The sequence below is a fragment of the Nanorana parkeri genome, unplaced genomic scaffold (assembly GCF_000935625.1).
Source record: "Nanorana parkeri isolate BGI_ZX_2015 unplaced genomic scaffold, ASM93562v1 scaffold231, whole genome shotgun sequence".
NCBI lineage: Eukaryota > Metazoa > Chordata > Amphibia > Anura > Dicroglossidae > Nanorana > Nanorana parkeri.
The window spans coordinates 326,742-398,830 of NW_017306499.1; the positions used below are offsets into that span (position 1 = coordinate 326,742).

The window sequence follows — 72,089 nt, forward strand, 5'->3', positions numbered from 1 at the left end:
TACTATCATGCATTGTAATTCTATCAATCATGTTATTCACATATATATGAAGGACAGAACAGAAATGGAGTGAGCAGGTGGCCAATGCGGACTGCCAGGTGGTCAGCGCGGGATCTGTGGGGGCTCCCTAATAATCAGTGGTGGCTCTGTGGTAGCTCCCAGGTGGGTAGATCGGGGTAAGTGCCCTCTTTGCCCTGCGCTAAAGACGGCCCTGACCAGGTAGTTGTGTGAATACTTCCTGTCCTAGAGTGGCTACACTGACTCCTCCACTGTCTGTATGGAGGGAGCCACAGTTGACATCCAGGCTGGACTTCAAACATGTCTTTCTCTATTCATTAGATTAGTAGTGTACAAAATGAAAATAATATTGTTTGTTCAGCTCACAGGAAGTGACAAGGACAAGGTATTTCTAACAAGATCAATAGTTGGTTTTTACTGTACTAGCTGAAAGTGTTCTTAGCTTGCAAAGTGAAATCTAACACAGCCAGTCAGCCACCGCATCTAATTACTGACACTATTTATGTCTTCCAGGTGATGAGAAGACTTTAACAAAACTAAGTGACCAGCACTCTGCCTTCCTGGAGACTGACGATCGAGGATGGACTCCACTTCATGAGGCGGCAGCTCAGAAAAATAAAACTATTTTGGAAATAACGTTTAAGTGTAAGTTTTGTATTATGAATGAAGTCTAACAGTGAATGTGGTTTTCATTCGGGAAACTCCATTCATTCTAAAATCAAACAAAATTTCTAATGGCATTCTACAAGTCTCTGCTGGCATTATCGAATGTTCTGATGAGATTTTTCATATGAACATTCATACCAAAATCTACCAGTGTATGGCTTAAGGCTCCCTTTCAATGTTCACATTTGTACTGTATTGGTGGGCATTGTAAGCCAAGCAGCATTCCCAATCATTCTAGCAGCACAAATACCCCACTGATCATGATGGTAATGGTTTGGCTAGCTTTGACATTTTAATAAAGGGATTCTTTAATAAAACCCCTTCCTGGTGTCAGGCAGCAAAATGAATCCGAACACACCTGCGATAGAGAAACATAAAAACAATGAGTGCAGAATAGATTTACAATATAAAAAAAGCTTAGCACTGGTATTTTACAGCAAAAATATACCATCTATCTATCTATCTATCTATCTATCTATCTATCTATCTATCTATCTATCTATCTATCATTCAGTGGGTCGCCGCATGCCTTCCACTTTTCTAGGTAAGTGGTTCCTCTGCCTTCCCCTAGCAGCACTGTCAGTGTCAGCTTGAGGTGGGATGGCTTGGGGCTATGGCCATGAGGGAGCTTCATCCACACGTGCTTTGCTTACAGCTCCTTTATGTGTCCTATAGAGGTACCTGGACCAGAGTGACATCACATTCTGGCTCCCGGCACCTCTACAGGGCACGTAAGGGAGCTGTACAAGCAATGCACGTTGGAATGAAGCGCCGTCACAGCACAGCAGCCCACACTGGACCCCAGGCTGAGGATCCACTCCAGTTCTAGTAAGGTAGGGAGACTGGGTGTACCTTAAAAAAATTAAATAAACATTTTTTTTGTGTGTGTATATGTTATAATGTGAGATTGTGAGTGTGTGAGAGTGTGTGAGTGTGTGAGATTGTGTCTGTGGTTGTGTATGTATGTCAGTGTTTTTGAGGGCCAGTTCACAATAGTACAGCGCGTTCCATTGCAGTGCAACTTGGGTCGCGACTTAATGACCAAGGACAAATGTGGGTCCTGAGGTTACACTGGTTGAGAACCACTGATCTATACAGTATATATATAGATAGATGCTGGAAGTCTCCCTTAAGTATGACATTTCAAATGTTAGTCCATGTGTTTAGGTAAACTGATTTCCTGTTCGGTCAGGACAAATGATTGACACGTTGTATCTTATTTCAGCTTCTAGTTATAGTGCTTGGGAGCAGGAGACACTAAAAGGTGAAACCCCGCTGTTCCTGGCTGTGGACAACTGTAGACTAGACAACATCACCTTCCTGCTAGCAAATGGCTGTGATCCTGATGCTAAGAATGAAGCAGAGGATTCACCCCTTGTTATAGGTAATGCAAGTGTTATTTTAAGACATATCTTCCATCCAAAATACAGAGAACCAGGCCTTCCAAGTCAGTTTCTTTTTATATGTTTAGTACATATTTTTTAGTAGTACATATAATATTTAAAGGAGTTGTAAAGTCCCAGAACATACTCTCCTGTTATAACATCAGCATTGTAATAGGAATACATACTAGAGTTGCTTTTGATAACAGAGTAGAGTTGCTTTTGATAATGCAATCAAAGCTTACGTTAAAAAATCCCTTCTCTGTAGTGAGAGCTGCTTTCTTGTCTCCCCATCACTTTCACCCACTTCCTGGATTTCCAGTGTGCTTTACGTCTCTTTCCCTGCTGCTTGATGTGATACAGTCCTGATTGCTCAAGACTACATATTCCATCATGCATTGCTTCCAGCAAGCACTGATAGTGTTACATTGTTCAGATGTTGAGTTGTAGTTCAGAAGGCAAGCTGTGTGAGATTTTTACACAAGGAAGTGCATATTCACAGTGCTGAGTGAAATTGTGTCATTGCATTGAGGAAATAAATCCTATGGGCATCTTCAATAAGTTTACAAACTTCTAGAGTGATATATTTTTTAGGAGTGGGATAGAACTTATGGAAATTCTATATAGATATACAGATTTATTTTTAGCTTATTTTTTTTATACCATAGTTACCCTTTAATAGTATATTTATTAGTATATATGGTTTATGCCAAAAACGGCTCTTTTATTTTTTCAGCAATACGTCATGGGTCTTATGACATTGCGTCTTTGTTATTGCGTCACAATGCAAGTGTAGACTTACGATGTGCTGATAACAGAACAGCTCTCCACGAAGCAGCAAAACTGGGCCGCAAGGACATTACGCGCTTTTTGCTTCAGTCTGGGGCTGACCCTGACTCTGCCAGTAACTTTGGGTTTACACCACTGGCCTTGGCTGCACAGCAAGCACACACAGATGTCATGGAGCTCCTCATTATTAAAGGTAACAACAAAGCTTCTCAATCACACCTTACACAACCATGTATTGGTCAGATGTCCAAACATATAACCAGAACAAGGCGGCTGGCTCCTTGTTTTGTTGTATGACCAGGAAGACTAATGAGGTGCTCAAGGTGCAATCACCTTCACAAGCAGTGATGACGTTCTGGAAGCTTGTAATGAACATTTACATACATTGGAAGACGTTTGGTGTCATCAACTGCCCAAGAATATGGACTGGAGTATGCTGGAGTGATGAAAACTAATTTGCATCAGTATCAGAAAGTTGCTCATATATGAAATGTGGGGCCAATGCTTTCAGACCTGAATAGTCTTATCTGGGGTCTGAATATCATTCAGGATAGGGTCCTCTTTAGGGTATGACCTAAGGCTTTAATATCTACAGTATACTCCCAGGCCAGATATACAAATTTACACTGTACTATACATTTATAGACGCAATAGTCTAGAGCTGCAACAACTAATCGATGTAGTCGATCAAAATCAATGATTAGTTTACTCTGCTTGCGGCTCCACACACGACCCGAGCCGCATTCCGCGCACCAAACGACAGCCTCTTCTCCTCTCCTCCCCGCTCTGAGCTCCCTGACGCGCCGCTGCCCGCCAACGATCAAGGGGGAATGGCACCTGACAGGCTCACAATCTCGCATCTAAAAGTAAAAGTGCCTGCCCCCCCACATGGCGGTAGTTTTTTAAAAATGTATTGCTGGGATAGTGGGAACTGTTGTATTCTCTATAGCTGATGGTACATTGCGCTGTATATGTACCATCAGCTATAGAGGAATACAAATCCCAGCAATACATTCTACACTGTATGTTTATTGTATTGCTGGGATTTGTTGTATACCTCTATAGCTATAGAGGAATACAACAAATCCCAGCAAATGCATTATACAGCGAAATGCAGAATACCGCCAGCTATAATGTACTATTGCTGGGATTTGTTCACCCTGTTTGCGGCTCCACACACGACCCGAGCAGCACGCCGCGCACACCTCTATAGCTGGTGGTATTCTGCATTGCTGTATAATGTATTATTGTTGGGATTTGTAGCCCTCTATAGCCGGTGCCATTCTGCATTCATTGCTGTATAATTTTACACTTTACATTTCACTATATTGCACACCACACTTTTGTTTTTTACTTCCACCGCTCCAAGCATGCTCCCATGATGCACTACAATCTCAATACAAACTAGTAGTCCATCACTGGAGCCATTTTTTTTTAAATCCGATTAACCGATTAATCAAACAATAATCTGCTAACTAATCGATTTTTAAAATAATCGTTAGCTGCAGCCCTACAATAGTCAAGGCTCCTGATTTTACAACCATGACCTACAACAAGACTACTAGAAGGAGAATAGAATAGCCACTACAATGCTCTACCTGTTCAACAGAAGCTGAGATAAAATAGACACTGGGATTGAGTTTAATAAAGATCATTTCTGTGGTTTACTGGTCCTAACCTGATTTAGTATATTATGAGTATGACTATTTCTACTGAAAAATGTGTGGCTAATAACTATTAAGGGAAAAGCCACTTTTTTACCCCTCTGCCACCTATGGGCATAGACCTCCTGTGCCTAATGGTAAATCCAGCTTTGATAAAAAGAAAAAGTTAGTGTTTATTTGATGTAAACACGCAGATGTCACCTATACCTATCCAAATTACAGGTATCTTTTTACTTAATAACCCAAACCATCCTCTCCACTCTTCCCCAATCCTCCTGCTCTCTAGTTCCCTCATCACCTCCTCCCATGCTCACCTCCAGGACTTCTCCAGAGCCTCTTCCATCCTCTGGAACTTCCTATCAGAACCTATCTGGCTATCTCCTGCTCTGTCTGCCTTTAGGCGATCCCTGAAAACTCACCTCTTCAGGAAAGACTATTCCATCTCCACCTAAAAACTGAACATCTACTCCTTCAATCAGCTTATCCCTTACAGTTATTACCTTCTGTATCACCTGCCCCTCCTTGTAGATTGCTCTAACCAGCAGTGTCCTTCTAATCCTTTTGTATTGTATTGTATTGTATTGTAACTGTTCTGTCCCCCCATATTTTGAAAAGCGCTACACAAACTGTTGACCCTATATCAATCCTGCCTAATGATAATAATACCTAATATATGCTACATAGTTTATTTTGCCGCTAATAGGAGCCAGTGTTCTGGCCCAAGCATCCGATTCCGCATCAATCCTCTTTGAAGCTGCTTCCGCCGGTAATCCAGATGCTGTGTCACTGCTCCTGGAATACGGAGCCGAGGCCAATATACCGAAGCACTCTGGACACTTACCTATACACAGGGCAGCCTACAGAGGACATCTCTTGTGAGTATAAGGACAGAGGGTGAACAAAGGCTGTGAATGTATCATATCTGCTTCTGCTATTGCCTGGGCTTCCTTAGCCTGACTGCCAGAGCCACCAGGTCCCAACCTTCTATTTTAGTATCCCTGGTAGAAATTTTAAAGGAAGTGGCTTGTGTTTTTGTGGCATCTCAACATCCAGGAGCATCGCTAACCATTCTGCACAATTTGACATTGTTTGTTTGATCTGTAGTAAACACTTTTTTGGAGCCTGATGCAGGTTTTCATTGACTTCAATGGGACAACAGGTTTGGAAATTTCGAATTCCAGTTCACAAACTTTTTAATACATTTTTGTAATTACAATGGATCAAACTTTTCAGAAATTCTCTTATCTCCTAGAAACCACCCAGGTGTCATCATGTACCTCATATGACTAAAACAAACAGGCAGGAGTAATATGCAGTGCCCCCTAACAACCAATTACATTTCACCTAAGTAAAGGTAGACCACTTCAAGATGAATTCTGATTGGTAGCCATGTGTACTGCACCTTATCCATGCGACCCTACATGTTATGTATCCTGCGGTGTCCCCGATGTGCTGGCGTTGTGAGTCCGAAGAGGGTTCCCTGCTTCATGTCTTCTGGGATTGCCCGAAGGTTCAGCCATTCTGGCCCGGAATTGCATCTGCGATAACAGATATCACAGGCCATATACTGCCCTTCACGCCGTCGTTCTATCTTCTCCACCTGGCACCACTCTCCCGAAAAGCCTATAAACGATCGCTGTTGATCCACTTGCTGAACGCGGCCAGAGCCTGCATACCAGTCTTATGGCGACAAACCCGCCCTCCTTCGGTGGGCATGTGGGTGCGGCGGGTGGAGGAGATTAGACGGATGGAGGATTTGACAGCTAGTCTACGGGAGTCACAGTCCAAATATGTGGCTACCTGGGGCGCTTGGGTAATGTTCACGGGGTCGGCAGCCTTCGCAGCGATGTGTGGGGTGGACGCCGGAGATTGAGTTTCTGCCAGTCTGGGCCACCCATTATGGAGGGTTGAGTAGACCGGGGGCCGCCGGGGCGTTGGACTTGGTCTCATATTCTAGTTCCCCTTCTCCCTCAGTTTTGTTCTACTTTCGCTCTATGTTTCAGTGTTTGTCTCTGTTAGTCTTTTATGTGCTGTCGGGGGGTGATCGTGGGGGGCTTGGCCGCCCATAATGTGGGGCTGGGCCCAACAGCTCACCCTGACATTAATGTTGGTTTTACGTTAATTCACCTAAAAATTGCATTAAGGGCGGGGACAAATGTGATTACTGGACCTGATATCACATGTTACCATGTTTGTATTAAGAGCCGCACTGTCCGTTGTTTTGTTAGTTTGCGAGACCATGTGGCCTTCGCGTGAGCTCCCATGCATTGTACCCCACCCTTTTTGTCTATAAATAAAGAATTTGAAAAAAAAAAAGTTTTACTGCTCTCCGTGTCCTCTCTTGGAAGGTATCCCTTCACTTCCTGTTCTGAAGACCACACAAGAAGGATAGACCTCAATGGAGACGCAGACAGCAATAAAGCTTCACACAGGTTCTAACTCCTCTGATCTCTCACAAAGAGTTTCTATTCACTTTCTGTTGCGGTGACCGCACAGGAAGTACGAGGAAATCTCCCCTTAAAGGGGTTGCAGACAATAGTAAACAAGAAGAAAACCATTGCAGGGAGCCCAACACTCCCCACTGTATAAAAAATAGATCTAAATGAAATAGATGTGATACAATTGAGTTATATGTAGAATGTAGACAATCATTTAAAATCACATCACTTTTATTTATATGTAATAAAAGCTACAAAAAGATATGAAAATCAACACATTTCCGCATGATTTGCTCTTAAGGTGTTAACAAACCTGAATTGGCTCCTTTAAATTGTCTGTATATGCGACTGTATATATACAATACAAGCAGTATATGACCTTTTGTATAAATAAAATTTTAGTCACATAGTGTTAAACCCTTATATTAATGTGACCTCTGTTGTGTCTTTCACTCACAGAGCTCTACGTTTGCTGATCCCAGTTACAGACATTTCTACAATAAAAAGAAGTGGCATAAGCCCCGTTCATTCAGCAGCGGCCGGTGGACACCCGGAGTGCCTGGACCTTCTCCTCAGATCTGGATTTGATGTAAATTTCATGCTGGCCCAGAGGGTCCGCAAGGGCTATGATGATGAGAGGAAGTCCGCCTTGTACTTTGCTGTCTCGAACAGTGATATTCCCTCAGCAACGCTCCTCCTCAATGCTGGAGCTCTTCCAAACCAAGACCCTGTTAACTGCCTGCAGGTGGCATTACGAATGGGGAACTACGAGCTGGTTAACCTGCTGCTCCGCCATGGAGCCAATGTGAACTATGTGTGTAAAGTCAACCCCCTCCACTTTCCATCAGCCCTACTGTATGCTTTCAAGGATGAGGTAATGCTAAGGATGTTGATGAACTATGGATATGATGTACTCAAATGTTTTGAGTGCCCTCATGGGAATAATGTGCACTATATCTGTGGATATGAAGGATGGACTCCAACTGTCATCAAGGACACCATGGTATGGTCATATTAGATAGAATTGTCCATTTATTTTTGTGTCACGGTTACAAAACAGATTGACCAAATGAAGACAGATTAACTGATTGCTCACAGATAAGATAGAAAGGAGTTCATGTATTTAGGCCCAGTAGAAAGGATTGTAGGCTTGGGGTCTAAGAATGATCTCAATGTCACCCTGTGATAGGCTGAGATGTTCAGGGATTCAGTTGCCTCTTGGAGTAGAGTGTTTCTAATGATTGGGAGATGGCAGGTAAGAGTTTAGCATCTTATAAGGAAAGCTGTTATGGTGATAATTGGGTGTAGTGGTCAGAGCCTCATTTTATGTTCTTCGTATGTTCAGTACAAAAGCCCTAATGTAGCACATCATGACAGAAATACGTGGCTGCCATTGCTGACATCCCAAAAGTTCTACCTGTTTAGCTGTTATGCTGACCGGATGGCTTCAATATATTCTGAACGAATGACCCAAAACACATAAACAGAACAGGAAAGTCAGTATTCTTTACGTCACACTTATTCCAGGCCAGGCCAGTGACTCAATGAAGCAGGTTGTTTAGACAGGCAACTAGTTTTTATTTTATATAAGGAAAGGCCAAACTCCATGTTTCTTTTAGGAGAATTGCGTATAAGAACTTGAGCATCAGAGGTGAGGACAACAGTTGCGTGGTAGAGTAGATACACACAACTGAACATTCCATGTTCCTCTTTGCATAGTTTTGACTGAGGGATTTCCTTTCACTGTCCTTATTTTCTGCAATTTACCATCTTTGATCTCCTCGAGTTACTACAGACCTTGGACATGATCCTTTTCTTGTAAAAGCAAACATTCACAGGTACTCTTTTGGATGAGCTTTCCTCATTTGTGATTATGGACATTTAATCACTTAGGTATAGTCTTTTCACGGTTGTGACTCTTGGTGGCACAGTTCCAGACAGCAATAGATTGGGTTGTAATCTGTTACTTACACCTGTCATTTCCTTTGTTTAGTTCTGCGAGGTCATAACCCTGACTTGGCTCCGGCACCTCTCTGGTAATGTGGTCCGGGTCATGTTAGACTATCTTGACCATGTGGAGTTTTGCTCTAAGTTGAAAGAAGCTCTTATGAAGCAGAAACTCTGGCCAGAAATCCACTACATAGCAAGTAAGTAATCTTCTATTTTTTTGAATATATTATTGGACGTTTGGACGTAAAAGAGACTCATTATACTTATTTCGTTCTTATGTACAGATAGTTTCTCATAAGTGGCTTTTCTTCTCTCACTCGTCATTTAGCTGTCAGATGGCCAACATCCAGTCAGTAAGGGTTTCATGTAGTTAGTAACTCTATACTCCAAGTCTATTGTTATATGGCCTGGGCAAAAATACATTGTTCTGATGTTTTGTATGCATTCATTCCCTGCACCTGTCACCTGAGTTGTATTAACCAATGGGGCTCAGCCTGCAGGCTTCAAAGCCTGACAGAGGAAACACACATGTGTCACATTAAACCTTTGATGAGCTTTTGCAGTGATCACTTGACTCAAGCCACTCATACACTGTGACTACAGCATATGGCCAAAAATCAGTTAACACGCTTCTGAACAGACTTTAGGTGCTCCCAGTAAAAGGTAAGGTTAATGCAGAACTAAACCCTCCTATCTGCCAAGGATGGTGCCATCTTAGCCTCTATTGAGAGCCGACATAGGCACACTGGCAACTGTGACAGTTATTGACAGAGGTATGCAGTGAATGTAGCACATACACTGCATACACAGGCAGAACATAAATGAAAACACTGCAGAAAGCATCATGGGTATGTTTGATTAAGGATTTCATATTTACTGAACATTTCTAACAAGCTTTGACTTGGGAAACAAATACTGCTACAGCATACAGAAATATTTTAGATGACTGTGCACTTCAAGTACTGTTTCAATGTGAGGTCTGTTGTGATGGGTTAGGCAGGCCATTGAAATAACTGAGCTGCATTAACACAATGCATATTAACTGGCATGTGTTCAAAGCAGCAGACCTGACTGGTGTGAACGGGCCCTAAAACATGTGGCAACGGTTTGAGAAAGGCTCTTTTAGCGTGACTGTGCCTCTGTGCACAAGCCTAGATCCATTCATAGTAGACATGGTTTGATGAATTTGGTGTTGAGGACCTGGGTGGCCTGCAAAGAGCCCTGGCTACAACTCTCTTGAACACCTTTAAACATGGAATGTGAGCCAGGTCTGGTCTTCCAACAGCTATACATGACCTCTCAAATGTTTTTTTGGCTGTATGAGCACAAAGTCCCCCAGACACACTCAAACATCTTGTGAAAAGTCTTCCCAGATGAATGGAGGCCGTTATAGCTGCAAAGGGAGTGGGACAACTCCATAATAATGTCCATGGTTTCAATACGGGTGTCCAACACGCTCATATAGGTGTAATGGTCTGATGTCCACAAACTTTTGTTCATAAAGTGTACTTTCTTGTCCTATGTTATGAATGGTGGAATTGTACGTGCTGAGCAAACAACTGCCAGACGTTGGACAGATCAGATTTAGTATCTCTTAATGACTTCAACAATGTTGCTGTACCTGTGCAGTTTGTAGTTCACATGACATGGGCACACTGCAGCCATGGTGATTGTACCATGACTGTGCTCATAAGGGGGGTATCACATTGCAGTGTGTCTAGGGGTGCAGGAAAGAAAAAATCTGGTCCTGAATGTATGCGTAACAGTATTACCAGTAAAATAATTTCTACGCGGACATTACGCGGACAGATTCCGTGCATTACGCGGGCAGATTCCGTGCATTACGCGGGCAGATTCCGTGCATTACGCGGACAGATTCCGTGCATTACGCGGACAGATTCCGTGCATTACAGGGACAGATTCCGTGCATTACGCGGACAGATTCCGTGCATTACAGGGACACTTACTAGGATATGTGATAATATTAGAAACATGATATCAGACTATCTGAAGACTTCACATGCATTATATGTTGTTTTCCAGCCAATCCACGCTCATTGAAGCATCTGTGCCGTTTGAGGATTAGGAAAAGTATGGGGCGGCTTCACCTGCGCTGTCCTGTTTTTATGTCATTCCTTCCTCTACCAAACCCCTTAAAGGACTACATCCTGTACAAAGAATATGACCTATATGGACAAGGGAAATTTGCACGACCCTGGTGAGGAGCCATTCATCATGTTGGAAGCAATTGGTGAAATTCTCCGACTTTGCCAGAAAGCCTTTGGAAGAGCAAAAGCAGCAAATGTCAAGAGGGAAGACAAGTCCACTTGGCAGTACGTCAATTTGCTCAAGGAAATATTTGTCATGTGTAACTAATGACTGGTGCTTGGTCCATAGGCCAGTGGTGGCGAACCTTGGCACTCCAGCGTTGCCAAAACTACATATCCCAACATGCATCTGCCTCTGGGAGTTATGTCTGTGGCTGTCAGAGCCTTGCAATGCCTCATGGGACTTGTAGTTCCAAAACAGCTGGAGTGCCAAGGTTCGCCATCACTGCCATAGGCATATGCTCAACCGATACCAGTCCAAATGTTTTGTTTTTGCTTCCTCTTCTGCCATAGAAACAGACTACAAATGCTTTTCATGTGCCATATGAGATTTGGTAGTTTGGCTCAGTTTTATAGTTTGGACAAGTCCTACATTTCTATAAATAATAAGAGCTTTTTTTAAGCTGCACAAAAATGAAAGTAGGTGTGGCTTGTTTGTAATGGGGTACATCTTAAAATGAAGGCGTGTCTTGCCCCATAAATATAATATCCAGTTCTTCATGAGAAATTATGACATTTGTACGTATACAATGGTGACTGCAGTTACACAAAGATGGATGTTCATGTTTGTTACCACAGAGAGCTTAGTTACAAAACAGGGCTGCTGGGTTACTGTGGCAACGTTCCATGTTACCAGGCAAGAATGAATGTAGAATAACGAGCACTTCGCTCGATTTAGAGAGGCAAAGCTCATTGCCAATGTGAATAAAGAGACCGGCGCTTCTTCCAATCTACCTAATCATGTAAAATATTCTATTGAAAATCTAATGGTAACCCAACACATTTCAGAGCGCTACATTCCCTTCCTCAGGGCTGACTGCTGTGTGTAAACAGAAAGCAACAGGAGAAGTTAACACCCCTCTTAGCAGGGATCCAGCACGATGAGACCAGCCAACGCGCAGTGACTACTCTGTCTGGAGCAAGTGATTGTGAGTGCTTTTTATGAGCTGTGTCCCTCTAGCTGTTGTAGAACTACAAGTCCCATGAGGCATTGCAAGGCTGACAGTTACAGGCATGACTCCCAGAGGCATGTTAGGTTTTGTAGTTAAAGCACAGCTGGAGGGCTGGAGTTGCCCACCCCTGATCTAAAGATTCACCACAGCTGACAGATTGGGGTCAGACTCCGGAAGAACCCACAGAATTCTGCTGTATGGCCAACTTGGAAACAGAGAGGGGGGAATTTATCAACACTGGAGCAAAAAAAATCTGGAGCAGCTGTGTGTGGCAACCAATCAGTTTCTCTCTTCAGTTAAGATTTGAAAATGAAAGAGATAAACAAAGGAGCAAAAACACAGAAATGGAGCACTAGCGGGTTGGACTGGGGTGTGTATAACAAAAATTGTACTGCTAAGGCTTCACTAAGCCGATCACCCGGGATCTGTCAGCTGCGCTCGCATACCAACTCCTGCACAGCGCCCTCAGCTGACTTGACACAGACCGAGTGCCGTCCCTCACTACCGCGGTCACAGTAGCTCAGTTTGGGCTCGCTACTTTTGGGTTCCTCTTGACTCTCCATCACACTGCCCAGAGCCAACACCCCTTCAGCAACATCACGAACAGAGTGGCCTCTCTCCTTCCACAGCATCTCTCCCTGGTAGACGAATCCTCCCAAACAGCACATCAACAGACACCACGAGAGTCCAGATCCTCCGCACAGGCCGCCCACATCCTGATTCCTGGATCCACATGTAAGTACCATTACATTCATTCTCTGCCAAGACAGATTCCGTGCATTACGCGGGCAGATTCCGTGCATTACGCGGGCAGATTCCGTGCATTACGCGGACAGATTCCGTGCATTACGCGGACAGATTCCGTGCATTACAGGGACAGATTCCGTGCATTACGCGGACAGATTCCGTGCATTACAGGGACACTTACTAGGATATGTGATAATATTAGAAACATGATATCAGACTATCTGAAGACTTCACATGCATTATATGTTGTTTTCCAGCCAATCCACGCTCATTGAAGCATCTGTGCCGTTTGAGGATTAGGAAAAGTATGGGGCGGCTTCACCTGCGCTGTCCTGTTTTTATGTCATTCCTTCCTCTACCAAACCCCTTAAAGGACTACATCCTGTACAAAGAATATGACCTATATGGACAAGGGAAATTTGCACGACCCTGGTGAGGAGCCATTCATCATGTTGGAAGCAATTGGTGAAATTCTCCGACTTTGCCAGAAAGCCTTTGGAAGAGCAAAAGCAGCAAATGTCAAGAGGGAAGACAAGTCCACTTGGCAGTACGTCAATTTGCTCAAGGAAATATTTGTCATGTGTAACTAATGACTGGTGCTTGGTCCATAGGCCAGTGGTGGCGAACCTTGGCACTCCAGCGTTGCCAAAACTACATATCCCAACATGCATCTGCCTCTGGGAGTTATGTCTGTGGCTGTCAGAGCCTTGCAATGCCTCATGGGACTTGTAGTTCCAAAACAGCTGGAGTGCCAAGGTTCGCCATCACTGCCATAGGCATATGCTCAACCGATACCAGTCCAAATGTTTTGTTTTTGCTTCCTCTTCTGCCATAGAAACAGACTACAAATGCTTTTCATGTGCCATATGAGATTTGGTAGTTTGGCTCAGTTTTATAGTTTGGACAAGTCCTACATTTCTATAAATAATAAGAGCTTTTTTTAAGCTGCACAAAAATGAAAGTAGGTGTGGCTTGTTTGTAATGGGGTACATCTTAAAATGAAGGCGTGTCTTGCCCCATAAATATAATATCCAGTTCTTCATGAGAAATTATGACATTTGTACGTATACAATGGTGACTGCAGTTACACAAAGATGGATGTTCATGTTTGTTACCACAGAGAGCTTAGTTACAAAACAGGGCTGCTGGGTTACTGTGGCAACGTTCCATGTTACCAGGCAAGAATGAATGTAGAATAACGAGCACTTCGCTCGATTTAGAGAGGCAAAGCTCATTGCCAATGTGAATAAAGAGACCGGCGCTTCTTCCAATCTACCTAATCATGTAAAATATTCTATTGAAAATCTAATGGTAACCCAACACATTTCAGAGCGCTACATTCCCTTCCTCAGGGCTGACTGCTGTGTGTAAACAGAAAGCAACAGGAGAAGTTAACACCCCTCTTAGCAGGGATCCAGCACGATGAGACCAGCCAACGCGCAGTGACTACTCTGTCTGGAGCAAGTGATTGTGAGTGCTTTTTATGAGCTGTGTCCCTCTAGCTGTTGTAGAACTACAAGTCCCATGAGGCATTGCAAGGCTGACAGTTACAGGCATGACTCCCAGAGGCATGTTAGGTTTTGTAGTTAAAGCACAGCTGGAGGGCTGGAGTTGCCCACCCCTGATCTAAAGATTCACCACAGCTGACAGATTGGGGTCAGACTCCGGAAGAACCCACAGAATTCTGCTGTATGGCCAACTTGGAAACAGAGAGGGGGGAATTTATCAACACTGGAGCAAAAAAAATCTGGAGCAGCTGTGTGTGGCAACCAATCAGTTTCTCTCTTCAGTTAAGATTTGAAAATGAAAGAGATAAACAAAGGAGCAAAAACACAGAAATGGAGCACTAGCGGGTTGGACTGGGGTGTGTATAACAAAAATTGTACTGCTAAGGCTTCACTAAGCCGATCACCCGGGATCTGTCAGCTGCGCTCGCATACCAACTCCTGCACAGCGCCCTCAGCTGACTTGACACAGACCGAGTGCCGTCCCTCACTACCGCGGTCACAGTAGCTCAGTTTGGGCTCGCTACTTTTGGGTTCCTCTTGACTCTCCATCACACTGCCCAGAGCCAACACCCCTTCAGCAACATCACGAACAGAGTGGCCTCTCTCCTTCCACAGCATCTCTCCCTGGTAGACGAATCCTCCCAAACAGCACATCAACAGACACCACGAGAGTCCAGATCCTCCGCACAGGCCGCCCACATCCTGATTCCTGGATCCACATGTAAGTACCATTACATTCATTCTCTGCCAACAATTCCTTAGCAGTACAATTTTTGTGATACACACCCCAGTCCAACCCGCTAGTGCTCCATTTCTGTGTTTTTGCGCCCTCCTTTTTCCTTTGTTTATCTGCATCTACAGGTACTCCTCCTGTTTCCAGGGCAGCATACATGTACGCTGGCTAGCATTCCCCATCTGAGAGCGCTGTCTATGTTTTTCTGAAAATGAAAGAGAGAAGCTTATTGGTTTGCCGTGCACATCTGCTCGTTTTGATAAATTCCCTTCAGTGTAGGAGCGCACACACTTTAATGTGGGCCTTGTGCTAGCATGGTTCCTTTTCTGGCAACCACAAGGCATTAAATCATGTGAACATTTTCTATCCCCACCGGATGTTTCTCCAGAAAAAGTCATTTCTCCCTACAAATTGTCATTAAATCAGTAGTACATAAAAAGCAATTGGGCCTTTTGGGCTGCTCTGGGTTTTTTCAAGCTAGAAGCAACTTTTTGCTCTAGGTAGAAGTCATTAGTTCTTTCTGGAAAAAGAGCTCAGAACGGTTTGAAACTTTGAAGTTAATTTGTCTGTACTTCCAATGTAATGACAATTTAATGAAAGCGTTTTTTTTTAATGAAGAAACGACATGAGTGAAGATGGCAAATGTTCATATGGCCAACCTAATACCTACATTGGCAGAATGACTGCTAGTGCACCCAGACTGGGGGTTATGGGGAAATGGTGGCCCTTTCATCCAATTGATGAGTGCCGGGATAGAGCTTGTATGCCGACTCTTCATACGGGACTTGGGTTACCTTCTTCTGGCATGAGTTACACTGTAACCACTAATGCTAAGTGCAAGCTTCATTGAAAGTCATGGAAAGGGAGATGCTAACCTTTAAAGTTGATTATCACTGGTTAATAAGGAAGAAGGGAGTGCCTCATGGTATATTCACGTGTATGGCACATGTACAGTGTGTCCATTCTGATGCCATTCATTTATGAATCTTCGTGAAATAAAGATGCAGGTTTTGGAGAAATATCCGTACAAGTTTTCTCTGGCTAGTGAGCCTCATTTTAGCTGTGTGGGGTTACTCTGCGGGCACGTAGAGAAAATGTTTTTAACGTACATGTAAAGCTCAAAGCATGTGTATGATCTAAACATACAGGGGAAAAGCAAGGCTAGCTATCCAAATAGAGATCACTAGAGGTCATTTGTGTTATGTAAGGCCAACAAACTAGAGATGATGGATTCTTCTTTCATCTATTCAGCAAAATAGCTCTTCATAGGAGAATCCTTCTAACCAGAGCTCATAGCACAGGCGTACCTTTGTATTTGTCCCCCCGCTCCCCTAATCTATTATGCATGCTGGATTGAATAATACTGTGCTAAAAAGCACACAAAAAAAAGCTTCACAGCAAGTGTGCACAGGTCTGTCTGCGATCGCAATCTCGACTAGAGGAAGCCACAACCACGTATCAGAGGGGGGAAGATGGCCGCGGTCGTGTTAGTCACCCCATGTGGAACTCGCAAACAGAAGCAAAATTTTGCTGAACCGAGGTATTACTGTATTTCACTGTGGTCACTGCGAGCACCCCCCTGTCTTTTACAGGTTACCAGCTAAATCGGGAACGGAGTACAGCAAGATATATGGAGAATGATGCCAATGACACATCCCTGACACTGCTCGGCATTTACATTCAATGTTCTCTATACAGGTGAATGGCAGAGCGATCAGCTCCCCTGATACTTAGGCAGCCGTGGTCTGCAGGAAAAGAAAGACACAAGGTCTGTTTAGTAAAACCGTTTTTTCCCCCCGATAACTCGTATAACATTTACATACACAGAACTTCAAAAATGTTATGTCATAAAAATGATAAACAATATATAGTGTTACTTACAGATCACAGCCACTTAAATCACAAGGCATGAGAATCATTTCACTAACAAAAAAGACACGGAGCAATGTGTGAAGCATGGTGAGCCATGGCAACCAATCAGCAACCACAGTTTCATGTTCTGACAGATCTGATGACAGATGTATTTTGATTGGTTGCTTCGAGCTACTGCTCTTTACAGATGCGCTTTGAACATCCTTGTTAAATAATTCCCCTTTGTAGTAATGGGACTCAAATGCAGTTAGTTATCCTTCAGATGGTTCGCTTTTATTGTTATAAAAGCGAACTTGCCACTTACATATGAACTTGGCACCTGTTTGTGAACCAAACAGCAGAGTAACTTGTTAGGAACACATTAACGCAACAGAGCTGGGCACACAGAGCAATGATTGGGCAGTGAGAGGGTTAATGGACCAGAGACAAGTATTTAAAGCAACCTGACAAGATAGAAATATGGGAGGAGCCAGCGCTGACTTGTTTTAAAGGTGCAGGTTCCAGGACTTTCATGCTTATATTTATTTTGCTACTTAGTGAGTTGCTGACATTGGATAAACACGTGCACATCAGGTGGATCAGTACTTGCTCAGTGTCTCACCAAGTAATAAAGATGAGATCTCTGGAATACGCACCACAAACTCCCATATTTCTTGGCAGCTAGAAGGATTTTAGCAGTCTAGATCCTTTCCTGCTTCAGGTCGGTAGATGCTGAGACAGGACCTATTGCATTGGCTGGGTAGCCAATGCTCCTTATAAAATAACAGTTGGTGCCCAACATTTAAAGTTTTCTCTAGTTGTTGTCACTAGAGCCGGCTCCTGGAAAAAAAAAAAAAAAGCCTGCTGGCTCCTGGATTTCATATTCATGTGTCCACCCCTGACATAATGGATCTCTCGGTGATGGGGACAGAGAGAACTACAAAAATATTCTCAATTTAGTAGAGGAGGTTTTCATTTCTCCCCGTATCATCCAGTGTTGGTGACAACCTCTTGTACCTTTGCTCTGGTGTCACCAGGATTGGATGTCACTGTGCAATAGCAGTGGATATTACATACTGTGTTTTCAGCGATAAGCAGAACACACAATTACTTATCAAGCAGCAGTTATGTCACATCCATGACTATTCCACGGGAGGGTAAAGCCGCTGCCCCATGGCGCTAGAGTCACCCAGAGCGGAGGGCAATGTGCTGAGCTACTTCTGTGGCAAAATGTAGCTGCACTTCCTGGTGACAACATGGCTGATGCGATGCAGGTAACGTACGCCTGAACGGAGGTTAAAGTTTCAGAGCATTCTGCATCCTGTAAATCAGCCCCTGCTGAACTACTTCACCTTTCAAACCACCCTCACCTGCTTTTAAGCTCCACTGTAATCTTACCCAAAGTGTGCACAGCTCAGAGATACATAACCCTTTAAAGGAGATCTGCCATTGGATAGTTGGCTCCGCCTCATGGCTCCATGAGCCAAAATCACTCTGGCAGTGCCCACAGCCTGGAAGCCAGAAGTACTGCAGCAGGGGCTTCAAGCCACATTGAAAAGTTTTCAGTGTAAGTTAGATGCTTCTTTTCATGATGATGTATAAAGAAAGATTTCAACTCTGGCTTGCTGAAAAGGATCACTCACCCTAAAAGTCTGAGAGCTTCTGGAAGTTCTAGGTGTACCTGGCCACGGCTGTGTGTTCCGGCTCCTCCTACTGCATTCTCCACAATATGAAATAAATACAAAAGGACGGGCGCCTCTCATAATGGACACCGCCGGTGAGCAGACCCAGGAATTCACCTGTCTGGTGCCTCAACTCTTCAGAATTTACCTAAAACTTAATAGGTAGACCCCATTGTGCATGAGGTACTATTCAAAGCACTGCCAAGTATGCTAAAAATCCCGGCACATTTTCAGTGTAGCGCTGAGCCAGTGTGCTCCAAACTGATTACACATTTATATTCATGTAAAACATTGACATTAAGAACAACATATCAAAAATTAGAACAATACTCATTTTAAACACAGACAAAACCCAGATTGCAAAAGAAAAAAAAAAATAGATTTGGCGTGACTAGGACAATATCGCATGAAAATGTCATCCATTGTCCCACATCTGGGATATACAGTAATACTAATACAAAGAATGGCAGAAAGGCTGATAAAATAACAACTTGTCACCAATAAAAGATGGATCATCAAACAGGGAATATTTTATATTTCTACCAATTTACCAGAAAGATTATTTGGCCTCATTTCACGGAACAGAAGATAAATTCATTACCAAATGCACAACATTGAGGAGTGAAGAAGCCTTGTAACACAGGTTCCTCCATCCATGCAAGGATGCCAGGGATGTGGGGTCACCTTAAATCTACACAAGGAACCGAAAAAGAAGAAACCTCCTCCCATCCATGTGTCCCCACGCTTGTGGCTGTCATTGTATTGGAGTACACTCCAGGGAAGTCCAGGGGCCCGACATAGATCTCTCATGGGCTTACTAAAGGCAACCAAGTGCCAGAGATCTTCCCAGGGGAATTCATCATATAACCTCTCACATAGCTCGGGCACACAGCTCAGCCAAGAAGACGACACCTCTAGCTCCTGGTTTAGCACTGCAGTATTGTTGCCTTTCAGGTCACTGGACCATGGATCAGCAATGTGATCATTCCGTCCAATTAGTAGGCTAGAGGCAGCGAGGTGACACTGGAAGCAGCAATGCTGAAGCCTGAAATCAAGGTGTCACCTGTCCATACTGTGTGGTAGCAGTGTGCTAATCACAAGGCCATTGACATATATGTATCACAATTGTGTATTTAATGGTTTGTCACCAGAGCGCAGCGCTTGCACTTTTCATCAGTCACAAGGTGTAAATCTATATTCTATATATGCGTGTGTGATCGTTCATCTACGCGGGGTAGCCACACTGCGGCCCTCCAGCTGTGATAAATCTACAAGTCCCATTAGGCATTGCAAGACTCTGACAGCCACAGACAAGGCCTACCGAGGCAAATGCATGATAGTATTTGTAGTTTCACCACAGCTGGAGGGCGGCAGTTTGGCTACCCCTGATCGTCAGTATATGCATTGTAGTAGCTCTCTCCTATAATCAGGTAAAACAGAAATAGTAAATAACCTTCTTCCAAAAATATAACCTGACATACCAACCGCCACCAATAGAAACCAGTCAAGCCACCATGGAACTATGGATGATTCATCATCACTTTATATTTATTTATTAGGTTCCCTTATCAAACTATAGACAAATAGTTATTAAAACAGCGTTATGTACAATGATTAGTGCAAAGGGTTACATTCACAAATGATATTCTGTTGGTTCTGAGGTCCCAGAGCGTAAATCTAAAAGGATTTGGTTGATAGACATTTCTGTCGTATAATAAATAGATCACGTCGCTTCTCAAAGTGTCTGAAGCCGGAATAGTGTTTTTTCCCCCCCAAAACCACCAATCAGGTTCACTCCTCTTCTCTCATTCAGCAATGAAGGAATGATGGAATCTGATTGGCTGGTGAGGCAGTCTAGAAAGGCCTTCTTTCTATCGCTGTTGTGGATTGGGCCCACTGTGACCAGACATAAAACCTCTTACCAATGGTGCCGGTTTTACAGGAAAGGACCTTCTGGTTTTTTGTTGTTTTTTTTTACCGTGAAGGCAATCTCTGGCCCTCCAGCTGTGGTGAAACTACAAACATGCATCTGCCTCTGGGAGTCATGCCATGGCAAGAGTCCTGCAATGTCTAATAGGATTTGTAGTTGCACCACACCTGGTGTGGCCGGAGTTCGCCTACCTTTGATCTAGAATAAAAACAAAAAATTCCTGGAAAAAGCAGGCAATTTTTTAAAGTTGCTTTCAGTGATAGTTTGCTGAGCATGTGACCCTCAGCCAATCGAGCGCGATGCAGCCTCAGATAACTCTGAACCATCGCAGGACTTCTTATACGGTCTCTTTAATCCATTTATAAAACACAATTTCATAATTGTAAAAACACTAATAACGGCTACCATACAAAGCCGACACAGGATGCAAAAACTGAATGCAGCCCGAAAAACAAAGTGATTCCACCATAAAGATGGTCAACACCAAAAAGCGAGAACAAGGACCAACTATGGACAATGGGAATGCCCCTGGAAACTAGGGATGCACCGATACCAAGTACCATACTCAGTACAAGTACCAATACTATTCCAGCTCCAGGACTAGACTAGAGAAAAATGCAAAAATTAGGGAGGCAGCTGTCATTTGTAAGGAGCACACGGAGCTCCTGGGATTTGTACATCTCTGTTTTAATGTATGATTTTGTTTTTATGAATATAAAAATATAGGGATGCACAGATACCAGTTTTGCGAGTACGAGTACTGGTACTTGCCGAGTACTTACAAGTACCAGTACTGATAGATTTTTGTTTATTGTCATGTGACAGTTTTTCTAAAACAATACAGACTAATGATTTCAGGAGAGTGGGGGAGGGCCAGAGCCAGGTCCCAGCTGCAACCGCTGCAACCCTGGGAGTTCTCGTGAAAATGCCAAGTATCTGCACTGGTACTCGAAAAGTATCTGCACTGGTATCTGAACTGGTATCGGTTCATCCCTACTGGAAACGTGGCACCAGTGGCAGCTATGCCTCCGAGTGGAAAACAAGAGCAGTTAAAGTGGACATACCTACAACATTAGGTGCAGTCCAACATGGCGCAGCCACACAAATGCTTTGCTAAGCACTCAAAGATTTTTGAGTCGTTGAGCTAATGCCCACACTTGCCGACCTAGTGTTGGGGAAGGGAGGGGGGCAGCTATTGAAAAATTGTTGGATCTTTGCAGTGTCAACAAAAGATCTGCCAGAAAATGGCCGTCATTAGACATAAACATCACAATGGAGATTAAATGGACATGAAAATAAAAAGGGAATTTTGTTGATTCTCTGCATCCATAATTCAGAAATACGCAGATATATGACTACATCAGTGGGAGATACAGTGATGAACACATGCGGTCAGATAAAGCTATCACTCCATAATCCCTTCCCAATACACTGCTCTGAAGTACACAAAGTGCCTTCCTTACATTCACATAGAATCAACCAACAACAATTTGAAAGCCAGTTCCCTCTATTTGTATGTCATTTAGAACACAACAAGATAGACGATTAAAGCCGACACGTAAAAAACCACCCATTCATGTAATGATGTATTTTTCAATGCAACTTGTCCTAATACCTTAATCTGTCCAGATATCCCAATCCCAACTCTGGTGCAGGATTACTGGGAAAGGGAGGGCCAGCACCAGCAGCCAATCAGTCTCTGTGTCATGCACATGTGATGGAGTTAGTAGAGAACAGAATGAGCAGAGAGATTACCTCATCACTGTTTTGTTACTCATTCAATTTCCAATAAGCAACATAGAGAGTTATTATTGACCAAGCTGTGAGGAGCTGCAATGGTGGATGAGCTGCTTGTGTTAATACCTGGATCTGACTAGAAATCCCCATCCTATAAATCCCTTGTGCAGGAGTATTGGGAGAGGGAGGGGCAGCACTAGAAGCCAATCAAACTCTGTGTCATGCACATGTGCGGACAGTGAAAAGAGAGCAGACTGAGCAGAGAGATGACCTCATCATTGTGTTATTGCTTACTCATTGTCCAATAAGCAGAAAGAGGTTTGTTGTTGACCAAGCTATGAGGAGCTGCAGTGGAGGTGGAGGATCTGCTTGTACAGTCTGGTAGGCACACCTGGATCATAAATCTAGCTAAGCAGGATGACAAAATGGGTAAAACAGCTCACATATATGTATAATAAATGTGTATTTAGCTTGTCTTCAAAAGATCACATTATTACAATACTACAGAGGTCATCTGCAAGGCACAGATTTGCCCGAGCCAGTGGTCATTCACTGAACCAGCTCCATAAAGAAATCTCAGATCACATCCACCTCTTTACATCATCCTCATGTAATATACTTATAACAAAAGAATCTCAACAAAACACCATAAAGGGCTATTGCCGTATAGAGCGCACCTTAACTGAAATCAGCCAGGATGAGATGAACTAGTTATCAGGGGAGGTTGTCAGGTGTATGGTTTCCATGTGGTACTCCATTCCCTAATAGCCAGTCCACCTGAACTTGGGAAAAAGACTCGAATAAGATACAGGGCATAAGAAGAGGGCTCAGCTGCCACTCAGATAAGATTCGGGGCATAAGAAGAGGGCTCAGCTGCCACTCAGATAAGATTCGGGGCATAAGAAGAGGGCTCAGCTGCCACTCAGATAAGATTCGGGGCATAAGATGAGGGCTCAGCCGTCCCTCCGATAAGATTCAGGACATAGGATGAGGGCTCAGCTGTCACTCCCATAAGATTCGGGGCATCAGAAAAGGGTTTAGCTGTCATTCAGATAAGATTTAGAACATTGGATATTGGCTTAGCTGTCCCTTAGATAAGATTTAGAGCATTGGACACAGGTTCAGCTGTCACTCAAATAAGATTTAGAACATCAGATATGGGCTCAGCTGTCACATAGATAAGATTGAGGGCTTTAGATAAGGGCTCAGCTGTCACAAAACCCTCGGCTTTCTCACAAACATTAATAAGTGTTTGGTTATGCATTGAAAAGCCTTCCACTGTAAGTAGAACGAATGTCATTCTTCCCTGGAGAAGCAATGTAAATACATAGAGAACACACTGCGACACCTTCGTGAAATCTGCCCATTTCCTGCACTTCTTACTGCATGTTAACCAGCCATGATTCTGTCTAGTGACGTCACTAAGTGTCCTACGAAGCATAGTTGACAATTCTTACACTGAACATTCCTGTGTAATTCAAACTTCATGAGGATTTCCTGTAGGAGATCCATCAATTGTAAATTGTCTAAAACTGTAAAATTCTGAAACATAAAATTGGATCATTTAATCAAATCCCATCGATAGTTATTTTTGCGGCAAAGCCCCGAAATACACAACTGTGCGAAATTCCCTTTGGCTCGAACTCAATAACATTCTTCAACATTCCTTGGCCTATGTTCTCTTCATCTAATGCACACTAGCAATCAATAAGAAACATGAGATAGTTCAGGGACTTCATAATGATGACAAAAGTTGTTTCTCACAATCAGTTGGACTATCTTACATTATCATCAGGAACTGCCAATGCTTTCTTGTATTTGAAGCCATCTCAAAAGGGTCAGAAAGTTGTCACCACCCACCTCGTGGCAAAAATATTTCTTGCACTGCTCAAAAACAGATTAGAGGTGGAGGCCCAAGGGTGGCAGCCCCCCATCATCCACACATGCCCCTCAATTAAAGCGGATTTCCTGTAAATTAGATATTTCTAAAGAGTCTGTAGAGAACAAACAAATTCTTGTGACTAAAGAGGTCTCCTGGGAAATAGTTCTACTTTGTACACTAGTGGGAAAGGGCTGTTCAGTGGTTTGAAGTACTCGGCTCAATAACTTCAATGAAGGACTGAAGGCTGATGTAAAATCTGGACCCTTATCTGAAAGCAGCTTTTTCCTGGAGAACCGCTTTCATTTCTATATTTCCTAAATGATTTAAAGGGCAATTCAAAGTCCGCAATGTTCTGAAACACACAATGATAGAGTACAAAGGCAAAATAGAACAACTCCAACCGTCAGTTACAAACCTTAGAGACCAGGGAAACCAGAAGAAAACCCCCAAAGACATATAATACTAAAATCTTCAGTCCGTTGAAGCATTTCAGAAGAAATGCAGAGCAGAAAGAAAAACAAAAAGCTGTCATTGCTTTGTAGTGAAATCCCGTGTCCTGGTACAGGTCACAGAACTATGGCAAAAATGTGGATTTCGAGGGAAAATAACGCACGGCTGCATATATTCATTAAAAAGGCTTTCAGAAGAATCAAAACAATACTAAAAAAAGAGCTCTGGTGTTGTATATCTCTCCGTCTCACATGCTAATTGTGCCATAGCATCAACTGCAGATAAGTCTCTGCTCGTTTCTGCTCTCACGCCTCGGACTCTTTCTTTTTTCCGTCTTCACTGAGCTCGCTGTCTTCCGATTGGCTGGAGTTGAGGACCACAAACTGTCCATCTGTGCTACCCTGGTTGGGTCTACTGGAAGCGGCAATCAAGCGACTCTGCTCCTCCAGGTCCTGGAACAAACAGGCAAGAAAATATTCTTTGTCAGTGTTGCTGGTGGCAACAGATTCTTCTTATCACTTTCTATCATCTTTATTTATATGTTTCGATCACAAGGTAGAGGAGTCACACACACAAAAAAAGGACAACATTATTACGCTATTCCAAACGGCTAAAACGAGTCCCACAAACATAAAAGGGCTGAATTATAAATCTTCCGCCCTGCATAAGCTCTGTGAATGCCATTCGCACAGCAATACCACCACTAGATGGAGCCGAGGAGCATATTATAGACTTCTGAATGACAATATCCTGTGATAGAGGAAACATGGCAGAAGAACAGAAGCTATATCACAAGAAGCTGAAAACCTAAAGCCTTTGTTTTCAGTAGTAGGATCAGTCCTTAGTAATAGAAACATAAAGAAGTCATTATATACAGTGAGGACATGGCATTTCTAGATACTTTATATGAAAGGAACAATCTCAGTCCAAAGCCTCTTATGAAAGTAAAAGAAATGAGCTCCGGCTGCAATACTCACCTAATCTCCAGTGCTGTAACATGTAAACACATCCAGTCAGCATCCATCACTGCTCCTCTTCCTGGTTGAATGACACCCACCATGATTTAACCCACTTCCTATAAGCCCAGTGTGTCATTGCTCTGCTCTATGTATATCATAAATGTCACCAGCCCACCAATGGATAGTGTTCAAAAATAAAACGTCCTTTATTCACGCATATATTTGTCACATCAAAAATTGCCACGTTTGGGGCTGCGCAGGGTCCCCTTCATGAGGCTTAACATGACGATCAGTGTAAGAAACTCAAAACCATATATACCAACTCTAAACCAGTGTAGCCCAATCAGAATAGACAGAGTGGACAGGTCTCACCCCTCTGATGTCATTAAGACGCGACATTACCGCCAGAAAACGTAACAACATTTTTGTTGGGGGGGTTCCTGAAATCACAGGAGAATGCTGTAAAAGCAGCACCATTCTCTTCAGCATTTAGGATCTACCCACCAGTGGAAGAAGAGTGGGCTGAAGAGGACCTGTGATGTAAATGGACAGAAAAATCCTGAAAAAAGGTTATATTTTGTGTGGGGTGCTCAAATGTAGGGGATCCTGAGCCACATGGTAATACAGTTTTTATATACATTTGTATTAAAAACAGTTAAAAGAGAACTATAGCCCAAACTTTTTTGGCTTTAGTTCTCTCTTGGGTCACAGGAGTACATTTACTAATATACTCCTGTGACCCAAAGTCAGCATCTAGCTGGCTACGGTTTGCTATATGCTGATAGCACAGAGCCGCACTGCAGCCAGGAAAGATCCTGACAATATTGTCGGGATCCATCCCGCTGCTTGATTTGCAGCTAGCTCTGCCTCTCTAGAGCCAGAGCCAGCTGTGCCCACCCCCCTCCCATCTGTCCCTCCAATGAGTGCTGGAGGAACAGTGATAGGGGAGGGGGAAATCCCTGCAGGGAGTGATGACTGACCGTCACCACTCTCTGCAGGGAGAAGCTGTGATCTGAGCCATCAGGGGTTTGTGATAGTACTCCTATAGCTTGAGAACTTGAGCCATCTACTCTCCCAATATTTCTCTTTTACAGCATATAGATATACCATTATAGACCCCACTGTATATATTCACTCCTTAGAAATGTAGTTATCAATAGATCATAAAGATCTGAAAAAGAATACATATAACATATTAGATTAGTGACAGGAACACATGTATTCACAGGGAGGGTCGGCATGACTGTAAAGGTGGCAAATGCTCCCATGGCTCTTTCTTGTTAAAATTGTCAAATATAGGTTGGCACTGAGGTGTAAGAAGACCTCTTTAAAGTAGAACTGTCCTTTTACTAGGGACAATGTCAGTGAAGCACAATAGGATGTAGAGCTAGGAGATTATGGACCAGGTTGCCTAAAATAGGAATTATCTTCGGGAAAGTTGGCCCATCATTTTTTCACAGGCTGCAGGGACAAATACAAAAACATAAGAGATATAATAGATAGTGAAAGTACAGTTATACTTAAAGAACGGATGCACCAATATATCGCCTGCCGAAACATATCGGCTGAAAATGGCACTTTTGGCAAAATACCAAAGTGCCATTTTCTTGCAGATATAGCGGTGCAACCGTTCATTCTCTCAGTGTGTCCCAGCGGGGAGAAGAGAAACTGTCACAGGCGGCCGAGCACTGCGAGCGGCCGGCATCTCTCCTCCCACACCGCTCAGCCTCCTGTCACAGATCGAGAGAGCCGTGTGTGGGCAGAGACAGCCAGCGCTGCCACTGAAGGATGAGCTCAGCTAAGCCTCCTGTGACAGCGTGTCTGGAAGGATAGCGGGTCCAAGCAGACAGTGATCGCTGAGTGATTGTACATAATTGACGACAGAGTATGGTTACTATATCCCCAATTATGAATGAATGGGAAGTGATCTACACCACCTCCTGTTCATTCATAGTTGTAGTTATAGTAAACACACTATGCACTCATGTTATAAATGAACAGGAACACTCAGTATAGAGGATTCCTGTTCATTTATAACAGGGGCTGCAGAAAAAGAGATTGAGGACTCTGTGTCCCCAATCTCTTTTTCTATTTTAAAAGGAAATATCAGGGGGCTGTTTAGACCCCTAATATTTCCCCCAAGCATTTTTTTTTTTAAATAAAAAATGGTTTCAGCCTGAAATTTTTTTTCATTTCGGCTTCGTTTTTGAAACTTTCATTTTGGTGCACCTCTAACTTAAAGTACTAGACATAATCGGGCAGTATGGTAATAGCACATATAGAGCTATTTATCTAATCGCTTGTACACATTATGCTTTCAACAAATCATAGTGCAAGCTTTCTGAAGAAAAAGTAATGACTAGTCTACAGGAGGATATAAAGGACTAAAATGTCAAGACCAAAAATGATAGTTTTTTACCCATCACTTCTCAATATTGTACACAAGGAACTGAATCTGTGCTTTGATCAGGTTAGTTCCCGGGGCTTAAAATGTAGTTCCACATTTGCAGTCAAATTTGAGAAGCCCCCCCACCATATGTTTATTATGCGTTTCCATTCACAGAAAAACTGAAAATAGTTTCTGAAAAAATATTCCGTACCTTTTCAAGTTGCATCTTTGAGAAATAGCTGCAAGCTACTATGAACAATTTAAAAGTGAAAGTGGAGGGAAAAGTGTGGACAGACTGAGCTTTCCTCATTAACATACGATGCAGAACCTCAAGAAGCCTCGAGATGTTTAACCCTTTGATAGGACAGTGTTCAAATTTAGATAACCGATAATGAGAGCTGCCAGCACAGGGCAGATGGGGTTAATTATGGGAAATATAATTCCACAACCCCCTCCTTAGCATTACATAGAATAGGAGTTTTTTGAGAAAAAAAATAAATTAAAAATGTAAGCAGCAATTTTGATTTTTTTTTATAGTTATGTTATGGCAATGGGAACATATACAAATTAAATATTATGCCAATTTGGCTGCAAAAGAGGATATTACACTTTAAAGCAGCCAGTGGTCCAGGGTACCGGAATGTTACCTTTTCTATCTGTTTCTGTTTGTTGATTTCCTTTTCTTGCTTTTCTTTGACTTTCTCGATTTCCTTCTGTTTCTCAGAGGCTCTTCGGTCCTTTGGGAAAAACAAAAACAAAATGTAAAAAAAGGAAAGGCTAATGTAGGGATTGTAGAAACCTTCACCACATAAACTTAAAAAGTCAGCAATGTACATACCAACTCAGCGTGGAGTGCGATCTGCTTAGCTAGGCCACACGAGTCACAAATCTGCAAACACATGATAAGAAGACATTCAATTCCGACACCGGCAGCTGCTGGAAATCTCATTTTGTGGTTCCGACTGTCACTTCACATTGAATTCAGCTCTGGAATTGTTGTGAAAGGGCAATTATGCATGTTATGGTCTAGGTCAGGGGTCAGCAACCTGTGGCTCCGGAGCCGCATGTGGCTCTTTCATCCCCCTGCTGCGGCTCCCTGTCCAGGGCAGATCAGCATTGCAAATCTTATGTGCAGGAGAACCGATCCGCCCTGGAACAGCTGATCGGTCCTGAAATGTCACTTCTCTTCGATTTTGTGAGTGCGGTGGAATGTGTGATCGGAGTCGCAGAGTCAAGTGACATTTCAGGACCGATCAGCTGTTCCAGGGCAGATCGGTTCTCCTGCACATAAGATTTGCGATGCCGATCTGCCCTGGAACAGCTGAGAAAGCGCTGGAATGCTTCACCTATTGGCGGTCACACATTCCACCGCCAAAAAACTGGGCGGGATTACATTGAAATGTGTGACCGCGTCACCGGTCACACATTGTAACGTAGTCACAAACTTTGATAGAACACCGCCATCAGGGGGGACACGGCCAGTACCCATGTGAAGGGGGCCTCTTACATGAGTATCAGCTGTACCAGTGGCGGCATGGCAGAGGTGACAGGGGAGGGGGTGGAGGAGGCCGGGCCCCAGCAGCAACAGGTAAGAGGAGTTGGGAGGAGGTACAGGGAAAGGGACCCCGGCGACCAGCCCACCTGAGGCCCTTTGGAGCCCACCATAGAGAGTCTCAGATGGGCTGTGCAGGATCTTTGGTGTGCTCTGCAGGGTCTCAGTTAAGCCCATAGTCCAGTGCGTTACTAAGCCCACATATACCTATATACATAGCATAAAGGTAAAAACCGATATATGACGTGTTATCTTCATTTTAGATGTCAAATGGGTTTTGTGGCCCCCACTGTTTTTCTTTTCTGTGGGAAACGGGTCCAAATGGCTCTTTGAGTGTTCAAGGTTGCTGACCCCTGGTCTAGGTGATGGTCAGAAAAAGAACAATTCGGCTACATTGCATGCTGTCTGTACCTTTTCCCCCTCGTTGTTTGACTCAAAAATATAGCACACGGAAACAGGGCGACCTTCTGAATGACCTCCCGCTGTACGCAGCACAAACCCAAATAACCGCTTGTTTTCCTGATGCGTGGCATACAAAACCACGTTTGGCAATGGGAACTGAAAGGGAAACATCAAACTTTATTTGTTAAACTCAAATGTTACAAATCCAGAAATTCATTGCAAAGAGACACAGAGCACATAGCTGCTTGCTCAATAAAATTATCTTTATCTTTTTTAAAAGGGCATTTTAATTTTCTGACTTGTTCACACCAACTGCGGTGCGTTCCAGAGTGGTAGCTGCTGGAACGCACAGCACTCGCTCACTAAACTTGGTGTGAACAAGCCCTGATTGATAGGAAGCACCATATAAACAAAACCACAGTACAAACACTCACCCTTAATCGTGTAACTTGTGTTTGGGGGTCAATCAATCTGAAAGTACACACAACATATGAGAGAATGAATATTATCAAGGTAAATCACACTGCAATAAAATATGCAAAATGCTATGAGGCGTGGTCTGCCTGCTGGAGAATGGTCTCTACACCTACCAACACCAGGGCTCACGTACTGGTTCTCGTGCTTATGAAAATATTGTAACCAAATTAATAGGGCAACATTTCATAACCTTTTTTCACCAGAGGGACCCGGAAGAAAAATTCAGGTCTAGGGGAACCCCTTTAAAAAACAACTCATCGGGGGTCCGGAAGAGAAATTCAGCTTACATTTGTGGTCAGCAGGGAGAATGCCCCCCCCCCCTTACTATGGCTGCGAGAATGCCACAGGTTCATAGAGCTAAAAGGATCACTGGTACCATGCTGCTTGTTCTGCCAAGTGGCATTGGCCCTGGAACTACGCAGGCACCACCAGAAGTGAGGTCAATCAGCCACTGCTCAAGGAATCCCTAGCAACCTCTCTGGGGGAAACTCATGGTTCCACAGAATCCTGGTTCAGAATGGCTGCTGTACAGGGAAGTGCTACACATAGATGGCAGCCAACTGTTCATTTCTTCTGGAGTTATTTTTCATTTGGAGGTTTATTTCTCTCAAGTTCACACATGCAAACTGCAGTATTTTACTGTGTAGACTAGTAATATAAATACATATTCTGTTTCTTGCAAGCCCCTGTACACCACAAGTCACTAACAGCATCATGAAGACACTTCCTGGCACGATGGAATTCAATCTAAACTGTGTATTTAGCCTGTCGTAGTATATATAAGAAAGAGTTTCTATCCTGGATGTCACCAATGCCAATTATGCTATGAACTAGACACTACCTATGAAAGCATTATTACTCTTGTAGAATAACAATGACCCAGAAGGTTGCAAACTGAGCCAGTCAATGACATTCTGCCAATGTGCAAAACAACTCACTTCAAGCAGTCACAGGTCACGAGGAGGTGGGACTCGGTCATCCGAAAGATATTGTGAATTGCACGTGCAGCTAGGATTTGGCGCATTGTTTCATACACAACTTCAGTGTTCTCATCTGTTCTTACTTCCATGGATCCGAGAAATCGTACAATGAATAGCTGGTGGAGGATTGAATCTATAGCGGGGAAAAAAAAGAATTTCACAAAACAACTTAAAAGCTACAGGGAACATTCAATGACAACGCAGTTGACTAAGTCAATCAGAACTAATCACTGATGCGGATTTAGCGAACTGATGCAAATGAGCAGTGTATGCAGAACTTGTTTGGCTGGGTCTCAAATGGCCAATCAGCTGCTTAGTACACCACACATCTAAAACTAGATATAGGAATTCCATACAGGTGCTGCAGCATCTAAAATATGGTTACTAGTGAATTTGTACGGAAGAAATAACTATATAAACATAAACATAAACAAATACATGAAAACAAATATAAATTACCTTCAGGTTTTTCTCCTGATTCCCCAAAAGGGTTCGTTCTCCTGTAGAAAAGGATAATAAAGAAAATGTAGGAATAAGTGGATTTTTATATACACTATGTTAAAGCACCTACATATAAATGAAGAACATTTATAAGTAGAGGAACTGTCTGTAGCAACCAACCAGATACCGGTTTTCTTTGAATCATGTACTACAATCTACTATCATGACAGCCGCTATCTGATCTGACTGTTAGGGCCAATTCCTTAAACAGGAACTTTACTCACCAATTTAATATGTCTCAAAACAGTTACTTTTAACACATGCCAACTGTCAGGGTTGCCAGTGTGCTTATTTCAGCTCTTAACCGAACTTTCAAACCCTCCAATGGCGGCTGTCCTAGCTGATCACATGTGCAGCAACATGGCAACCGCAACCCAAATAGAGGCTAAGATGGCACCTTCCTTGGCTGTAAGGGATTGGAGGTTCCCCCATTAGGTAATTTCCTCCATTCTTCATACAGGAGATTCAGTTTTCAGGTTATGTACCTGCCAGACTGCCCCGGCGTTCTGGGTTGTCCAGACTGGTCTTCACTAACTGGGGAGATGATGTCAAACTGGATGGGAGTGTCTGGAGCTACAATGGAGTCCAGGGAGAGAGCTGCGAGAGCAGAGGAGTCAGAGCCCACCGAACTGGTGCTGTTTGTACGTGTGGTCCGAGGGTTGGAGCGTGGAGGCCTGCAGGAAAAAAAAAAATGTGAAATAATAAGAACAGCCCAGAGAAAACCAGCTATAAATGATATTTTATACAAACAGGGCTGGAAGACCTCAGACCAGCCGTTCCTAACCAGCGTTCCCTAGAAATCTGAGGATCCTTCAGAGATTGCTAAGGGTTTCTAGAACAGCGAGCATTGGTATGACTGATTTTCCACCTGAAGGTGCCTTCATAGTTTTAGAATGGACAACACCCAACAGGGGGCCCTACACTGGCCACTAATGTAACAAGACATTCTTTTCCCCCCGACCACCAATGAAGAAGGACACCTCTCCTGCTGACCACTAAAGTCCAAATTAAACGTCTTTCCTTGCAGTGGGGCTGCCCCCCTGTACCCGATTGCCCGGATAGCTGGCTCTATGCTACCGGAAGTACCGAAATATAAATATCGGTACTCGATACTGAAAAACCAGTACCGGTGCATCCCTAGTAACAACTGGATGAAGCAAAGCATTAATCCATGGATGCTAAGCAACAGATTACTTTTTGGAATGATGAACTCTGAATAAATTTTTTCATCATACAATGGATTCCACGCGGGTTGTGTTGTCATAAGACATCTCAGAACACAAATTGCTCTAGAAGGGAGCCATGGAGCTATGGAAAACCTGCGGTCATGAAGACCCTTTGGCTTACCAGGTAACATTTTAAAATGCACCAAAAGATACCATGGAAACAAGAATAAACCAGACCCCACAAGAAGGAGATTACTGAACGGTTCTGCAATGCCAGTCATGTCATATTACTAGGGAAGATCTATCCTAAGTCTTCTGCTTCCAAGTAAACACACAAGAAAGCTCCGGTCTATATTCAGACATAGCAGAGGTTTAACATGCTGCCCTTTGGTCCGTCTCTGGCAATGACAAGAATCTGTGCCCACTTTCAGGGACAAACGGCAATGCAATCCCTACAATGATCCCTTCATTAGATCATGCAGCAATAAACAAGCTTTGCTAAGGCTCAGGTGACCACACACATGAAAATGAGCAGAAAGCACACAAATACAGTGTTGGCTGCATCGTGTCTTGGCCACTTTTCAAGTTACATTTTTAGGTGAAGGAATTATTTTAGAGTCGTTTTTAATAGTTTAGAGATATTAGTGTAAAAAGAACCAGCTGGATAGTAATCATTTTTTTTAATAACCTTTTTTCGACATGTCTGTAATTAGATATGTACAAGGAGGCAGCCATATTAGGATATGACATACTCAGGCTTTTCTTTCTGTTTTGCGGTGCTACACAACAGCTGTGCTTACACACACACACACACACACACACGCGTATATCTGCGCATAAGATACGCAGAAATTCCACACCCGGATGCATCTCGGTTCAATTTTGTTTGCGGATCTTTACGCCCCATACGCAGCTGTGTGTATGGAGCCATTTATTTGCAAATGCTGCACGCATCTATTATACGGCAGTGTGAACGGGACCTAACAGATTCCTCAATCCATGGAACCTCTTGCTGTGGCCCCAGTGCCCACAGCTGTCAGAATACATAAACAGTTACTGTATACAATTGGCTGCAGTCACTGCTTAACAGAGAATTGTCCGCCTGGTTTCTTTGATTTTGGGAGGGATGCTGCTGAGAGGAGGGGGGGGATGCTCCTGATAGGATGTTGGATGGGAGGTTGCTGAGAGGACCACCCATGGAGCAAATTTAGGCCAGTTTATCAACAACTGGACGAAATTTGCTTGGGCTCACTGAGAACGAGGCATTCCCTGTTGCAGTAGCTAGACTCTTTGCCTCTTGTGTCTGATCTACAATTCTCTACTTGCTAAACAATAGCAAAAAGAAAACAAAAAACAAGTGCGCGAGAATGAAAGACTACTTTAAAGTTACCCATGCCATTTGTTTTGCTATGCTATCTTACAGTACTGGTACACAGAAGCTGCTGTACGCTTTTCATTGCTCACTCTTCAAGGTCACAGTTCTCTAGCAATCCTTCCGATAGAATCTGTGAAAACTTAAGACTGGTAAGTGGCCTTTTAAAAGGTAAAATCAGTTCTTACACAGTCTGTCTGGATACAATGGCTTCACTATGCCTTTCCTAATTGGCTGGAACTACTATTTTTGTCTATTGTTTTAAGGTCTGTCAATAGATGGAAGGAAAAGAAAAAAGTAAAGTAGATTTTCTTTACACATAATTTTAAAGCTTCTATCTAGGGATTGAAGAAGAACATAAGAAGGGGAATAATAACAAGCTTACAACAGCCTCTATGCACAGAAACGGTTAGATAAGAGAGCAAGAAGAATGGCTTAGTTCACTTTAAGGTGCATAATGCAAAAACACCTCCAAATACAGCTACCTTAAAATAAAACTATAGTTTCCCTTTAAGGCTTGTAAAGCAGAGTAAGGATAGAAAACTCTGCAGCACCGTTCATATGATACTGGAAACCATTGTCATGGACGATCAAATGTCACATGTGTGATTAACTTACACCGGCCTCATGCTCTCATGTCTCTGCTGGAAAGATGGAGATGGTGTCACTGCTTCCAGAGCACTTTGGTTTACTCTCGCAGCAGTTTCCTGGAATGAAAAAAGATTGGAAAGGCTTAGAACTCCAGAGGCATGTTTAAAGAAAACGCTTTTCTAGGAGTTCCACAAAACAAACTGCACCCAAAAGTCACCCAGCAAAAGAAAACCGTTCACTCTCCTATCCTTCCACCAGTTTTTCTGATCTTTGTTCAGTTTAAGAGCAGAATCTTCACATCTGACACATTTCTGGGTTAGTGCTGTGGTCCACCCTCTTGCCCCTATATTACTAAAGGACGCAGTAATGATGTAGGGGTCTGCAGATGGAACCACAGTTTGTGGTAGGGCACACAGAAATATAGGAGGTAGAAATTCAGCCAAAGGCTGCATCTCTGCAGAAGATAGTGGGATAGGCGAGTATAAATCGTCTTCCTTAGCAGGGCGATGTTTGGCCAATGTTTTTGTTGTAGTGGCAGAGTCATTTTAACAGATATTTATTAGAGGCACATCTGTGTAATCCAAATCATTTACTTTTTTCTCCGTGGAATGGAACTCACCTCTGGGTTTTCCGTTAGATAGATGCGTTTAGAGATGTTATTTATTGTACTTATCCACTGAGCAAGGAGAGAAAAAACAAAACAAAAAACATAGAAATAAACATTGTGCACCCATAGATATCAGGCAGCATTCTAATATGTCTTTTATTAAATTCTTCACAAATAACGAAGGTTAATATAGAATACAAATGTACTTCTGTTTCTCGCACAACTGAAATAACCCCCTTCAGGCCCAGAGCAATTTTTACATTTGAGCTTCGAGAGAAACAATTCAATAACTTTTCTATAATGTTATATTTGTTAAGATGTAGCAAAATTAAAAAATAAGCTTTTTTTCTGGTCTCTCAAATGTACAATATTAAATACACACACAAATTAGCCAATGGAAGAAGAGGAAGGAAATACTTAGAGCTGATTACGGTTACATAAGGATTAATAATAGTGATATAACAGGTTCCAGCACACAGCTTCATGCTGCAATCCTTTATTAACCACTTCAAGACCAGGTGTTTAGACCCCCTTCCTGGCCAGTCCATTTTTCAGTGTTCAGCGCTGCGGTACTTTGACTGACGTTTATTCCGTCATGCAACGCTGTACTGAAATGAATTTTATACCATTTTTTGGGGACAGATAGAGCTTTATTTTGGTGGTATTTAAACACCACGGGGGGTTATATTTTATTATTATAATTAGGAAAAATTACAGAAAATTTTGAAAAAAAAAAGTTTTTTTTTACATTATGTTAGGAAACACTTATTATTAACCAGTTTTTTGGTAAAATATAAAAGATCGGGTAACGTCGGCTAAATAGACACCAAACATGTAAAGCTTTAAAATTGCGCACACCCGCGAAATCGCAGAAAACTACCATACCCAAAATTGGCCATAGGACACATGAACAGTTCACATCATAAAACCGGCTAACGCGTTTCAGCCACACATAGCCTTGGTCATAGCTATGAATAAGGCCATGTTTGGCTGAAACAAGTTAGTAAGCTTTGTGATGTGAACTGTTCAGCTGATATTCAATAAAGGATGGGCACATGAAGCTATATGCCGGAACCTGTGTTTATATATGCTCAGGATCAAGGTGGATAGAGCCATTACTGAGCACCAGCATTTTACATTTCATCCAAGTTTTCAGGCTTAGGTCAACCTTCCAGTTTGTCATAATAAAAGGTGTTAAACGGAAATAATTCTTGCACGCCAAAGAACTAATCAAAATACATTGTAACGGTGTTACTATTATGAAATGATAATGAACGAAGACTGCAAATACCGTTCTGTTAACAGGCTTCATTTACACAGAAGTCATTATCTGGGTTGCTGAGGCACAGAGTGGGACACAGCTGTCAGTTTGAAAAATAATGAACACCTAAGATATTTTGGGTGTAACTTGTGACAGTCAGTGATGTTGGATCAACAGCAGATTTGTAACAAAAGTCTTGGTGGACTGATTTCATGCATGTGCATGCATTTCCAACAGTTTATCAATTGCATCCTTTTTCCCCCCACTGGATAAATATGGCAGGTTAGCGAAAAGAAATCCCTAAAATGTGCAGCCTTCAGAATAAGAACAAAAAGATTTTTGAACGACACACACACACACACACACTTCATTTTACCTCTTCGCTGTCCTTTTTGCTCTCTGCTTGTAAAATTACAGACCTGAATATAAAAGGAAAGTCACCATAATGAAGTACTTGCATAGTCATATGGCATATACATTTGAAGCATTATAGGATTTTAAAGCATCAAGAATTGTAGGTAAATATTTAAGTTGTTTAATTTATTTATTTAAATACCAACTTTTTGCCATTAAAGGAGGTGATCTGGAAGCAGTATCTCCGATCTTCAGAGTCCACAGCCATAACAGAGCAGTTGTCGATATCCATGACTAGACCGCCTGCTACATCGCCTCGGGCTTGGCTCATGAGATTACCCCCCTGAGTGAAGAAATACTGGCGTTCCCAAGATGAGGACACCAGCCCCGTCTTACTGAAACAGGAAAAATAATCAGTTAGACTAAATCTAGAAAAGGAACAGTAATGCTGCAAAGACAATGGATCATACGTATCAAAAAATTTCTAAATGAAAAAAGATTGCTTAGCATTTATGGCAACCGTTCGGATGCATTTCTAAAGCTGCAATAAAAAAAAAAAATCTATTTGGCTGCTATGCCATTCCTCTTTTAATATGTTATTAAATATGCTCATTACATTTTATTGGCTAGAGACAAGAACGAGAGGGAGTTTCTCCTTGTATATATTCATTAAGATCATGCCAACAAAGATTGAATATTAAGGTACTAGCATACAGCATGTTAAACATCTAGAAAGCAATTCAGTGACAGTTCAACAAATCTATAATCCCATATATTACAACTCAATGCACTTTACAGTATTTGGCAAAAGGTTCTATTGCATTCACTTAGTTATCTATAATCGCTATTAATAGATGCCGCTAAATCATGAGCTATAAGAAGATATCAAGAGAAAATGTTTGCATTGGAGCTTTTATGACTAAATATGACTTGTAGGGTCTGCTGAGGTGGTCTGGACACATAATTATTACTGTCACAAATATTTCTGTGGGAGCTGTTTTAGGCATGTGTAACTAGTAGGAAGTCTCAAGGAAGACCCAGCACCTTGCAGCACCTAGCCAGGAAAAGTGAAGTCTGAGTCTATCAACTCAGTCTTCTGCGCATACAACCCACACAGTATGCGTAGGATGACGATGCCAAAATCCTCATGTTATAATTATTTGTATTCTTCCAAAAGCAATATCTACTGCCTAAAGTAAATCACAGGACACTAATACAAACACCATTTTTGTGATGACTGCTACCACTACTACTGGACAACACACTGTGTTGGTTTGCACTGAACAAAAAAAACAAAAAAAAAATGCTCCTGCAGTGCAAAAATGTGTGGCAATCCACTGCAGAGTTTGTTAATAAAAAATATAAAACAAAAAAAAAGGGATTAAAAATGCAGCATGGAGCATCACAATTAAAAAAAAACAAAAACAAACATGCCGGTTAAGTCTTGTTATGTGTACACTAATTCATGCGCTATGATGTGAAAAATGTGTAAGCCATAAGTATTCTCGTACCTGCGGATGTTGAGGTAGCCGGCTTTGCGGGTTAAATTGCGGTTGATGGGAAGTTTCTTTGGGTCTGGATCTGGCAAATATAAAGGTTCGCTGGCCACTTCCATGTCCTGAATGGTCTGCTGCATGTTTTCCACATCATTGTCCATCTCCCGGCGGACACTGACACAGAGATATTACAGGTTACCTCTCAATCCTGTTCATCAATCAAAACCCTCTAAAAAACTGATAGTTGTGGGACAGAAGAAGCTCATATTTACAGAATCAGCTCAACTACAAACAAGATTGTATAGTTATCACAAATAAGAGTTTAAAAAAAAAAAATATTTATTCTGGAATTGTCTGTAAACGCAAAATAAAATATGAGACAACTTATAAAAAGAAAGTTACCAATTATATGTAAAATTCATTTTGCACTGTTAATCTAATAATCATGTAACCACTGTATATTTTTACATGCTTGATGTGCCATTTTTGTGACCCTTTTTATGTCTACAGCATGTGCAGTCAGCATCCTTGCTGAATGACTGTAGTAAGAATATCAACCAAAAGGGTCGGTCTGACCAAAAGTGATTTGTTATTTATAGGCAAAGCCAGGTGGGCTGAATCCGCCCTTGGCATCTATTACATCTTGGATACTTCAACAAGGAGATCTTCCTGGTCATAGTCAGTGTGTAGACCTCACCAATAAAGTGTCCAAAGGATAAAACTTGTCAGGTGAGATAAGTCTCCATCATCTACTAGAAACTATCATACCCTTTTTGGGTGGAGTGCACCTTGAAGTATTATCCACCTGGAGGGAGTAGACTCCAGACTGTGTAGCCTGAGGTAGAACACTTCATCAAGTCAATTTAAATCTTAGAATAAAACTCTTCTGACAGAATTGTACAAAGATTTGGACTGAGATGGTAATAGGCAATCACTGTGCTGAGTGCCATACAGCAAGCACAGCATATATATGTAATCAACAAATATGGCTGTCCATTTAGACTGGAAAAAAAATGAAAAAGATAAATATTAAAGAAATTGTTCACTTAATACTTACTTTTGCACGCTAGTTGAGATGTTGGACAGGAACTCTTCTAACTGGTCATTAAGGTTTTCAGAGCCCATTTTGAAAAAACTTATCTATGTATATAAAAATAGCATAAAACATTTGATGAGATTTACAGTATTCTGTTATTCAAGCGGAACAAGCAATGAGCAAAATACATTGCCAAAATACATTTATGTGTGTGTGTTACGGCCCATAAACCCATAGCCATCAAATGGATGAATCCACCCTCCCCCACCGTAGTCCAGTGGAAATTTAACATTTTTACACATGGAAAACATTTACAACAATAAATCTTATCATTCTTTATGAAAAAGTTAAGTGTGGGAATATAAACTGTCCCCTTAAGTGATAGTTCACCTTTTCACCAAAAAAAACTTAAAAAAGGTGAACTAACTCAGTAACCCCCACCCCAAAGTCCCCACATATGATGCCCCTCACCTGCCGCCCCCTCCCAGCCAGTATAACAGTTAGGAAACTTGAAAATGTTACCATACAGCCCCGCAGGTTGTATAGCAACATAATGGTTGCAATGGGGGCAGGACTGTTGTTGGTTCATACGGGCACATGACTGAAGTGACTAGTGAGAATCTTTCTTCTCGGATGCTGCTCCAGAAGAAAGTAGACTAGGAGATTCTCATTGGTCAGCATTGTCACAGGTTCATAATCACAGAGAAGTGGTGTGTGGACTGGTGTTGTGAGACAAATTTTATGTCATTTAAAAGGGTTAGCTCACCTTTTTATAGAAAATTAAAAGGTGAACTAACCCTTTATATGTCACAAAATTTGGGACCTATAGTGTAACTCTGCTCTCACTCTAAGCTTGGGATGACCTCACTGGTCCAAAAGTTACAAACACTATAACCAGTGTATGCAAAACACTGAACTTCTAAACCCAAGGGGGGTTCACTTTAAATGACTTGCCTGGTCCTGTTAACTTATAAATCACTACAATATACCAGCATTAATAATGCCCAGAAAGGCTGACATTCAAACAGCATGCATTTGTACTCTTGAAGTTATGGGGCTTACCTGAGCCTGCATATAACCTAAAAGAGGTTCCAATATTGCAATTTTCTTCTTGTACTGGATGGTATTCAGTGCGCAGAAATAATGCATCATCGTCTGGTGCTGTTTCTTCCTGGCAGTGTACACGTCTTCTGTGGCTTCAAATTTAGTCTACAAATGAAACAGGCAGCCATGTTACTCTATGACAGGAGAATCGAGCAGGCAGATTGTTTAACCACACCCCACCAAAAAAAAATTAAAAATCTCTCCAACACAAACTGAATTTTAAGGAGACAAAGATTAGCAGCTGGGAGCCAACGTGATCATCTCTCAACCCCTTCGCTATGACCATGGCTGTAAGCAACCACGCGATAACAGGAGCCCTGCAGTGGATGCAATGCACCTTTCCTCAACACTCCCATGATGGCATAATCTACCAAGTGGTGGGCATGTAAGCACAGGGGCGGGTCCGGATACAGCATGGCATACCTCTTCAGAATGGAGATATATTGTTTCACCTTAAGAGAACGTACAGTTATCCTTTTGCCCCCCAACCACCACCTCAGAATTATACCTGCCTAAATCAGGCAGCCACAGCCCATAGGAATCTTGAGAATTTGTGGCCAAAATGTTCTCTGCCTTGGCTGTGCCTGCATAAGCAAACCCCATGGACTTCTAAGGGGTTCTCTCTGAATACAAGAGACACTCAAGAAACTGTCTCAAAGAGGGCTATGAGGATAAACTGAGAAAGGAGAGGCCAGAGACTCTGAAGATGTATTTGGGGTGGCAAGGGGGTATAATTTGGGGTTAGGGGAGGTACTTTCTCTAAAAGCACAGTTATCCTTTCAAGCAGTCTATTCAAATATCTTTTAATATTGTAAATAATTCAAATGTTTCGTAAATAATGGTTCTGTAAATGTCATATTTAAACCCCTCTGACTTCTGTGCAGTGTTTCTATCCTACTTCCATTTCGGAAGGGAGGGTGCACACAAACTCCTGCCCCATACCCAATGATGGGACTACATGCATTGCACGCAATGCGTATGCGTGAGAGAGTCTCTACTGGTCCACAAAAAAAGGTGGATGGATCCTAAGTTAATTATGTCTCCAGCCGGTCTGTGGCACCTGTGCACGTGGTGGCACAGAGCAGCTGCAAGCATCCGTGTAGTTTCAAGGAGAGGGGAGCACACATGCTGCAGTGGCTCCATAGAGGGCAGGCTAATGACAGGAGCTACTGGAAAGAAATAAAAGGATGAATTACAGAAAGGCCAAAACAGTCACCAAACTAAAATGAAGATCGAAAGGAAAATGAAGGGTTTGGGTATCTGAACACAAATTTTATGAATTGAGACTAATAAAATACACTCATCCCCATAGTTAGAGCTGACATGTAACACTGCAGCCGTCACTCGTCGTCTGAGAACTGAGCGATCACAAACTGCTGGGAGAGAGGCAGAGCCAGCTGTCAATCAGGTAAAGGGGTGGATCCTGACAATATTGTCTGGATCCTTCCCGGCTGCAGTGCGGTTCTGTGCTGTCAGCATATAGCGAGCAATAGCTCGCCATATGCTGAGTTTTGGGTCATAGGAGGACATTAGTAAATGCCCTCCTGTGACCCAGAAGAGAACTATGGCCAAAAAAGTTTAAAGAAGCATCTAAAATGAAGCAATAAATGAACAAAAAAAAAGAAATCATACGCTGGAAAGGAGATTCAATTCAGGGTTTGTTCCTTTAATGCAACCAAGGTAACAAAAGAAAAAAGAAAATCTTCTAACCTTCTCATTTTCTCGTCTCTTGGACAATCGACTGTACCTGTTGATTGCTACATCATGATCTAAGCAAGAATAAAAATCGCATCACATCAGTGAGCTAGAGAACTCTCCATTTAACTCAGGTTACCCAAAATGTTGAATTTAAGTGGAACTCCAGCAAAAACTTTTTTTTAAAGTTTGGAAAGAGCAGGGAAGGGTTCAAACTGGGGATGCACCGATATTTTTCCGAGTACCAGTGCAGATACTTGGCATTTTCATGAGAACTACCAGGGTTGCAGCTGGGACCTGGCTCTGGCGCTCCACCACTCTCCTGAAATCATTAGTCGATATTGTTTTAGGAAAACTGTCACATGACACTAAACAAAAATGTATCAGTTCTTGTACCTGCAAAACTGGTATTGGTGCATCCCTTTATTTATAAAAACAAAATCATACATTAAAACAGGGATGTACAAATCCCAGGAGCTCCGTGTGCTCCTTACAAATGACAGCTGCCTAACTTTTGAAATTTTCTCTAGTCTAGTCTTGGAGCCTGAAAAGTATCTGTACTTGTACCGAGTACGGTACTTGGTATCGGTGCATCCCTAGTTAAACACATAATTTTAAAGTGACCCTGTCACAGGACCATTAATTTCAACACAAATCTTCCCATAAGATAATATGAGCATTTAATGTATTTTAGATATGTTATTTACCTGCAAGAGATCCCTTGTGTAAACCTCTAAAAGCCCTGAGACTTCTGCTGGGTGCCACCATCGTGGATATGATGTTAGCAGCCCCAACAGACTGTCAACTATCAGCTGTCACTCAAGAGATACTTAATAATATTCCCCTTTGCTTCCCTTTTAGAAGTTACATGATGTAGCGAGGTGACAGGAGGGGCAAAAAAGCTGGGCCAGCACAGACAGTAATTATACACTCCTAGAAGAGGAGAAGGCTATAATATGCCTGGCGCTGTCAAATTTTCTAGTAAGTTGAAAGGCACATTGCAAGTCAATCAAAAATTACAAAAAGAAAAAAACACTGCAAGTATTAAAAATAATTGATCTTTCTGTGTTTTTACCTGAAGTTTGTTTTACATTAGTGACAGGGTCTCTTTAAAGGAAGTCATTCAATTAGGCAGCTTTGCTACAAAAAAAGGTATACATACCATTGCTGGCAATTTGAAATATCTCTTTTAAAGTCAAGATCTCTGCAATGAGAAAATGATGGGGGAAACATGGTTGTTTAATAGAATAAGACAGGGCTGCACAAAAATTGGTGCTACACTTAAATAATAACCAGAAATATTCAGCCAGCAAACATTCACATTTGCCTTATTTTCACAAAATCTGGATAATTCACACATAACTAATGTACCTGCAGTTTCACTGGGCGCATACCTATGCACATTTTTTTTTAATATATAAAAAGACCCCATAGAGTGTTCCTACCTTCCCTTTTGACATGAAAACACATCTAAATTCCTAAGCATTTGGTGTCAGCCCTGCCTACTTCATGTCTAATGGATTACAAAGAACAGAGACTTCTCCTCCTCTCCCCATCTCCATAACCCTCCTTGCGCACAGACAGCGAGCACAAGAAATTACCACATCACAAGATTTCTGAACAGATCAGCTGGTATTTTTTGCATTTATTGAACAGATAAAATCATACACTTTAAAAGCTACACTTATCAGACCAAAAAGAGAGCAAAGAAGAGACATTCATTCTTGGGGTTACATACACTTTAACCCTTTCGCTGCCAAGCCCTCCGGAACATTTTTCAAATCAGCTGGCCAAGCCATTTTTGAATTTTCTGCAATTTTTTCCTATTGGTTTGCTTTTCAACTGCTGCGTTGCTAGCGTTTGTAAAAGACCCCCCAAACCATATATTTTCTGAAAGCGCAGGCCCGGTAGAATAAAAAGATGGTGATACTAAATTTGTAGGCCCTGCGATAATTGCGCAAATGTTTCTCAAATTAATATTAAACCGATAAAAATACACAATTCAATTGTTAAAACACACCAAAATCAGTATCCGTGCACAAAAAAAATAATTTTCTGACTAAATCTAAAAATGTCCTTGGCAGCGAAAGGGTTAATTCTGCAGTACTAAGGGTACCCATAACATGAAATGAGTGTCCAGGATGGAGTGGCTACCATCAGACAGCCCTGACCAATCATATTGTTGGGGTGATAGCACTGATCTGACTAGGTAGGAAGTCTTATACAACTGCTGTGTTTCTCTTGCAGATAAGCCAATGCTGGAGATGTCATCTAATGGCTCTCTCATCCTCCCTACAGTTCCAGACAACCTTGCAAGTCTAAGCAGTGCTATTCTTTCTTTAATCTGAGGGAAGCTGTTTTTGCCTTCCCCATTCACTTAACCCAAAGTCAAATTTTTGTTAGTTTGACTTTTGAACAGAGTACAGAAGGGTTAGAATCCTTGTCAGATATGTATTGCCGTTCGTGTCCCTGCTGAAGGGATTCACCCTCTCTATTTGTCCTGATAACCATTGTCAGGAACAAAACAAATAAAATTATAACCATTCACTACTCTATCCAGAACAAAACACATGGCCTTACATTTACTTCAGTGAAATTAAATCAGTCCTAGAACTTCACAATAAGACAAACAATAATGTACCTTTTAAATCCCTCTCTTTAAACTGGTTAACGGGGAACATCATGGCGTCGGCCAGCTGTGTGGACAACACTGCATGACAGGAACTCAGCTGTGGGAAAAAGATATAAAAAGAACAGAAAAGTTCATCAAATCTGCACCACAACACTTTAAAATGTTTAACGAGGAGCTTTAAGCCATATGAGACTATGTAGGCGTTTTTTACAAATAAAGTAGTTCTCATTAAACAAATGTTGTCATTATGGGTATAGAAGTAAAAAAAAAAATTTCCCTCTTCCCAAAACCCTTCCACCTCCCTTCCCTATACCCCAATACATATAAATAGCAGGTACTCCGGTATACTTGACAGCAGAAAATAGAAGCCTTGATTTGAGAAATCGCATACAAACAGCAGGTATATAACAATCCCAGCTGTGATATCACTCATGCAAAGGGGCGCAGGGCAAAGAAGCCACACTAGACACACAGAAGGCAATTTATCAAAACTGGAGCAGACAAAATCTGGAGCAGCTGTGCAGGGCAACCAATCAGCTTCTCTCTTTCATTTTCAAATCTTAACTGAACAAACTGAAGAGAGAAGCTGATTGGTTCCCATGCACAGCTGCTCCAGATTGGGTTTGCTCCAGTTTCAATAAATTCCCCCCAGTGTTCTGTTATCAAATGACACGAGAGTATGGGGGCCAACTCCTGATCACAGGAAATCAGAAGTATGTTTTACAGTTACATAAAAGAGACTAAAAACTTGTGTAAAATGCAACTGTCCCTTATATCAGGAAAGTAAGCGATCAGCTTGAAGGACATGGGGGAAAAGCCTGGTGAATCGAGCCAGTTGCCCCATAGTTTAGAGCCCATCTCCAGAATAACTAAACCCCCTCCCACCCTCTTTAGCTGATCGCTGAATATATATATATACAGTGGGGCAAAAAAGTATTTAGTCAGCCACCAATTGTGCAAGTTCTCCCACTTAAAAAGATGAGAGAGGCCTGTAATTGGCATCATAGGTAGACCTCAACTATGAGAGACAAAATGAGAAAACAAATCCAGACAAATCACATTGATTTAGAACGAATCAATTTGCAAATTATGGTGGAAAATAAGTATTTGGTCACCTACAAACAAGCAAGAGTTCTAGTAATGTGATTGCAAGAGGACAGTAGGGGACCGGCTGGCAAGGGACCATTGGCAGCACTGTAACAGTGCCGGCAAAGGACCTTGAGGGGGGACTAGGGCAGTATAACTTCCAGCAGAACATACGGAAATATAAAAACCCTCAGGGATTGTAGGTAGGGATTAGAGTCATATTTTGCCCTAGGTTGGCCTGCAATAAACAACATTATATGCAGTGTAAGGGGCAAATGACTTACTTCATCAATCACTTTTGAAAACTGCTGTAATGTTGATGTCATCACTTCATCATCACCACCAAGAGGAAACCTCTGCAACCAGAAGAAAAAAAAGTTTACACAAAATTGTTATTGCTGTGTCCCATCATCAGTAAAAAGTGTATATTGCCGTCTTTATCCCTGTTGGTAGATGAAAGTAGTCACTCGCACTCCATGATATTAAAGTCAATGCTGTTTATTGACTGAGATAACACACATCTCCTTAACTAAGGAGATGTGTGTTATCTCAGTTAATAAACAGCATTGACTTTAATATCATGGAGTGCGAGTGACTACTTTCATCTATCTACATTTCACGGAGGCATCCGTTGTCACCACCGCACCCACCCAGTTGGATTTGGGTTTTTGTCCGGTCAGGTGTGCGATGGGACAGGAGGATTAAGTTTATCCCTGTTGGGACAACTGTATAAACTGGGACTGCCCTTCATTTCAAGACATTACTTCTCACTTCCTGTTGTGCCTACATGATAGGAAGTAAAAAAAAAAAAAGATTATACTCTGCAAAACATTAGTGTAGGACTCATCAGAAAAGAGGACCCTTGGCACGGGTGGTGGCCTTACATATTTTGGCCAAAATACAGACTAATACCTCTGTTGGTGAGCCTGTTAAAGGACTTGTTTAACATCCCTATCAGCCCACCCAGTGAAAGCAAGGCAAACATTTAAATACACATATTAAATACATCCTTTTACTCTTTCTACCCTCCTGTCAGCATTTCATATCAGTTTCTTGTCAACACATTTGCATGCAGCACATTTAATGGTCTCCCAGTCCTGTCCCTCCCTCTTCCAGTCTGATCTTTGCTGTACAGGAACTGCCAGTCAAATTCAGGCACTTACACTGCTTGCATTAAAAAACACAGAAATGCAATGCTTTATTCATGATTGCAGAGTTGCATTATTTGTATCTTTTATACATGCCTGGAGTTCCACTTCTATAAACAGTAAATTTACATTACGAGGCTGTGTTTGATACAGATGCACCAAAATTGAATTTTCAGGCCAAAACTGAAAATGAAGTCCCCAACCTTTTAAACATTTCTTACATTATTTTTAAATTATTATTATATATTTTTTTTACTTTACTATCAGGGGCTCTGGGGAAATATTAGGGGTCTAAACAGACCCCCTAATATTGCCCTTTTAAAAAAAAAAAGAAAAAAAAAAGGAGATTGACGGAAGAGGACGGAAAAGGAGTCCTAAATCTTTTTATGCAGCCCGTCATGAACAAACAGGAAGCCTCTCTACTGAGTGCTCCTGTCTATTCATAAACTGTGGGGATAGTATGAGTTACTATGTCCACAATCATGAATGAACAGGAAGTGATGTAGAGCACTTCCTATTCATTCATAACTAGGGACAAAATAAGCTTACTGTGTCCTAAGTTATTTACAAACACTTAGCAATCAGCTGATCGCTGAGTGCTTGTAAGCTGCTCTCCATCCTGACTTATCTATCTGTCACAGGAGACTGAGCCAGACGGGAGAGCTCAGCCACCTGACATCTCACTGATCCTTGCTCTCTAGCCTGACTCTCCGCTTGTCACAGGAGCCAAGCAGGGGTGCCTTAGCCTCCAGTGGCAGCTGTCTATGCACCGCACCACCCCGCTTGGGATCCTGAGCTGTCTCCTCCCTGCTCAGCCTCCTTAAACCTTCTCTCCTTCCCACTGGTCTGTGTCCCCTCGGATCCCCACTGCCTCTGTCAGCAAGCATGCGGGAGAGCAGCAGGCATCAGAGGGGACACAGACCGCCGCCCAGTGGGAAGGAGAGAAGCAGTCAGGATGCACTAAATTTACAGCTGCATTTTCAGCAGAAATGTTTCGGTGGCCAAAATTTCGGTGCACCCCTAGTGTTTGATATTGTGCAGCTGCAACTAAATTCTACATTTCTGTACTTTAAGTATGTTGTACTTTAACCTCTAGTATAAAATACTGACACAATGATCCTCTGTATATTCACTCCTGGATTTACTGTCAATCAGCATGTTCAGCAAATTGTACTTTGCACCAATAACGTGAGATTTATCATTTTAAACCATGCAATTAAGTAGTAATCAACAGAACAGAACTGAAACGTAGGTTAGAGTCTAAGACTTCTTTCTACATATTAACATTTTATTATCTACAATGAGAAACCAGAGTGGGAAACTCACAACACACACATTGGATTCATGTTCACTCAGAGGGAATGAATGGTTTTCACGGGTACATTTTTAAATGTACCAATACCAATAGTAGAACACATAGGAGGGAACTTATCCAAACTGGAGCAGAAGAATCTGGAGCAGTTGCCTACGGAAACCAATTAGCTTCTCTCTTCAGTTTGTTCACTTAAGGTTTGATAATGAAAGGTGGATGCTGACTCGTTGCCATGGGCAACTACTCCAGATTCTGTCTGCTCCAGTACTGATAAATTCCCCTCATAGTATGTAGGCACGTTTCACAAAAGCAGCAAAAACCTGCCCTGAGAGAGGTCATGCCACCATCGCTAGAGTGTGTGCATGTAGACAGGAAGAAGCTGCAGCAGCACTGAGATGTAACGAATGATGGGGGGGGGGGGGAAAATAAAAAACCAAAAACTATTTTTGGGACAAAAAAAAAAAAGACAATTGTTCATGATCCACAGTGATTTAGCAAATTAAATGTCATTTGCTTTAACCCTTTGATTGCCAAGGGCATGTCCTCTACATCATGGCAATCAAAGTGTATAACAAGCTCACGGCTGCAACAGGCTGTGCTGGGCTGTGCAAGGAATGTCTGGATTGGATAAAAAAAGAGCAACTAAACCTATGGCATAAAAAGGTTCATATAATGTATATACACTGCCAGGCCCAAATAAAAAAAGTCACATACTTTAATATTTAGTTGGACCGCCTTTAGCTTTGATTACGGCATTCATGCACTGTGGCAACATTTTCATGCAGTGCCGCAACAATTATTTCCTTCCAGAGTGGCAATAAGTTTTCCCCAAGATCTTGTAGTGATTATGGGAGGATCAGGCCACTGTGTAAAGTCTTCTCCAGCACATTCCTAAAATTCTCGACTCTATGGTGGCCAATTCATGTGTGACAATGATGTCTCATGCTCCCTGCACCACTCCTTTACAATTTGAGCCCGATGAATCCTGGTATTGCCATCTTGGAATATGTCCAATGTGCCATCAGGGAAGAATAAAATCCATTGATGGAAAAATCTGGCCATTCAGTATATTCAGGTAGGCTCATTTTTTGGGAACATAACGGTGCTGAAATTAGACCTGACCCACTGAAGCAACCCCAGATCATAACATTTAGCCAATCGAAGGTTCTGACCTGTTTGCTTAGCTAAATCCATGTGGTGATTCGTTTTTTTTAGGCCAGGCGGTGTATTTCAATTGTGTATTTAGTTATTTGCCTGGAGTTGAGCATTGACAGTCCCCTGACCACACTGCACTTAGATCAACTAGAGCAGGGGTGCCCATTAGGTAGATCGTGATCTACCAGTAGCTCTCAAAGCTGATGCTGGTAGATCATGAAGGGTATGAATGGTGGCCCCTTTATTCCATTTTGGTATATTTATTTAGCTGTGCACACATAATTACCTATTAGCCTGAGTCTGCTTGGCCAAGCTCCCTGACACCTTTCTGGTGAATACTGGTGGTTGAAGAGCTATGTATTACATCAAAGGATATTAGTTTACACAGCCTGTTGCAAAATACAGCAAGGTGAGCCAGGAGAGAGAGCGGGAAGAGACAGCCAGGAGAGATAGCAAGGAGAGACAGCCAGGAGAGATAGCAAGGAGAGACAGCCAGGGGAGAGAGCAAGGACAGACAGCCAAGAGAGAAAACGAGGAATGACAGCCAGGAGAGAGAAAGCGAGGAAATACAGCCAGGAGAGAAAGCCAGGAGGATGAGCAAGGAGAGACAGCCAGGAGAGATAGCCAGGAGAGATAGCCAGGAGACAGAGCAAGGAGAGACAGCCATGAGAGACAGCCATGAGAGACAGCCAAGAGAGACAGCCAAGAGAGACAGCCAAGAGAGACAGCCAAGAGAGACAGCCAAGAGAGACAGCCAAGAGAGAAGGAGAGAGACAGCCAGGAGAGAGACAGCCAGGAGAGAGACAGCCAGGAGAGAGACAGCCAGGAGACAGAGCCGAGAGAGACAGAGCCGAGAGAGACAGAGCAAGGAAACAGAGCAAGGAGACAGAGCAAGGAGACAGAGCAAGGAGACAGAGCAAGGAGAGGTTTTTCTTCTGATGGTAGATCTCATGTATCTCGTCATTTGAAAAGTAGATCTTAACACAAAAAATTGTGGGCACCCCTGACCTAGAGGAAGCCCATATGCTGTGTTAGTTCTCCCACATACCTGATTTTCATATTCTTTCAACAACTTGGACGTCAGATGTGTGGCTGCACTTAATTCATTCTGGTAACATAAAAAAGTCAAATGATGGAAAAGTGTGCAAAACCTATTTCAGTATATTAAAAATTAGAAATAAACTTCTGTCAAAATAAAATGTATTATTACAAAAAGATTAGCGTCTGTTGATTGATTTAAACCTGCTGATTTATAATTGCAGACATTCGAGCTGTCCTCCTGATTTTAGTCACTACCTAATGAGTAAATGACCTGAAAAAAAGACACGCAGCCAGGTCTGAATGGCTGTCCTACATGTTTATTACATCAAAGAGACCCAAGCCTTGCATGAATCAAGATTCTAGTCTGTTATAATTACTTTATAACTTAGAAACACTTACTGTTGACTGACTCACTAGTTCTGCTGGAAATCACTTGCTCTTGATTGTAAGCACAAGCAGGGAAGTCTGCCCCAAGCATTAACTACTCAGAATTCCTGTACAGTAATACTTTAAGCTTAGTGTTGAAATTTCCTCCTGCTAGTTCTAGGTCATGATTCCATGTTCTTGATTTTAGCTTCATATTGAAAACATTGCCCTCCTTAACCTTATTCATCTGCTTAGGGGGTGTATTTATAAAAAAATTGCAGAGCCATTCAACTCGCAAAACTGCATTTACATTTATTCTGTGCGAATGGGGCAAAAATTAATGGTATTAGTATATTTTCTTTCCAGGTCGAATGTAATGTATAAGCATAGAGTGAATTAGGAAATACAACATTATGGCCACTAGATGGACCCGAAGATGACAGGAAATGAATACTTATTACGTATGATCTTCAGCTCCAACTAGTGGCCATAATGTGGTATTTTCCCGATTCACTCTACTCTTATGAATGAATTATATTCCACCTGGATCTGCTGGTGATTGGGGCACACGGCACCAGTACTGGTGAGGACCGGAAAAAAAAAATTTGGTACTGGTAATCGATACCCCAAAAAACGGTATCGGTGCATCCCTAGTGCGGACACTGTCCTTCCTTCTGGAGGGTGGCTACTTTTGTTCCTCATGGTCCGTGTGTGTGTGTTGTAAAATAGCCACCGCTCCAAGCTCACTCCTGTGATGGAATACAATCTCAATACAAATGAGTAAACTAAACATGAGATTGCAGTCCATCACTAGTGTGAGCTTGGAGAGGCTAATAGTTAAGGTACTCGAATGCATTTTTAAGGTTTACCTCCTGAGTTTAGCATCAACATTTTGATAGGTTCTAGATTGTGAGGACAGAGGGCAGACCTAAGAACCTCTTACAATGACATTTACAGCTGCATTTTCTTGTGTAACAGGGAAGTGAGAACAAATCGTGAAGAGCCCGGTCATCAAATAAACCACAAGTCAGTCATACAGCAACTAATATCTCACCATCACTTCCCTTTCCTGTGCTGACTATTTGCTTGCGGCCGCTGAAAACAAAGGTGTATTGGTTTTCTGAAGACACATGTGATCTAAGTCAAATGAGGGCAGTACAATGAAAAACTTGACAAGTGCATCGCTGTTATACCGCTGACCACTAAATGAAATCTGTTCAACCACTTCTCAAATGTAACAAACATGTCATAAAACTGTTCTTCCAACAAAACAATTGAAAGGGTATCAGAAGTAGAACTTGTGAGAGAAGCTCAGAACTAAGCCTAGAAAATAAAAACCTTACATTAGGTGACTAAACATTCCCTGAAGAGACTCCAGGGGGATAGGGGGCCAGACTGGATAGGGTCTGTAGGGGGTCTCTCCATTTTCCAGAATTACCGTATTTTTCGATCCACAAGTCCACAAGATGCACTAAAAAACGCACACAGACTCCCCCCCCCCCCCCCCCAAAAGGCGGGGGAAAATGTGTGTGCGTCTTATTGAGCGAATCCCTATCGCCCGAGACATGCAGTTTCGGGCACCGGGTGAGTAGTTTTTTTGTACATTTAGCCCTGCTCCGGACAAGCAGAGCTAAATGTACAGTGGGAGCCACTGCTCATTTACTACATGTGATCTAATCAGATCACTTGTATCAAGCCGAGCGGCGATCGTGTACGGGGCCCCCTCGCTGTGGTTTTTGGGGTCCCCCTCTCCTCTGGGGGACCCGTGACCACGGCATCGGAGCTCACCATAGAGCCCCTAGAGCAGACGAAGAACGTCCATTCTTCGTCTGCTTTAATCACAGCGCCACCTGTCTCAGCTGTCACTAACTACAGCTGCTGTCACAGAACCTCCCTGCCTCCTATGGTCCGGTGTGCCTTATGGAGCGCAAAATACGGTAACCTGGGAAAGGTGAATATCAGTTTGTGGTTCATTGGCCTATAACTATATCAAGCGATTTCACAAGTTCCACTTTTGATCATATATAACTAATAACCCGATAGGGCAGTTTAAATTCCGTACCTGAGCATCATAAATCCTGCGCATGGCATTATACAGCTGACTGCAGTAACTAGAGATCGCGGCTGCATCTTCCTCAAAAACTCCCAGAAGAGACCGAGTCTGGAAAAAGACAATGAGATTCAAGAAAACAGAAAGGCGTTTGTTTGCCGCTGGGCCATTTTATGCACCAGACATCCTACGTGTGACGTTGTATATTGATTGCAAGTCCTAGAATAATAAAGAAGCACGGGGGAAACAAGAACCTCAGATTCACTATGGTGGTAAAAATTAAAAGAACTCCGGGCAAAAAAAACCCTTTTCATTTTTGTCTAAGTGCCACAAACAAAACAAAAAAGTTATACTCACCTGAACTTGGAGCCGGCTTGCTCTTAAGCTGGCCATACACCTATAAGCAAAGGACCGGCTAAAAAAAAGAAAAAGCCAGCTGGCTACAGTGATCGAGTGAGTGTAACTTTGTTATTTTTGCACCTAGACGAAAAGGAGCGCTTAACCCTTAAAGTGCGGGGGTAAGTGTGCCCCGAGTTCTTCTTTAACTTCAAAAAGGTTTTTTCAATCATTTATTCCAGTTCGGGGGTCTATGTCCATCTACCAGGGGTGCCTGAATCACAACACTTGTACTTGTACGCAGTGCTTCCTGTTCATGGAGTGCTGGGGCTGCAGAAAAAGACATTGAGGACTGTGTCCTCAATCTCTTTTTTTTTCTTTTCAAAAAGGGATATTTCCCAAAAGCCCCTAAGAGTAAAGTAAAAAAATTAAAATAAATTAAAAAATAATTTTAAAATAGTAGAAAAGTTAAAAAAAGCCCCCCTCTCCCCCATTATTAAAAAAAATAATAATTATATAAAGGTGGGGAAGAAGTCATTTTCGGCCTGACAAATTCTGCTGCGTGAGGTGCGTTGTGGTGTCATTCTTTTCAGTGCCCCACCAAAAGCACCTCCCGTCCGTAGTGTGATCGCCAGTACTAAAACACGCGGTACCGCAATGTCGTTCGTTCCAGTGCTGACCGATTGCAAAAAATTGTGCATGCAGTTTTATTCTGAAGTGAACTTTATGTTTGTAACACGGCATTCGTGTATTTTAAAATAAGGATGGTATTTATTTCATTTTCTTATGCGATTAATCGAAAAAAATTAATCGGCCAACTAATTGATTATGAAAATAATGGTTAGTTGCTGCCCTACTCCCCTGGCAGCCAGCACTCTCCTTTTCACCGACGCTCCTGGTTGTGCCCTCTGCGTCCTCACATGCAATACAGGACTATAGGATGACTATGCTCAGTCCTCCACTGTATCTAAGGAGGAGCAGCGTTGTCAAAAACCCAAGTTATATTCACCTAAGCCTCTGAGCCGGCTGTCTCTTAGACCGGTCCCAGAGGCGTCTCTCTCCATCTGCTGCAGTGGTCTAGGAATCCTCAAGTCATCACATCCAATACAGTGTATACGGTGTGAGGATGACAAGGGACATACCATTGCTGGAGAGAAGGGGGGAGAGGCCACAGGGACAAGACTGAGGTTTTCCCTAGGCCAAAACAAACAAACCTTGCAGGGGAGGTTCTGCCCCCGAGTTCTTTAACCTCTTGCCGTCCGCCCGTAGTAAAAAAACGGACAGACGGCACTGCAGCATTGGCGGGTTGCCGTCTCCAGACGGCAATTTTTTTCGGCACGCACGGGCAGAAAAGACCCGACCGTTGCACACACCCGTTACCGGGTGTTTCACATATAGGCGATCAGCGGGTCCATAGCCCGCCGATCGCCTATATGTGCTCGTTCGCGGCGCGGTTTTTGAGGTTTCGCGCGCGCACGCAGTTTTAAGGCTTGACATGTTTAGTGTCTTTTTACCCGACGTGACCGCATCTTTTATATTTTACCAAAAAATTGGGTAATAATAAATGTTTTATCATTTAATATAGGGGAAACTGTTTTTTTTTTTATTTCGGTCATTTTTCCTTAACATAGTAAAAAAATAAAACCCCAGTGGTGATTAAATACCACCAAAAGAAAGCTCTATCTGTCCCCAAAAAAGGGTATAAAATTCATTTCAGTACAGCGCTGCATGACGGAATAAATGTCAGTCAAAGTAGCGCAGCGCTGAATACTGAAAAATGGCCTGGATGGGAAGGGGGTTTAACACCGCGGATGTCAACTGGTTAAAATCCTGCACCTGGGCCCAGGTGTGTCGGAATAGGCCACCGTCTGCTTCCATATCTCCACTGTGATTGGCTAATTCTGTGAAGCAGCAGGAACCTGCACACAATTCATCCTATACGAAGCCATATTAACACTCCAAGAGCAGCTAGAATCCTGCAGCAGTGTCAGCGTGGCCTGCAAGTATGGTTGAGACATCACAGCACCAGGAGGAAGCCTCACACTCAGCACATTACTTCACATCCCCATACATTATTGAGTCATGCCTATCACAGTAACATCAGACTCAGGTACACGCAACCGCCCTGCCACAGCCATTGACATGGTAACTCCACCCAGACACGCCTCTGACCTGGGGACTGTCCTCCAGCGTCTCCTCGATGGGCAGTTTGTCTATACCGAGCATGGTGGGGGAAAAAACCGAAGCAGACGACACCTGAACCGGGGCGACAGTCACAGCAGCTGATCTGTATCCAGGAGCACACACAGCGGATGTCCCGCCCCACCGGGCGCTGATTGGATGGACGGCGCTGTCCTTCAGAAGATCTGCGATCCCTTTGGCTCTTGCGGACATCTATCACGTACTGTAACTAAGGGGCGGGATACTAGGAAGTTGTCGCGATGACGAGAGGATACTAATGTCTAGGGGAGGTGGGAGGAGCTTAGGCCAGGAATGACAGCTGATACAATGTGACAGAGCAGACACAACAACACAGAGCTGCTCATAGAGACTTCAGGGAACAGACAAGGACATGCATTAAAAGAGTCAGGTTGGATTCTTTCTTTAATGTGAGGTGCATTGCGCTTCAACACATTTTGCAGCTTCCTTTACAGCTGAACATACTTTTGCAATGCGGTGCAAGTTAAACGCATGTTTATCTTCAATGGCAGTCACCCCAACTCACTAAAGCATTCAGTGACAAACATGCATTGCAGCGCACCACACTATCTTGCATGGTGGTGTGCTGCATCAGGCAGAAAAATGTATGCCCTTCTTTTAGTTGCGCTTACATCACAGCAACGCACATGAAGTGGAAATGGGCCCTTGCAGCATGATCCATTATCACCCAGCCCATACCAATGAAGCATGTTGGTGTGAACTGGGACCATTTGATGCAAAAGATTTCAGCTTTTCATTGTATGAAGTCTGCTGAGCAACGCAGGCCTTAAAAATCACCTGGAACAGGTTTAGTGCAGAGGATATAAATGGTGGAAGAGTACACATAGACGAAGTGCCAGAACCTCTAAATGTCAAAACCTTTTTCTTAGATGTGGATAGAGTAAGGGAGGGTCATAACCCCTGTCAGCTCTTTTTTTGCCATCTGTGTCATGTAGGAGAGATTTTCCTTCACTTCCTGTTTAATAGCCACAGCAGGAAATGAGAAACAATCCCGTCAAAGAGAGGGAAATCCTTGATGGTCAGCAGGGTAATCAGAACTAACGTCCCCATTGCAGTGGCGTATTTAGGGTATGGCAGGCAGGGCACAAGCCATGGGGGCCACTTAAGGTGGGTGCTTCACAACTCAGGGACAGTGGTGGTATTTGTCCCTTTAGTTAAGTTGTGCCCCATTCAGACCTCCGATCAGAACAGACATACAGTGACAGACAGCACAGCTGATCCCTGCTGTCACAGGGATGTCACAAAGAGTCAGCACAGGGAAACTTACACTACTCAGTCCTTTTGCCGGGCCTAATGACCAGTGGTGGATCTAAGGAACAAAGGGCCTTGGTGCAAGATTTTTTCTCAAGCCCCTTAACGCTCCCAAGCCTGCACAGAAGCCCGTCGGCCCATGCATCCATGCTCCTCTTATGGGGGGGCCAGGACCGTATCTCACTGACCCTCCCCCGGAGGTCTCTGCACAGGAGCAAGTGCAGAAGGGTCTCACCAGGGGCAGATGTGGAGGGTCTCACCAGGGAAGCGAGGTCAGATGTGGAGGGTATCATCTGGTCAGCAGGGGCAGATGCAGAGGCTCTCACCATGGCAGCAGGAGCAGATGCGGAGGGTCTTACAAGGGTGGCAGGAACAGATATGCAGAGTGTCACCAGGGTAGCAAGGGCAGATGCGGAGGCTCTCACAAGGGTGGCAGGGACAGATGCTTAGGCTCTCACCAGGGTGGCAGGGGCAGATGTGCAGGCTCTCACAGGGTAGCAGGGGCAGATGTACAGGGTATCACCAGGGAGGAAGGGGCAAATGCAGAGCGTTCACCAGGGCGTTAGGGGCAGATGCGGAGGGTCTAAACTGGGCAGCAGGGGCAGATGTGCAGGGTCTCACCAGAGTGGATCGGGCAGATGTGCAGGTCTCACCAGGGCAGCAGGAGGAGATGCACAGGGTCTCACCAGGGTGGCGAGGCAGAATTGTTTATTGTGCCCAGTGCTTTAGCAAACTAAACGTCATTAGGGTTTACACGTAGCTCACAACTGTCCCTCATGTGAAAGGACTGTCCCGGTTTTGGAACCAAATTTTTCTGTTCCTCTTTCCTCCTCAGTTGTTCTCCTTTTTTTCTATGATACATAAACCTAAATAAAAATGTATTACCTATCTACCAAGTGCTAAATTATGACATTTGTTATTTGCAAAATAAAGGAACAAAGTGGCAAATAAAGCATTTGTGGAATAATGTTTTGTGCATAATTTTGTGTACCTGGGGATGTGGCAGGGGTGTGTCCTTTGCCTCCTTGTGCTAAAATGTGGCCCTCTTTCTCATCTCAGAAAGATGGGTGGTATGTTCACATCAACTTTAAGTTTTTTGCTTAATAAATGTTTGTTGAAGTAGAAAGTACATACGAAGAAAAAAGAAGCAAGATGAACTCATGGCATTCAAACCAAGCACCCAATGGGCTTCCCGGCACTTTATAAATACACAGACCACATCCCTATTAAGTAAGTCATTTAAGCATTTGTTCTGTGCAAATTAAGGCTAAAATGAACATTGTTCGGATATTTTCTTTTCAGGTCGAATGTGATGTAATACTGCATTTTGGCCACTAGATGGAACTGAGGAGCATAGGAAATATGAATTTATTTTCTATACTTTTTAACTCCATCTAGATCAGGGGTAAGAAACTCTGGCCCTCCAGCTGTGCAAATTCCAACATGCCTCTGGGAGTCATGCCTGTAACTGTCAGTTTTGCAATGCCGCATGGGACTTGTAGTTGCCCAACAGCTGGAGGGCTGGAATAGCCTACCCCTACTCTAGATTAAGATCTAGATTAGGATGTATGGACGTGGAAGACAATTATTACAATCCACTACATCCTGCCAGAAAGTGGAGATCCTGGAACAAGTCCAGAATATGTGTTCGAAATCCACACCAGCTTTTGGAGAAAATATGGCGTGAAGTACCCCTGTAGAGTAATTTGAATTGCACAAGCCTGTCTCTGACAGCAACCACTGCTTAAAAGGTATGTCTCCACTGTCTTAGACATTTACAACCTCCTTACAGGTTCAAAGACCGTTCGAACCCCACAGATGGCCCTCCTTTCCATGATACCAGGATCCATCGCTTCCTCCAAAAAGGGATTACTCCGCTTTTTCCTTGTGGCAGCTAGAACGGTCATACCGAGACACTGGAAGTCATCGGTCCTCCCGACCATGAAAGAATGGACTGAAGAGATGCAATTTATTTGTCGGATGGAAGAGCTCACAGCTAGCATTCACAATCGCCATTCTCAATTTTATGGATTGTGGAGTGTGTGGTTGCACTTCTGCACAACCGACCGGTTCTGCTTATTGATGTCAACCTAACAGTGTATCTTTCTCTCTTCTCTTTTCCATTACTCTAGATGCTTTAGGGGTATTTTTGCACTGCACAAATGCTGGCCGACAACCCAGGAGTTGTAGGATTGAGCTTAAAGGAGAACTATGGAGTCAGGGCTTTTCTCCATAGTTCTCCTTAGGGTAACGGAAGGACACAAACTAGCGTCCTCCCGTTACCCTAAGCTCAGTATACCGCGAGCCACAGCTCGCGGTATACTGAGACGCCGCAGCCGGAGCGGATCCCGACATCGATGTCGAGATACGCCCAGCTGGGTGAGTGACAGCTGGCTCTGCCTATCTAGATGCAGAGCCAGCTGTACCCGCCCCCTCCCCCGTCCGTTCCGCCAATCAGCGCTGGCGGATCGGAGTGGGGAGGGGGGAATCCAGCTCCTCCCCTGTCACGGCAGAGAGCCGTGACAGGATCGAGAGGTGAGCGAACGCCAGCATCTGTTCGCTCACCTCCCGATCTACTGAGCCGACCTGTGACAGTCTCATTGTCACAGGTCGGCTAGAACTATGAGGTGAGTGGAAATCACTCATCTCATAGTTCTCCTTTATTTTGAAGCATGCCACATGTCAGCCCTTTGTTATCTGAGAGTACCTTGTTTTTCTGTACTGTCTTACTTGCCTTTTTTTTGTATAAAAACTCTAATAAACTTTAATCTTTAAAAAAAAAAAAGGCATGTCTCAAACCTCTGTCCAGTTCTCCTCAACGAGATCCAGTATCGCTGCACTGTACTTGAACGTCAATACTTTTCTTTATGTCGGATGGTACCTCTTCCACTTCACTTCAGCAATCCGGACATTTATTAAACCTGAGCAGAGGAAACAATTGTTTACGACATAAGAACTTACAAAAATCTCTGGGCACGGAGTTTTACTTTAACATTAGGGCTCATTCACACGGTTCTGCCCATCTATACGGCGTGTGCAGGTTTGGGTCTGCCTGTAACTGTGTGCAGCTGTTTCCTCCCATAGGGAAGTAGGTACAGGTGGCCGCACAGAATTACACACAGCACCTGCCCCTCCCAGGAGCAGGACCCTGCACGGGTGTGCACGCCATAAGGATGTGCACGACCATGTGAATGAGCCGCTAGTATGCACATATAAGTGTTTTGTGTGTGTCTAGATCACCCATAACAAACAGTAAAATATGAAAAAGTGAGGTGAAGAATGATAAAAAGAGGAAACAAAAACAATACATGCAACTGATTAAATAAAGAATGCACAACAAATATGTTATTCAGTAACGCCTGTAAATTAAAGTGACACTAAACTCAGGAGTTAAATCTTAAAAATGCATTCAAGTACCGTAACTAGTAACAAAAGTGTATCTTATTTGTGAATCACTCAGTTGTAGATCCTCAAATCTCTGAATTGGTGCTGACACTGTCCTTCCACCTGGAGGGGGGCTACTTTTGTTCCCCATGGTCCCTGTGTGTGTTATAAAGTAGCCACCGCTCCAAGCTCACTCCTGTGATGGACTACAATCTCAATACAAATTAGCAAACTAAATGTGAGACTGTATTTTTAATATTTAACTTCTGAGTTTAGTGTCACTTTAAATATGATCAAGGTGTCAGGTTTAAAAAAAAAACCATGGCCATATGTCTTACCAAGCATTAGGGCACGAAGCACCATTATATAGTACAAATGTCTTTTTTCTTATCAAGCATCAGTTCTCCTTCATTGTTCAGTAATTATTAGTAATAAAACCTATAGGTAATGCTGCAATTCCAGATCCTTAAGTCCTAGTCTAGACCACCCACAGTTACATTGTTGGTATAAGCATTGTTAAATGATCCCTTAAGCTTAAGTACCTGTTACTAAACAAAGCACTCATTAACAGCCAGTCTGCTTTCCAGTTCTAGGATGCAGGCAGACAAAATAATTCAAAGAATAGAACCTTCCTTCAGATTCTCTGGGAACCTCTATAGATACTGACTTATGCCTTTCTTAAAATGGAACCCAAAATAAAACCTTTTTTCTAGTTTTGGGGAAAGGTTAGAACCTCTTTCATGTATTTAATTTTGGAGTTTGGAATAAACAAGAGCATGAGACCAATGGATTTATACCCCAGAACTATTTACTGTATTTCATCATAAAACTCCAACATGTTTTAGGGACTGCACAGAAGCCCTTCATCTGGGCTTGGAAAGTTGAGTTTTCTACCCTAGATTTTTATGATAAATACAAAAGTGGATTCTAAATCCAATGGTTTGGTACACTAGTTTCTTCCAAACCCCTGGATCTTGCTCAAGGTGCCATTCAAGGCACATTCATATTTAGATGACAACTGTACCTGTGGTACAGTATTTCTTTAAATACTTGCCCACCACCCCTGAGTTCAACCCACCAGGATAAATATCTTCAGCCTCAATGCAACTATATTCACTGTGTGGCCCTGCACAAAGCTGCACAGCCTTATGTCCAAAAAATGTCCTGATGGGGCCTCTTCTTAGTGCACATACACACCTCAACCCCCACTTTTGGCTATGTGATAATCATACTCATGGCTGCCATAGGTACAGCTCTAAAAGCAAAACTTTCCCAGCAAACTCACCAGCCAGCCTGTAAAAAAATGTCACTGTTTAACTATTAGGGTTAAAAACAGAGGTTTTAGTTGCACAACTTTTGCACACTATGTGGAAGCTACACTGCCTCCTCAAGGCCCCTCTGTGTAGTGTAGTCCTAAATCTAATCTATGAGAGCCTCCATCTTGGTGCATATATAGCAAAGGATGATTTGGGTGCAGTTTTGCCAGGAGGTGGCCCAATCCTCCTTTATCTTCCTTATACTGTGCAAAGCCCTTCCATGTGAACCTTGATTTTAAAGCTACTTATGATTTTATGAGTGTGTTTGCCATTTGTTTCACTTGATGGTTACAGCTCTCTCGTAGGAAAAAATGAGGCTGCGGCATGAATGCACATTAAGGAGGATTGGACCAGAGCAGAGCTAGTATTCCTTGATGTAGCAATGGCAGCTTTAAAGTGTAACTGCAACTATGGTGCAGTTACATTTATAATGTACTTTTCTCTTCCTCTAGTCCATTGCCGTGTGAGACAGAGGGACACCCTTAAGCACAAAGGCGGGGAATTTGTCAAAACAGGAGCAGACAAAATATGGAGCAGTTGCCCATGACAACCAGTCAGCTGCTCTCTTCAGTTTGTTTAGTTAACATTTGAAAATGAAAAAGAGGAGCTGATTGGTTGCCATGCACAGTTGCTCCAGATTTTGTCTGCTTCAGTTTTGTCCCCTGAATGTATTTAGGCAATGGACGCAACCCTGTCAAGCCCCCAGTAATAAAGAAAAACAAGAATTTATCAAAAAGATTGGGTAAACCCAGAAATGTTTTTTCACCATTACTTTTCCTTTATTTTGGCTTTTCAAAATAACAAACAGGATATTTAAGAGATAGGATAAAGAGAAGAGTAACACTTTTGGCAGTTATGTAGAACTTTTTCATAGATGAGGGACAGTTGGAAGGTATGCAATGGGGACATTTACTGTGGTGACAACTGTCCCCTATTTTCGGTTGTGTCTACAGGAGAGAAAGTGAAGGCAAATCTCTGCAATTAGACACAGATGGCAAAACAAAAATACTTTTCTACCCGACATTAAAAAATGTTACGGCTTTAGATACCCATGAAATATTGTTCTCTTGATCCAGTTGTACAGGGTCAGATCAGGAAACTATTGTGTTTCTGTAAGCTTTTTCCAAATCTTCTATTTTAAAAGGACCAGAGCTCTCTGGGGATTAAGCAATATATGAGTTAATCCAATGCAAATGTGCATATGTGTATGATGATATTGCATGCATACCCGGCTGCGATTTAATGTGTATAGGCAACTTTGTTTGTTTTGTCGTTAAGACATGTACTAAGGACTCTATCAGATTGCGCTGGTACCTGTGCTGTATAAACAAGTCTGCATTGTGGCTCCTGATAAGTGTGCAGATATTTTAGGTGTCCACTTTGTACCATTATCACTAACAGTTTAGTATAAGGGGGATTATTATGGTATTAAAAGATTTGTGTAAAGTAATGTTCTCAAGGTTACCTGGACAGTTATCTGCTATCAGTAATGTGCTATAATAATTAAGTCATGTGTCACACTGTGATAATCTGATAATGGCCAACTCTACAGACACTACGATCATGCAGATAATGTACTTGTTATACAGACGTTTATGTGGTCTGTGTTACTAAGCCCTGCAATGTTAACATAGAATTTTCTGTTATGTAAGGCCTGGTTCACACCTGAGCGTTTTTCCGCACGTATCTATACGCGCGGAAACATACAAAACACAAAGACCAATACATTCTTATGGGGCTGGTTCAGACCTGCGCGTTTGTCTGCTCATACAAAAACACAGAACGCGGCGAAAAGTACATGCACGATTTTCTGGGCAGATGCCGCACGTTCTGACTGTGGTTGTAGCTGCAAATGTGCGGAAAAACATCTGTCTATTAAAAATTGAGTCAGTTAAAAATGTATTTTACATTGAGGCCTCCTGCCTCCATCTCCCTCTCCGACATATGTTCATTGGCTGCAGCGCTTCTAGGGGCAGAGCCAGAAGGTGAGCTGCTCTCATAACCTGCAGAATGCAGAGAGCGGGCTCGGGTCATGTGACAGGGTGGCGGCCATCTTTCTGGTTGTCAGGCAACTTGTGGTGTGTGACACCTGAGCATGTGGGAGTGAAGCATGGGACTGGTGCAAGGTGCAGCCTTACGCTAGCGCCAGCCCTATTTGGGCCCTAGAACAATGACTGGGCCCGGGAGAACAACCCCTTTTGCCCCGCATTAAAGACAGCCCTGGTTGGATGTATAGAAATCACATTCTTTGCACAGTCATTTAGTGATAACTTTTCCATGCCCACTATGCCTGTGGTGTGGGAATTAGGTGCACAATTTTTCTGCAAGCAAAGAATAAAATGAACATGAGGGGCTGTTTACACTTCTGTTTATACATCTCTTTGTTCATATTGGGTGACACTGCAGCCTTTTCTTCGGCATCTGAAGGGCTTTGGCATTAAATCTAATGTTTCTTTAGCTGAATATTGCCTTATTTGTTCCCATAGTGTTTGCTTTTGCAACATTGCTCTCCCTTTCTGTGTAGTTTCAGCAATGATAGTCTGAACATTGCAGATGCAAGGCAGTTTCCATTTCCCTTTTAAAGAAAATGGCAGCACATACATTTGAACCAGCCACATAGGAATGGGATTTTACATTTTATATGCATTTTCATGCAGCAAAATACATTAGCTTTGGCTTTAATCACATATTCACAGCTATGTGTTTTACAGCCTGATGCATTTTGCTTTTGCACATTGGTGTTGTTGCCCCCAGTTACCCTATAAATATTATTATTTGACCATAAGGCAGAATAGGCAGGTTATCTATCTATCTATCTATCTATCTATCTATCTATCTATCTATCTATCTATCTTCAATGACTGTGCATTGAATTTGTCTGTTTGGTTAGATTTCCTCCAGAGACTCTACCATAAATATACCAGTAAGTTAAAGATAACCTGTCATGGGAGAAAATAAAGGAGGTGCTATTATTGAACTCCTTGTTAAAAATGCTACAATTCTGCTTGTGCCGTTGTCACCAGATACTGGTGTAAGACTGACACTCCCGCACATTGAGAATGGGCATGTGAGGTGGATTTCATATACCAAATGGAACAGATGCATTACAGAGAAAAGATACCACAGATACCTTTACTGTCACATGGTCTATGTAGGTTCATATCAGACATTCTAAAGGCTTCTCCTCGTACTTATAGGTACATTTACTCCTCCTAGACTTATCAGACATTGTAAAGACTTATCCGCGTACTTATAGGTACGTTTACTCCAAGGCTGTTCCACATCTCTCCCTTGATGCTTAGTTTATGCATTATGATCTTGAGGTGCAGTGCCCTACCCTACTACTCCATCTCTGCTCTTCTTTTTCTTGTTTTTTTTTTTCTCCTCTGTGGTTTTATTAACCCCCTTCCTCCCTACTTGACATTCCCAATGGATAAAGTTTACGTTCTTTCCTTTCTGATTATCCCACACCCTTGCTCTCTTCTACACCTCTTTACCTGCATGTGACTCTGTTGATTTCACACCCCAGTGGGAATATCCTATATTCTGATCAACCCTTCACATGAGGGATCATTATGTGGAAGACCTGGTTTTGCACTCAAGTCCATAAAACTGAATTCTAATTTTAGACCAGAAACATTAAGAGAACAGTAGCCTGGTTTATTTTCTAAGTCTTTTTTACAGTCATGTACATAATGAAACCATGGTGATGATATGTCTCTGTGACTCAGGACAAATGTTGAACATATGATTGATACTGATCCCCCACCGCTGTCAGAATACAATGCAAACAGCAGGGGATTTATCCATCAACGCTCGTTAGCATTGATGGAAGAATCAGTTCTACAACTTAATTCCCAAAAAGTTTGGACGCTGTGTCAAATATACATAAAAACAGAATGCAATGATTCGCAAATCTCATAAACCCAAATTTTATTCACAATAAAAACATATCAAATGTTTGAACTGGGAAAATGTACCATTTTAGGAAAAAAATAAGGTAATTTTAAAATTGATGGCAGCAACACATCTCAAAAAAAGTTGAGACAGGTCAACACAAAGCTGGCAAAGTAAGTGACACTAACAAGGAAGAGCTGGAAGAACATTTTGCAACTAATTAGGTTAATTGGCAACAGGTCAGTAACATGATTGGGTATAAAAAGAGCATTTTAGAGAGTCAGAGTGCCTCAGAAGTAAAGATGGGCAGAGGCTCACCAATCTCTGAAAACCTGTGTCTAAAAATTGTCGAACAATTTCATAATAATGTTCCTAAATGTAAATTTTGCAAAGACTTTAAATATATCATCATTTGCAGTGTTATCTCAAATAGTATTATCAACCCTGCCCAGTTCACCTATGTGTGCTACAAAGCACCACCCCCTATGTTGAGCACAAGAGCTGTGTGTATCTGGCAGGCTTAGCAAGTGCAATAAAAGAAAAAATGAGTAAAAAGAAGAAATCTAAGGCTGGGTTCACACCTAGGCGGATTGAATATGCACGTTTTTCGCGCGTTTTTTTACCGCGATTCGCTGTAAAAAATCAGCGCGAAAAACGCGCGTTTCCGAGGGATACTTGGCTGTATCCCAATGGAACCGCCCGACCAAAACGCCCCAAAGAAGTACATGTACTTCTTTGGGCGTAGGGCGGTTTCCCGCACGTTCGTACTCGCGGAAAACCGCCCAGATGGGAACCATGCACATTGAAAATAATGTCATTTCGCTGTTTGAGCATTTTTCCGCGAGTACGAAAGCGCGGAAAAACGCCTAGGTGTGAACCCAGCCTAATGCAGCCACCACATGTAAGCCAACATATATTGAATTTTCGATCCTTGCTATATTTAAAATTTGCTTTTTTTTTAACATTTCATTGGCAGCTCAGCCAATGTTTCTTTCTGCCTGGTATTGTCATTTCCACAGTACAGACTGCACAAAGAATTTGAGATGTGTAAAACAGACAAAAACTAAGTAAATTGTTCACGATGACCACACACCTGGCAATGACTGAGGATTTGATGAGAGATTCAGGTAAGAAGCAATGGCTCGTAATTGGGCATGTTGAAATACTAATTGATTTCTTACAATCCTCTTATTACTAATGCTATGGGGTTTATGTCTGGTATTTTACCTAATTCCCCTCAGGATCAGTAACAAAAACTCTCAGTGGTGATCCCGGAGATGAGGACTGCTGAACAATAAACTGTAGATCCCCAGTACAAAAAGTATTGTTTGTTGGTTAATACACAGAAGTACGTAATATATAGAATAACGCGTAACAAAAATGCATATGAATGTGAAAATAATGGCTTAGCTGTCCATCACTTGTAATCATGATATTTAAACAGCCAAGGCAGCTCCATGAACTGATTTAAGTTTATTGGGAATACTGTATTGATCATCGAATCAATACAGTGGCTATTGAGACCCTAATGTTTGTTGGGTGGATAATTACAATAGCCAAGCCCACTACCATGATAGACTATAATTTCAATACAAATTAGTAAATTGAACATGAGATTGTAGTCCATCAGGGAGTAAGCATGGAGCAGTGGCTACTTTATAGCACACACAGGGACCATGGGGAACAAAAGTAGCCACCCTCCAGAAGGAAGGACAGTGGCAGCATAAATTCAGAGATGATTTGAGGATCTACAGCTGAGTGAAGCCTCTTGCTGCTCTTGCTGCGATCACATTCTTCCTTCCACTCATTTCCAACAATTCCTCCAGTGCTGGTGCCGGTCTCTGATCCACCGCAGACTCCTCATGTCCCACGTGCAAGCTCCCGGCTGCCCGGCTGCGTCCGTTGAGCTTCAGTGTCTGTTTTCTCCCCTCCCCTCTATTGTGCATTTGCCCGCACACTTCTTTTTAACAGCTGTTCAGGTGCTGGGAGTACTTCAGCCGGGAGCGAGCAGCGCTGGAAGAGGTAAGTAATTAGGTATTTGCCTCATTTTTTATTAATTTTTTTATCATGAGGCATATATGCCAAAAAATAAGAGACTTTAATTCTACTTTAACTGCTGAGTTTAGTGTAATTTTAATACACTTGTCACAATGCTTTGTGTGATAGTGTGCTGTTAATTTTATATTTCATGTATCTACACCACCTGCTGCACTCATGCATGAATTCTCTGTTTCTCTTCCAAATGGAGCTACTCTATAGACTTGGGTTTGATGCCCCCAAGTGGTTATGATATGTTTCTTGTTCTCTTCTCTCTCTCTACAATGTACCTTTGTTTACTGTTAATTTAAAAAAAAATGGAATTGCTGTTCCAATGAAAAAAATGTTGATCGAAAAATGCATATGTTAATCCAATCACTAAAATCTCATATATAGGTTAATCTCATTTCAAAAGTCATTTTCTATATTTAAACCCACAGCTGTCATTAAAGCTAAACTCCAGAATAAGCAAAAAATAAGCATGTACATTCTTATTTGAATCTTGTGCAGGATTGTCCTGTAATAAAGACCAATCACTGCTGTTTTCTCTTCATGTGCAGGATGACTGGCCTTGTCTCCACCCCTTCTGTTGTTTTCTGCAGGCAGCCTCTACTGGGTGGGGCCTGATGGGTGCCTCCCACAGCTCTGCTCTTTGTACAGGTTTTGTACAGCACTGTAGCTGGATTTGCAAAGGCATTTGGTGTACACAAAGAGGATTTATATCTTATTTGGCTATTGAGAAATATATTTATATGAAAGTTTTTGTGGCTTGAAAAAATTACCTGGTGAGCTGCTATAAAAGGTCCTTGGTTGAAACATTTACAGTTATATGGTGACAACGCCTTATATATCTGTCTATGCTGACATCCTTTGCACAGGCCGGTTTAATTGTCAACATCAGGAAACTCGCCTTATGAAATAACATGCAACCAACACTGGAGAGCATGTAGACTGCAAAAGGCTTTTGAGATCAGCAGCACTGCAAGAATTAAAACTTCTAAAAACCCAAAAAAGGCAATTGTTTATGACAGACAGCGTTTTAGCATACTAATTGGTATTCAGTTAGGTTTTACATCTACTTTATTGGGGTCCCACCTATCATTCTCCATGCAATAAAATAAAAAAATAAACCAACAGGGAGAGCGACATCCCCTTCATAATGACCATGGCAGGGGCAAAGTCTGAGGAGCTCAACCACAGGGATCTCACCAACAAAGACCCCCAGAGAAATGGGAAATTGTCAGATTTAGTTTCCCAGGAGCTAAAAATCTTCAAAAATTAAGTATAAGTTTTGGGTGGACTAATCTTTCAAGTGAAAAGAAGAACAGCATGAGAAAGGCTGCTCCAATCAGGGTTTATCTTTAGCTCATATATGATGAATCATTGTCCCATGTACTGTATATTACACATCCTGTGTTTGTGTAAAATCATTTGTGCTTTTATTTATATGTATTGCCTTGGGGAGCCATTGAATGGAACCAGCACTGCAACATCAACATGGACTGACATGGTGCTCTGTGTTACTATAGATTCAGTAAAGTGTATATAAACCCAGAACTAAAAACTTTTTTCCTTTTACGGTGCAGGCTTGTGTTTTTTTTTTCAGTTTGTATGACAACTCTGCCATATGGCTTATTACAACTACGCACTCCATTAATGGAAAGGTTTCATGCATTACGGGGCAGTGATTGGGAGAGCAGCGGACCTAATGCATGGAAAATAAGCACTGACAATACATGCTCTGTAATGCAGGTGCAACACGCATAGTACTGTGTGTTAATATGTCTTGTGGTGACAAGCACAGACCTAAATGGTTCCTTAGTGTAAGTCTATGCAAAAGCAGGGTTGTCACCCTAAGATGCACAGTACCACGGCAGTACAAGCAAAGCCACCATTATACTTCCTACACCTCTAGGCCAACTGCATTGTGCCATCCTTCTTCCCTATTCATCTAGCTAGCCTTAGTCAGTCGCATCTCTGGTATCATCACTCAGCAAAGATTTATTTTAAAATCAACACAAGTCCATATTGCAATCCACAGCCTATATTGGCTATGCAGAAATCCAGCCCTGGGTATACAGTAAGATGATGAGCCAATGCAACGCCAACTTGATTGTTATCATTGTGGCCCTGCACTTCAACAGAGCCATGCAGGACCACTCACAGCCCACCTTAAATAACACATACCTCATCTACATACTATACTTTGAGTACCTAAGCATAGTGATCCATACGGCTTAATGTGATTCTTTTACATTGAACACTTGGGAGAACATGTCTCCAAGCTAAAGCATGTTCCTCTGAATTTCTTGGTAGTGTCCCAGTTGTATATCCGAAAATGTACTTGCATTTAAACGTGACATTTTTGCAGTCCTTTCCTCCCTAAATATGCCTTTACTATGACCTATTGTCACTATCTACTGTCAGCAGCTCAGTACTAATTGGGTGCTAACATCCCTCCATCCAATCCACCTAATTTAAATGGGGTAATTGCTAAATAAACAAGCACATTATTATTGAAAATACTAGGTACCACCGCCCCACTCTGCTAATCTGGGTCCTTTAAAAAACAATTACACTGATTTGTCAGCATGGAGCGATGTGCCTTGTGCCAAAAGCCATTGTCTCTCCCCCAACCACATTAACCCACTAAATAATCATATGAAATAAATGCTGCATTTTCGGCAGGATTAGTCTAATAGCATTAAAGGATTTATTTATTTATTTTATTTCCTTGAAAAAAAAAAAACTTTTTTTTTCATGAGATTACTTATTGCTTGAGTGGTTTTTCTCAATGCGGCAAGGATGGTGTCTGTGAAATTGAAAAATTAAGAAAAGAAGCGATTTTATACGTTAATGGTTTAGAATAAAAGAGGAGTTAAAAGCCCTGTGCTCATCTTCTGGAGAAAGTTGAGATCTTCTGGCAGGGAAAGATAACACTGTCCCTCTAGGTGACCCCCCCTAGTGTCCCCATTAGCTGCTAATTACTTGCCAAACAAATAAACAATTAACTCCTCTTGCCTCTTGGTGGGAGAGTCTTCATTGAGATGCTAAGACTTTCTAATGAGAGATTTTAATTAATGAGGTTGTAAATCCGGCCCCCTTGTTAACACAGCTATAAGGAGGGCCACAAAGCCCATCTTCTAGCATTCTGGTTTTGTAGGATCTACAGGAAGCTTGAGAATGTCAAGTGGGTCTGTTTGTGAGACTGGCCCTAGGATGTCGTCAGAGCTCCAGAAAGGTTCTTTTCTTGGTAACAACAGGACCTCAACTAGCTCATTTTCCATAGAAAGCATCCTCGGACTAGATAAGAAGGGGGACTTCACTTCAACTACCACCAGTAGGCATTACAGGCCTTGGATGGAAGAGTACTGTAGTAGAGGTAAGCCATCACACATTACTTTAGTTCGCTTTCTATAAAATCCATAATGTTTATGTTATCACTAATATTAGTTAATGTATTATGTTAAAATATCCAACAACCTTTTTGGTCATACTGCATGATTCAGAGACATTGAGGCTGAGTTACTAAAGGAGTAGAACATCTTCACTCACTAAATATTTACTTAAATTATTCAATTATGTGATAACAAATTCCTGTTTACTTTGATTACCCATTATATGTATAATAAGTCAGCAAATAATAATTTGTTATTGTGCCCATCATATATTGAGTGAAGATTCTCAACTCCCTTAGCAAATCAGACCCATTAATGCAGTTATTTCAATAAAGAGTTCTATTGCAAAAAATTATAATACATATAATTATAATAGTGCTAAAACATAGATATTCTGAATACTTTAACTATTGCTCATCTGTTTTTTTTGCTTTTCCTTGAATTCCCTACACCTTTATTTTACTCCATCTCTTTTATTGCCACTGTATATCTCATGCTGTAATCATTTATCATTAAATAATCAGTAATGTACATATTTGACCAGAAATTTGCCAACCATTTTCTTAAAGCAACCATATAACTATATGAAAACTTGTAATTCTTTAGCAGGTGGGGGGCGACATGTTGCCCAAGCCCTGTAAGATATACATAGGTATGCTGAAACTTGTAGATCTTCAGCAGGTGGTGGGTGGCATGTTGCCCAAGCCCCTAAAGAGATTTTTCAGAAATTAGTTTAGATTGCATTTATTCTTTAGGACCAGATTGTATCTGTTGTCAGTTAGTGCTATCAAGTGTGCCATCAGTTGTGGTA

General features: G+C 42.3%; 3 protein-coding genes across 3 annotated transcripts in view; 2 read left to right on the forward strand and 1 right to left on the reverse strand.

Moving 5' to 3' along the window:
• The window catches only part of ASB14 (ankyrin repeat and SOCS box containing 14), a 13,263-nt gene extending 2,134 nt beyond the window's left edge, over positions 1–11,129 (forward strand). Inside the window, exons 3-9 of the mRNA XM_018556272.1 lie at positions 532–663; positions 1,910–2,068; positions 2,803–3,048; positions 5,223–5,394; positions 7,417–7,960; positions 8,951–9,104; positions 10,951–11,129. Coding sequence (XP_018411774.1) covers positions 532–663; positions 1,910–2,068; positions 2,803–3,048; positions 5,223–5,394; positions 7,417–7,960; positions 8,951–9,104; positions 10,951–11,129 — 1,586 coding nt within the window. The remainder of the gene's footprint in view (positions 1–531; positions 664–1,909; positions 2,069–2,802; positions 3,049–5,222; positions 5,395–7,416; positions 7,961–8,950; positions 9,105–10,950) is intronic.
• A 13,675-nt stretch (positions 11,130–24,804) lies between these two features.
• Positions 24,805–56,091, reverse strand: APPL1 (adaptor protein, phosphotyrosine interacting with PH domain and leucine zipper 1). Its single transcript, XM_018556275.1, has 22 exons — positions 55,948–56,091; positions 53,452–53,550; positions 51,031–51,090; positions 46,652–46,723; positions 45,291–45,378; positions 43,812–43,853; positions 42,665–42,723; positions 40,913–41,059; positions 39,872–39,954; positions 38,830–38,988; positions 37,525–37,713; positions 37,341–37,383; positions 35,716–35,772; positions 35,124–35,212; positions 32,453–32,641; positions 31,926–31,966; positions 31,425–31,599; positions 30,444–30,480; positions 30,019–30,165; positions 28,894–28,944; positions 28,703–28,792; positions 24,805–25,159 (listed from the first exon to the last, which is right to left on the reverse strand). The coding sequence occupies exons 1-22, from the start codon at positions 55,999–56,001 to the stop codon at positions 25,013–25,015; spliced, it is 2,118 nt and encodes a 705-aa protein (XP_018411777.1). The 5' UTR covers positions 56,002–56,091; the 3' UTR covers positions 24,805–25,012.
• A 15,008-nt stretch (positions 56,092–71,099) lies between these two features.
• The window catches only part of HESX1 (HESX homeobox 1), a 5,123-nt gene continuing 4,133 nt past the window's right edge, over positions 71,100–72,089 (forward strand). The window contains exons 1-2 of the mRNA XM_018556278.1: positions 71,100–71,248; positions 71,949–71,962. Of these exons, the coding sequence (XP_018411780.1) occupies positions 71,100–71,248; positions 71,949–71,962 (163 nt within the window). The remainder of the gene's footprint in view (positions 71,249–71,948; positions 71,963–72,089) is intronic.

Coding starts and splice junctions, on each gene's coding strand:
- APPL1 (XM_018556275.1), bottom strand. CDS start 56,001: ATGCTCGGTATAGACAAACTGCCCATCGAGGAGACGCTGGAGGACAGT. Junction 41,060..42,664: donor AGAGACGAGAAAATGAGAAG/GTTAGAAGATTT, acceptor TTTCATTTGTAG/ACTAAATTTGAAGCCACAGA. Junction 38,989..39,871: donor ATCTCAACTAGCGTGCAAAA/GTAAGTATTAAG, acceptor TCTCTGTGTCAG/TGTCCGCCGGGAGATGGACA.